The following is a 54,231-nucleotide window of genomic DNA, read 5'->3' on the forward strand; positions in this document are numbered from 1 at the left end:
TGATCAACCATAAATATTTTTGATATAAATAATTGAGCCGCGCAGTCTGATCAGGATCCATGCTGTACGCTATAAGTTTCTCTACTTGTTTTTTTGTCAGCATACATTCTGTGGCAGTTTCTGGCCAATCAAGTACTTGAAAACCTCAAATCCATACTTCGTGATATTCATGATTTTTAAACAATTTTTACAAGCTATATTTGAATATATTTTCATGACTACTTCTTTTCACAGCAGGGAATGATGTTTTCATTTTACACATTTACTTTGTCTTTTATTCATCAGGGTTCAATGTGACTCAAATTCGACTCACAGGGGGCGTAAACCAAAATGAAGGGCGTGTCGAACTCCTTATCAACGGTAGATGGGGTTACATAGCAACACAAGGCATGGCCTATAATGATACGGATAATGCTGCCAAGGTTATCTGTAGAGAGATGGGATACAGGTAAAATATTTTCTTATAAATCAGATAAACGCGAAAACAAAAACAACGAAAAGAAGAATTAGTTAATAAATGAAACATTTAAAGTGTAGAGTTTTAGGTATTTTGAAAATTAACTGAAAATACAAAATCTACATTGCTACAAAGACATTAAAGTTGTCTTAACATTTTGGTCTTGTAGTGGACAGGGTTCTGTGCTTTCCGATGGAAACCATGGTCGGAAACATGACCTTTTCTGGATGTCTTTTATAAAATGTACAGGCAAAGAAAGTAGTTTACAGCAGTGCAAGTTTAATAAAGGATCATGGCTTAGTATTAAACACCCCACATTTTAGAGTACTCAGGGGTAAGATTTTTTTTTTAATCAATCTTCCCAAGCTTATCAAATTATTTTTTTTTATTGAAAGGGTTTTGAATCTGCAGCCCCCAAAAAGTTTGAAAAAAAGTTATCAATGCCGCTGCTCCAAAAAAAACCCCAGAAGGAAACACAAAAGGCCCCGGGACATTTGAGAGTTGGGACAGACTAAAAATATACCCTTTCGTTCTAAAAACTTTGGGCCCCCTTGAAAATCATCGTAGTTTTTTGAAAATGTTTGAGACGTTGTATAGAGTGTGGTCCTACATAAAAACGTGAAATGTTGTCCTGTGGAGTGTACTTGTCCTACATAAAAAAATGAATGTTGTCCTATGATGTATGTTTTTAGAAGAATCGGCTTTAAACTCATACATTATTTTTAACTTTGCCTTGATTTTAGTGACATTTTTATTATTTCAAATGAATATGCTATGTTTTATTTGTGTTGTTTCCTTAATTTTCTGTTAACAGGTAGAAGAGTTAGCGTATACGAGTCCCATATTGCCGGTCAGTATAGAAGTAAGGTAACTTTTGTTACTTTTATTGACCAAAAAATTGCTGAAATTCTTTCAATATCATAGTATCTTTCAACATTCACAATATCTACTTTTTCACATCACGGGCGCCAGTTAAAGTGGAACCTAATTATTTTTTACCCGTCACTGACGTGATAAGTGTCGGGGAACACCCGCCTATCAGCCTTGCATACTGATTTATATGTCTTTTTTTTCTTTTCTTCATCTTCTTTTTTGCATTTTGTCTCATTTTTCTGACATATTATTTACTTGATTATATGATTATTATAATTGGATTACGTTTCTTCCATTAGAATACATGTCTTTATAACCCTACGATTTATTATAGGTTTTAATCTATAATCTTTTTTTCAAAGCATCTTCACACATAGTGTTGTTATGCTTGATTTAGCGTTTGCGTTTCTTGTAACTTCCTTGAAATAATGTATGTGCTTAAAAAATATTTCTTTTGAAGTCTGAGATACACTTGTAATACATTGTAGGAACCGAAATTAATACATTTAGCGGAAACGAACCTACGTGTGACAAAAGAATATATCTGATATAGATTCTGATCAATATTTTTAAGTTCAATATTTAAAAAAAATAAAGATCGCGATACTGAAATAAGACGTGGAATGGTCTAAATATGTGCTACCGATTCATTTCGGACGGTTTTCATATTTGTACTATCCAGCTAGGCTGCTAACTTTACAAATTTCGAAGTGTCAGAATGAAAAAATTATGTTAAAGTTTAACATCTTTAAAAATAAAGATCACGATATTGAAAAAGGGCGTGGAATGATCTAAAGAAGTGGTACCAATGTATTTCAGACTGTTTTCATGTTTGTACTATTCTTAGTTTTCTTTAGACTACCAGGCTGCTAGGCTGCCTACTTCACGAACATTAGGAAACGTACAAGAATGTATGAATTTTCTTTTCTGTATGTTTTATATCGTGCATGCACTATTATTGCCACTGTAATATTTCATGTGTTAGTTTACACTGTTTGAAGCAATCTCAGATCTAGATACATTTGATGTTTCTTAAATATGGGAAGTTACCTTACATTCTTTCATATTTTCAGGCTGACGTATAAAATCGCTAAAGATCAAAAACACTGATACATAACAATTACATTTGAAATTTTATTTGCCGTTGAAATAGTTCTTTGTTCCAAAATAAATAAAATGATAGTATCTTAAATTTGTCTTATCTATAGTGGAAATACAACACATATAACACATCAGGTTTGATATTTGGCGGCAAGCGAAAAAAAGGACAACGTATATTACAACTATATATTATATTAAAACGTATTATAATCGAGCTTGTATAAATATCTTTAAATTTTTATTCTTAAAATCAAAATGTTTCAAATCAATAATATTATTTGCATTGTAAAATTTCCCCTAAAATAGATTGATCCATAATGGAATGACCGTAATATCATCAATAATTAAATTGATAGTATTTATTTTTATATTTGACTACAAACCATCAAAAAATAATCTATTATATATGATTTTTGTTGGTAAGTGTGAGATACAAATGATCCGATAGTGACATATTAGATGTGTGCAGGACATGGTGTTGATTGTATCGCATCAGGCCTTACTTCCCTTGTACGTAACTGTGCACGCACAATGTCGCATTTGCCGCTAAATGTCTATGAATAAGCTTGGTGCTGTTATAAAGATGGAATTATTCTATACGCTGTCTGACGCATGATGTAACGTTAAATATGTGGCGTCTAGTATCATTATTCACCCATTTTGACCTGTTAATATTGTCACCAATACAGACAGGAATATATTTTTAGACGGGCGTAGTAATCGAGTGAGAGAGAGATCATCACCTTGGACGAGCCGATAGCCGAATATTCGCGTTCATAAGAATAAATAATGAAAGTTATAAAACGAGAAGACTCGAAGGTTACGCGCTTTCAATGCTTTTATTATTGTCACGTACTCCGCTGTGCCGGAGTTTATTATAGATAGGATTGGTTGTTTGTAGCCGAGACTATGTAGGAAGATAAAACCTTTAGCTCCACTTGAAATAAATATATTTCAACATAGTTGGTTGGTTCTATTTTAATGTTAAAGCACAATCTGTGCTTATAGAAAATCACTTTGTACAAATAATACCGAATATCAATGTTAGAGATACTTGGACTTATAGAAACTCGACAGCACTAATTTGAAATGTCTAGAGTTAATTGTACATCCCATAAATAGTGGTTGAAATAGTGTGGAGAAAGTTATTATTATCAATTTTGTACGAGAGTATAATTCACTATTTTTGAGCAACATAGCACAACATATTATTGGACATAAAACAATACTTACGCCTATTTCTGTAGACGTTATATTATACTTATTTCTAGTGACACGATTGGAGGTGAGTGTAGGATTATTAACATCGACGCTATGTAGTACTGAGTAATCTAGAACGCTCACTTTACAATACACTTTTAAAGACTATAATGTTTCTGCATTATATATAATTTATTGAAATCGAAGCGAGTAATGATACATATTTAAATATAGTTAAGAATTCACATTCACATATTCCAGATTGTAATATTTTGTGTCGAGTGCCTTTACTGTATCGTTACAAGCAATCGCAATTGAAACACTCTTAGTCTCGAAGTATTCTAATACTCACTTATCAGATACTAGATATCAAAGTGGGATACTTATATTGTAGGGTTTTTCTCTGTCGAGCCATAATTATGAAATCTCACAGGCAGAATAGAGAATATAATACTAGACGCATATATAGGAGGATATGGACTTCACTATATAGCAATTGTGTCGGAATTTATGTTATTATCACGAAGGTGACTCGAGAGTGCTCCTAAATATAATACGTCTCTCTTACAGTACAAGAACCTGAACTGAGCAAACACAAGTATCACATGCAAATTAAATATAAATTGAGATGCAAGTGAATGGTTATTATAACAAAATACGCACGTTATGTTTGATTAACAGTATATTATATCTCAGTGAAATAACCGAGCACTTACCTGATGATAGTGTCTAATTATCGTATCACGCACATTGTCTTTTTTCGAATTGATTATTATCTCTGCTAATATACTGATGATAAGATGGCAAGTAATATAAATATGAACCAATTACATCGTTAAGGAATAATGAGTGTGGATAAACAGAGATATATTGTATTGTCTCATGGATTGACCTTATCATCTATGACCTTTTTCCTTTATATGTGGATAAAATAAGATATAATTAATTCAAACGCTCGATATGTATCAGACTAAAAACTCTAGTATTATTTAGTACAAGAATTTCAATACAAATTATTTGAACAATATTTGCACTAATTGGAACAATATTACACACGTCATATACAGAACCCATGTTTATAGAATACTAGCCTTTCGAGATTTAAACATTTACCTCTTCCATTGTATATTTACCTATAAATCATAATAGTCATATTCGAAAATTAACGCACACTCACATGTACTATTAATCAAATCTTATCACTATTAAGATAAAATGTTCATAGATAATAATGTCTATAATAGTGGTTAGTGATGATATAATTGTAGTATACGAACCTTATCTTAACTAAAGAAAGAACAATAATACTAGTATTTTGAGATAGTGCGTTTAGGATGAATATTAATTATTACGACCACTATTGGAGCAAAGATCAAGATATTATTATCCAATATGAGAATGTGTGGACTAGATATGATTTATGTCACGCACTCCATAGAAAACATGTAAGATTATGCTAACATAGGTAAAAATTCAATTTGGCCATAATTGTGTGGTTTCTAGAATTGATTGAGGATAATTTCATTGCAAAAAATAATCATATACACGTAGGACACATCTCTCAGGATCTACGTATCGCTTACTATATATAGAGATAATAATATTACTTCGACGACATTTCAATTGGTTTTGTGGTTATAAAGTGGAATGCTCCTTATTTATGTATGATATGTAAATGTGGCTAACGACAGTAAACTATTGATATCACCACTCTAATCTCTCAATTATCTACATATGAGTTTATGTCATTCACGCATTGTATTATAATAATCACGTATTCATCCGTGGAAACTAAATTGTCGAATCATATATATGACATTTATTACAAGATGACAGTGAAAAAACTAGATAAAAGACGACAAAGTACTGAAATCTAATCACTGGAAAAGATAAATTTGATTATATATCTACATTCATTATAAGACAATCATGAAACAGTAGATAAGATATTAGAGCAGAAAAATGTGTTGAGATTCTACGTAGAGGGATAAAATTTTAAAAAAGAAAGGTATACAATTGTCAAATGCAAATTAATTTTTGTTTGTAATAAAAAATAAATGTATATTATGTAAATTAGAAAAGCGACAACTATTCTCTCTACAGCAATTTTGCCGTTTCCCATACGGTTTTATTTTAATATGTTCATTTCTTAGTATACTATTATGCTCAGTATATTATCGTGTCAATTATTATTGAACACTTAAACTACGTAAAGTAGTGTGTAAAGTCGTTGCGCAATATATAATTCGTATATATTTGGATAATCATAAAATATACTATGTGGTGCATATAGCTGACGCAATACATACTCGTTTCATGCTAGTTATTATGTATAGAATCTTAATACAATCGTCTCATATATATTATATGTTATGTAATAAATCAAGACAGAGAGATATACAATTAATACTTTTATAGATACGTCTAGTGCTTGTAGTTATGGCTATATTGCCTTATAATATTTATAATGATTTAGCAGAGTTAAGTAATTTCTAATATAAGATAGGTGCGTGCATTATATAACTGCACTCAGATTAGGTTAAATTTTATGAACTTCTTACTGGTTACGATATACACAAATATTTATCGAGATAATATTCTGAAAAAAATTTTAAACAATATTGTACATGAGAAAATATTGCTTACTTGCATCAAAAAAAACTCGTTATTGCTATTATGACACAAAAAACACACGTTACCAATATAATATCTTTTCAAAATAAAATACTGAATGGCCATAATTTTAAGATCACGGAGTAAATTCTCTATAAATTTAGTCTATGTGCTTGCTCTTTTAAGACATTATCTTTATTTTGCTACACAATAATAAATTATTGATAGAGTTCATGTTCTTTAATGCCAGTATTATGACACTGTGTCCTCTGGTTTTCTCCGCAAATTATACAATTGATAATCTTGAGAACCTTCGAAGAAACTATAAAAATATGCGACATCTCACCGGCGATATGATCTATTGCGCAAAATTTTGACTTTTGCATATTTCTCAGATAAACCTATTGCATCATCTTATGATTAGATTTATTCAACCTGTGATAGAATTTGTCGCTAAAGTATATGATATGGGCGTACTCACTATAAAAAAATGAAAGGGGATTAAAGCTTCGTATGTTGCATTCGCATACTTAATTATTATTCTTGTCTGTTATAAGACGATACAATGCTCAAATTAGTATCATATTCGATTCTACTCGAATAAAGCGGCAAGTAAGTTACGAGTACCTCAAATGTCAATGCATTGTGTCGACTATTGTAATTCAAATAAAATAAGATGAGCTTTTAAACACATTTTATAAATCATGAGAAATACTTTTTAGGGCAATATTTTGACAAGAAAAGATATAATACACATATAATGCTACACTATTCAGTGTGACTTATATTTCAAAACAGCGAGGGATACACTTAACTCATCATTATAATAATACGTGTAAATGTCTAGAGAAATTAATACACCCCATAATATTCAATATTAGACGGAACTTAGATTATACAGTTTATTGTACTAAAAAATTTATTTAGAAATGGAGTCTAGACCAGAGAATCAATTAATTTAAGTCATGCAACTATATTTAAGACCAGCTGCCTTATAAATAGGATATGTGGGTAAACTAAGTTGCGACCTTGAGAAGATATAATCTCGTTATCAGATCTCACATAGTCCTGGAGGTATATCTCAAGTAAAAGTCAATTATTGTGAACGGTACCCGTGTGTGATTATAAGTAGTCAAGTTCCACTCAGCATAATCAAAAGTTTGGTATATATTATATAATATGAATCGGGATATTTTACTATCTCGTACTCATAGACACACGCAAATTTCCGAGTCAAGAGCGAGTATGAGGTACCTCAGATTTACACTAGAGCAAGTTCATATGTTAGTATATGTAATCTTATTCGTTGTCTAATCGCATAAAACATCTCTACGAAGAAAGTACCAAATAAGCCATTTTCAGGAAGAGACAGGAGTAACGTATTTCCGCTTATAAACAGTTTGATGAGTGTTATTGACATAATAGTAAGGCTATCACTGCCATCGCAAAACGAATAGCTATCACATAGGATTACGCATGAAAAAGAGATGGAATGAATAGTATTGATAATTAGTCTGAGTATTAGGTCGCAGATACGCTTCTCTAATGACTTCCTTGCTCTCGATTACCGAGGAATACGCGACTTGTTGTTTAATCTCTGACTTACACGTTTGCGTCGGAACTACTTGATTAGCATGCGCTCAATTTTCTTGTACGTGCGTTTATTTGCATTATTTTAACTAGCAATATTGAAAACTATGATTTAAATGAGTTATGATAGAGTAATGTGGATTGAAACTATATTATTGAAGTGAATGTCTGTTGCAATAAAAATGTATAAATTTTCATGAAGGATCAGTACTAGAAGGTGATACATGTGCTTGATAATAATACTATATTGTTATTATGTATTGTTTTGTAATACACCATATCATGTATAACTAAAAATTGTGCTCAATATAACTAATATGCAATCATTTTTATAGCAATGTTGATTATATAAAAAGTGAATAATAAATCATGTTGATCAAGTTGTACACGTGGACTTATGTCACAATATGATTGTATATACAAGTACACATCTTTTAAAACTCTATCAATGTAGATAATATTGAGCAATTTTTTTTCTATATTTGATCTAAAGATTATGAAAAAACTGTGGAGAAAACCATGATAAAAAGTCATATCATTTATTTAAAATCTATAGCATCATGTCTTATGCATGAAATTGGCGCTACTGAGATGCTAGTATTAGATGCACATTGCTGATGAAGACCATATTGCCTTATGAGACAACGTGTTCCTTGATTACTGTAAACAATACAAGTTTGTTCAGAAATATTAATTTCTATGAGCTCTAAGTTATTTATAGGCCTTATAAGTCAAGACAGTTAAGCTTCTTGTATAACGAGTTGCATCGCTATTATAACTTAAATGCTCGAGAATGCAGACACTCACCTTCATCTGATCTCATACGTTAAACTTCAGCCCTTTGAGCATGTGTACATCTATAATATATTGTCACACGGTTAGATGATCCATGCGCAGACGTCTAAGTTGACATCGTCGGATATAATCGTATTGTGGTTGCATATAGTCTTTGTGCACGTAATTGTAAATAGAAGTACGTTGATTATTATCAAGATCTTCTGAGTCTAGATTAGAAGTTGCTTAGAAATGCTCGGGGCATTCCAGAAAGATTGAACAGAGGCAGAGTTGTGGCCATGAGCATTGACATATGAGGTGGATTGATTCATATTGTTTACCAGAATATGTGGATACTCTCGTTAGTGTCGCTGAAGTATGTGTTCTCTGATATTTAATTCCTTGTGGGAACAACATGTTTTGTGAGAAAAAATCTTGATTTTGTACTGTTAAGTGGGGAACAGGAGAAAATTTTGCCGATTCGTCGTTAACCATATTTCGGGCTGTGTGAGAAAAATTCGTTTCATGTCTTCTGTTCTATATATAATCTTGATGTGACGAGATCTTAATAATGGTCTGTATTTATTGATATGCAGGTCTGTAAGAGCTCGTCTCGCGTAGAGTTGTATAAATCTCCTGGTCTCAGGCACATAGAGCAGCGAGATATCTAAGATTCAATTGGTTCATTCGATACGCATTCTCTATTCATGGGCCATTGATACTCGTGTCAATTGTGTGTCTTAATGCGCGGTAACGTAAGTTAGTATGAAAAAGGGAGTGTTCGTAACTATATGTGCACAGTTTCGAGCTACAGTTAATGATGAAAAAATGTTATGTTCGTATAGTCATTGGTTGGCAACTATTATGTTTGGTGGAGTAATCATAAGCTAGAGTCGAGAATCGGTAAAGATTCTTATGACTCTATATCAGCCGCTACAAAATTGACATATTTTTTATAGAGAGACTAACGCATATGTAAAAAATATCGCAGAAACATAGTATGTCATGATAATCTCGCTATCAGAAGTAAAAAAAAAGATTTATTTCTCAAACAAATATACGTATTATTGTTTTTGTGCCACATGTGAAAGCATTAAAATAATATATCTATCTTTTTATTTATTACATTGATATGATATTAAGTTGCTTGACTATTAGGAAGATAAAGCACGACAAGAGAGATACTCTTGCACGCTATCGAATATTAAAACATAAGTTGTATTTGTTCCCACTGGACTATATTGAGAAATAAAAATTTTCCATGAGAATGTTGGTTTTTAGCAACTAACAGACAGTATTTAAGTGGAAAATTTGTAATTTGATCTGACAAAGCAAGTCTAAGTCATTTATTTGACATGTTTTTTAACGTTGACGAAGTACACTGTGACAACTTTTGTAAAATCTTAACGCTCTAACCTGACCCGCGTGGGTGAGGTTGGAAAACCATCATTTAATACTTTATAATGAGAACAGATTTGCTCCTGTGACTGCCTAGTGTATTCATTTTGAGGACATTTACAAAATAATGAATTCAAAATGAAGAAATGGACATTTTGCCTGTGGCTCCTCCTATATTAAATGGAACTCAAAATTGGATATAACTTATATATATAACTACTAGTATTGTCTGTTATTGTTATCCGACTTAATTCATTTGGCCTACTTCGCTCTTTATTTTCATCTCACCACTGGCATTTACTGTAAGATATTACCTTTCAATATCACTAAAATTATATGTATTGCTTTAATTGCTATGATCCAAAAAAGCCGTCATTTGTCAGATGTTAAAAATTGCACATGTACATGTGTTACACACTTTGGGGTCAAAACGAGAACCCAAAGTGCGTAACGCACTTATTGGCCTGAGCCCAAACTACATCACGGTCTTTGGGTCGGACCCCCTAAGTACGTTTTACCCCTAAATGCAGTGTTACATGTACATATGCTCTCATTACATGCTTACAAACAATCTTGTTTATTCAATGTGCTGTTCGCATACGAATCATTACTATACTTTTGTTATGGAATATAATACAATATCGACGAAAAATTTAATAAGATTGAATGATGAATAGAAACATGACTGTTTATAACCCTTTAAATTCTAAAGGTTTAAAGCTGGAAAATAAGCATTTACCTTTTACTTATTGTACTACATACAAATGCAATTGCCCCAGCTAAAACAATAACTGCAATGATGCTGACACCAATAATCAGAGCTATATCCTGGTCTCTTAAATCTGAAAAAAGAAATTGTTTGGTAACTCAGTTTTATGATGACCTTAAAGTTAATTTGCGCTATCATTAGAATAAACGTATTATATACAATTTGAATAAGAAATATTTTATCTAAGAACATTTCTTTATGTTATATATTGTAAATAATTAACAGAGTATAAAAGAAGGAAATGGGCTGGTATTTGTGATATTAGATTACTAGTCCAACGCGTTAAACGACTCGGCCATGCCGCCACTTTTTCTATTTGTTATTACATATCGCTTCAACTTGCTTTTTAGTTCTATAAAGCGTTAATTAGTCGGCCATTTTTCATAAATGTGTATGCAAAAATAAAACTGTTATCGACGCTGTTTTGCTATTTAAGTCATACATGTTTCCAGTGCCATCAACTAGCATATACTGTAGGCTCTTTTTTCTTCTCTTTTTTTTCTTTTTTTTTTTTTTTTATTAATTTATATTCTTTATTTTTTATTTATTTCCTTTGCAACTAGATTAATAGGTAAAATATTTATTCGAGGGAAATACACATAACTTATCATTAGATTATTAGAACTAAGTTATAGTTTTATTTACTGTTTATTTTTAATCATTTTAAGTCTTGATTCAAATGCTTCTGTAATTTATATTGTTATTCCTTAAACGTTTATCATGCAATTACTCAGGTGTCATGCAAAAAAGAAAATCAATCATTTGTAATGTATATTATATTCAATCTTTATTTTAGTCTCATCAATGTACATACATACAACAATATACATAGAACACATATAACATGATTTAAAAAGTACATTGCCACTCATATATTGAGTTATAAGAGACTTTAGTAACAATTCAACGAATAAAAATGCTTACGTAATTACTGCTATATATACTATATACATGCTTATATCGTTAAAGCTAAGAAGCAGACGCTAATCGTTAAATAAAAAAAATCATTAAAATACACGAAGATAAAAAACTGAATGTGGAAATTTGTGAATTTGCAATCTATCAAAGTGTTCTGTCCTCAAAGCAGCAGGCTTCCAGAAGATAACAGAAAATAACTACCTTCTTACTAACATTTCAAAATCATTTTTCAAAGAAAAATTATGAAGTCAAAAGAAATCGAAATGACACTTCAAAATATTTACATTTACTTAACAGTTTTGATATGATGAATCCTGTAACCACAAAGGAAATAAATGTATGTATATGTTCCATTTAATAGAAATACCTAGCTTGAGACTGTGATAAAACACCTGTAGAACAATGTCGTTTCCTTTCTTCTTTTTATCTTTTTTGTCATTGTAGGTATTTTTGTGTTCAGGGAAGCATATGTAAAAATATAGTGATTGGTTTACCTGATTCTGGTGTTGTTGTAACTGTTGTCGTTGTCTGTGTAGTAGTAGTAGGAGCCCTACATGGTAGATCCGACTCTAAAATAATTAACAAAGGTTATAAATCGGCTCCTGATAATAATTATGACAACAACAATAACAATAACAATAATAAAATATAATGATTGTCATAATTAAAATGATGCTAACTTGGTGTGAATAAGGTAGCACCTTAGCATAAATAACAGTACCTTATCATAAGGATTATGTTTTGGATAAATGAATAATTCCTGAGACAATAACTCAGTTAAGTTTTAGTTTTTTATAGACATATTGTTGCTGTATTAGAAAAATAAGTTAATTATTATCTATAAATTTCATTTGAAGTTTTGTGTTCGTTGTATAAAACAGATAAAGTGTGGTATTCGTGGTATAAATAATCTTTTTAAGATTAGATTGATTAGCTACAAAGCACTTTCCATTATGTTGTGGTATTTGAACTTTAGAACTTAATAATTCCAGGTGTTAAATATAGACTCTTACCCCTGATTCTAGCACACTTATATACACAATTCCTACATAAGAGAGACCGAGCAAGCGGTAGACGATGTTTATTAACAATGAACGAAATGAATACAATTATATGTTACGATCTTCGGGCGAGCATTATGCTGTTTTATTCGTCGAGTTAAATAATTGTTGTAATTAAGCTACAGAAAAAATTGTTCCTAAGTATTTATTTCATGCCCAAAGGTAGACTTTCATTAGTGAGGCTTTTCACTTTGTGTTTATAACGCATATGACGTCACGTTAAGATGCACCCCTTTACCGAGTCGCATATGAGATAAATTGCATTATCATAGAATATATAATGTTTAGAGTAAATAAACGCAAAAAAAATGCATCAAAATTTGAACGGTCTATTCATCAAATATACTTATATCGTGAAGCCTGGATATTTTCAACTTTTGTTCTTTCAAGATAATATTCATTTTCAAAACTTTGCCACTTACCAAGCTTTCTTTAGTTGTAATAAATAAAAGTCTTACCAATACAATATGCACTTGTACATTCCTTTAAGGGTTTTAAATGATAAACAAAGAAGGTCGAGCAATTCTTTATTCTCATTGTCACGTGATCTTTACAGCAGTCATTATTTCTTTTTATACACACCGTCATATTAATTTCACCATCTTTTTCAGTAGGATAAGAACCTGCATATTAAGTAAAAGATCCATTACTTGACATAGTTTTAGATCTGTACCAAGGACACCATAAACTTAAACATTTTTTTCATATAAACAAATATTAACATTTGTCGACTATAAAGATATCTTGTTCATTGTTAAAAAGGGGGTTAACGCCTCAAAACGCCTTAAAAATACATTTGTAGAGTAGACATATACTTTCTTAATAAGACAGGTTTTTACCTTTTACGAAGAAAATACAGACAAATCGCAGAGAAATACACCAAAAAGCCTATCAAAATAAAAACAACGTTAACAAATTATCAGAAATACACATTTGTTAAACACGTGTATTCACACCTTCTAACAAAGTTATGAAATTAATTATGTTAAAACTTTTGTAAGATATTAACATACCATCCATCCATGCAGGATAAGCGTTCCCGCAAGAGCCCTTGCTAGGACAATGATTAAGTAACTTGCCACCCTCTATGATATACCATGTTGGCGAGTCGAGGTATTTGTCACAAATCTGCTCGTGGGAGCCTGGTATTGTGCAGTTTTCATTGCGTAGACCAATGCTGTCTCTAGGAAATTTGGAATGTCCGGTTGATAAGCAGGGATTCATGTTATGAACTTAAATATAAAACAAAATCAGTATCAATGAGTCATACCGATATTAACGTTTATCAGTTTAAATAAACTCACCGAAAACGGTATTTTAATTATGTCCGATTTCAGTTGAAATAGAATTTTTGAAAAAATAAAGAGACTGGAAATATTTTTGCTAGATTTTTACATCATGACCACTAATTTTTTTGCAGTTTCCTCGGTATTATCTATGCTTCGGCATTTCTCCATTATTTAATTGTGTAATTTCCTTGTCATAATGCATCCCTTTAACTTCGATTTTCACAATTGCTCAGATCTGAATAGTAACTGAAGCGGCTTGCAGCAAAAAAAACAAAACAAAAAACAACAACAACAACATGAAAACAACATATTCATTACCCTTATAGTGCATTAAATATTTACCTCTATGACACAGTTGTAGAAAAGTTAATGCAAACGTAATTAAAATGACAATCATTATAAAATCAATACTATTTTGTTAAATTCTTAATAGTATTTAAGCAACTGCGCGTAAAGCAAAAACTTTACTTACCACATTTTATTATCCATAATAATAATACTATATTCAGTTTCATCCTTACATTCGAACTCCATACATAACCATGAACAGTTTGCTTAAAAGTCAAGCTCACAAACGGGAAGTATTTGATAATTGTCACACGCGCATTAAAACGATGCCTTGATCCATTCTGATCTGCTTTTCAAAAATTTATCTAACATTTAATCTCATTTTGCAATAGAAACGTCGATATAGAATTTAAATTGTCTAAGACAGTTTGCACAGCGATGACGAATTTATTTTCACACACACTTTAATCCCTAGATGATATCTGAATAGTTTTGTATCTGTGTATAAATAACAAAGAAAAAACAAAAGTTATATAGTCCAGTTTCTTTTTAATCTTCCAATTCTCTGAAGGGGTATTTTCAAGATTTTTATAAGATAAAAGATTTTTTTTAAAAAATCAAGCACCTGTGAATTTAATTTTTTTTCTTCCGATCGTTTTTAGTCAGTTGTAGTTGACTTCTCGACCATGCACAATGTTTACTGCTGTTGTTTTACCGATTTTGCTAACCATATTTCAAGTAACTACCGTTTCTTCTTTAAGTTCAGGTAAGTTTGTTTATTATACTGAAATAGGCTTAATTTTATTGTTATAATTTTTATCATTATTGTTTTTTAAGTAAGATACTTACGAGCAATTACGTAACCAGGTTTTTTTTACCAATTTTCTTCTTCAAATAAAAATATTTGAAAAACCGATGATGGATGGACGATAACGAAAGTGTACAGTGAAACAAATACGACTGGGACACATATATCCGAAATCCATAGGTATATAAATCTGACACATATTTTGTAAAAAGAGATACACTAAAATTTATTTTCAACACACTTATTAATCTGATCTGTAATTCAAAAAATCAATTTACAAACAATGACATCAGATATGTTTTAATAATATCTAAATTGACAGACCCATGTGATACTGCTACTGACCTGCCTATGATAAATCAACGAATTATTGGATACAAGCTTGTAAAGGATGAAAAACCTGTTTGTGATAAATACCTTCACTTTTTGGGCGAATGGTTCAGTTTAATGGGAAAGTATGTCATCGCTAATACAACGCTGAATTGTGGAACAAATTCAAACTGGTACTTGAAAGGTAGAACATACAATTTATTTATTCAAACTAGCCACGTTGACTTTTACAACATTTAATCTGCATTTTGACGATAATATTCAACAACTTAGCTGGCTGACGCTTTTTGTTAAAATCCGTTAAAATATTACCATTTAATTTTACATGTAGCTTGTCCAATCAAATTTTAAGCATTTACTAATTTTGTATTAGATGATAATACATGTAGTATACTCATCTAAATTTTTATCAAGTAAAGCATTGAGACAAGTTTTTATTTCTTTTTTCCGAAAAATCAATAATAATGTACAAATATTAAAATAATATTTTCCCCGTTGTAACCTAACGTTACGTTCGTTTCAAAATGGCGTCGCCATCTCATTTTAATAATGTTTTGATTTTTGGTAAAAATTAACCTTAATCTAGACAATACTTGTTAACAGTTTACTAACATTCGCTTATGATTGGCTCATTTAAAAAATGTGCACGTTTAACCAAATGTTTTCTAGTTTCTTTTAAAATTTTGTCTGACAAAAGTAACTGTGCGTGTCAATGCTAAATAAAAACCAATTACATCCAAAGTTGATCCATTCATCGAAATTTAAAGATCCTGTTACACAATTTCTTTCATGGTTTTATTTCATAGATATGATGCTCAAATTAAGATTTGTCGATATTGTAATTTCCAATAAGCATTATTTATAAAGATATTACCGAATTTAACATTTCATGTAAATAAACGGAGGTAATTAGAAATTTATTTTCTATAAATTCTAAACCAATATCAATCACAAAACATACAGGATCTTCAAAGAATGCTACCTATGTTACCCGGCACACGCCGTCATAAATACATTGAATCATTTTAAATCTCTATCGTAATAGTCAGAGTTTGATACAAAAATTAAATGTTGAACAGAGGTATTTAAGTGGTATATGCTGCACGCCTCAATATAACTAAAATATGATGAACAAGATCAACAAGCAAAGACGGCGCAAACAGTTTTTTAATCAGGAAAATGTTTAATTGACTTATGTTAATGTGTTTAAATTGATATTACTGGCGAGTTGGGTTTATTTTGACCTATTACTAACAATAGACCCGGCCACACCGCAAGAACTTTGCTGGAGCGTTCCTTGAACTGTAGGGATAGGGGACCGAATTTCGACAACACTCGTCACCGCGCACAAAATGGGAAAAAAATCGAAAACACGGGCGTTGCCTTAGCGGTAGACCGTTGAAGCCGGCGTTTCAATAGCGTTGGCTTAACGGTAGCGAGCGTTGGTTCAGCGGTGACGGGAGTGCTGCAAGAGCGGCGTTTGACTACGATGCTGAACGGATCGCTTTGATCATCCCTCAGCTTCACCATCAGCTTGTCATACAGTCCATGTTCAGGCCTTCTCAGTATCCACTGTCTGACCCACACATTTCTGTCTCTCCTTCTTCTCTCTCAACAGCTTGAAAATCGTGCAATCTGAGGAGATTCTGATTCTGCTGCTGGACTAGTGCACCAATCATAGATAGTTTATCAACATCCATGGTAGTCCAGTTTTACTGTTACTTTGAGCAAATTCGATGGAAATGAGGTAGCACTCAACGGCAGCTCAATTCCAAATGGGCTCCTGATCCATTTCGCTCCGTAATTATAGCTGAATTCTGGTTCCGCTCCGACACCTCCATGCAAACGCCAAACCAAAGTTTATCACCGCAATTGATCGCTGCTTCAAAGCCCAACACTGTTCCAACAATCCCGTGCCGCTTGTAAAACGCGTACAACGGCTCCACCAAAGTTTGTGTAACGTTTAATCACCGCCCGGGCAAGGCTGGTTAAGCAGCGGGGGTCCAGCGTTCAAGATTTCTGCGTTAGCCTAGCGGGCCCAAACGTCCACGAACTAACGTCTAGCGGTACCAAACTTGGACTGCTGCGTTGTTGGAGCGGTGGTGAACTTTGCCGGAGCGGTTAATTAATTGCCCGCTTCTATCCGCTCTCAATATTTTGAGCAGCTCAATACTTTCGAAGCGGCAGGAGGGGCCATAAGCGGTGACCGAGCGTATACGGCGTTGCCTTAACGGGGCCAACTTCTGATGAACGGTAACGAGCGGTGATGAATTCTTTTTACCGCTCCAGGAACGCTCCAGCAAAGTTCTCGCGGTGTGACCAGGCCTATAATGAGTCTTAATCTAACCTTTATTCCTATATTCGTTATCTTGACAATAAAAACATGTTTGAATGTTTATAAATATTAACGAGACTGCATTTTTATTATTTATTTGTATAATAATTTCTTGCATATCAAACTGGTGTTTCCGTTAGGTTTTACCCATGTCGGAAATTTCATACCTCCATATTGACAATTTTGTTTGCTTGACCCCACATAAAGATTATTGACTGTCAAGTATATGTATTATGTATAATAAGCTCGTGTGAAGTAAGAATTTTTACGAATTTAGTAGATAGATTATTTCTCCAAATTTTAAGAGAAAGACATATCTACATACAGAATATACAAGTATAAAGACATTGACATAATATACAACGTACATAAACCACGTTCAGGTTTCCTAATAATAGTAAAAAATATATGCATATGTAATATTATGAGCATAAGCCATCAGGTGTTTGAATTACATAAAGCTTCTCTCCACAAAAGGATGCATATAACTCGTTGTTAAAGTTTAAGCATAGAATGCGCAGGTTGGTCTAGATCCATGCTGATGGCTTGTCATCTCAAAAAGGTTGGTTTTGTCATGGCGCGGCTCATTAATGTATTTAACAATAAATTTTAAATGGTAATAGAGCTTTGGGTTGGATATTTAGAAGTCATTTATTATCAGAATTGAAAACATTATGCTTTAATTAGTCCCCTACCGGTTTACCGGAGGGGACTTTAGGTTTACCCTCTGTCCGTCCGTCCGTCAGTCAGTCAGTCAGTCCGTCCACAAAACTGGATCCCGTGATAACGCAAAAATTACTGAAGATATTAATAGGAAAAATATTTGGATAGATGGCAGTATGGAGATTATGCACGTCTTTTTCTTTTTTTCGTATGTTTAAAATTATAGTTGTTATGGCTTTAGAGTGTCCTTCAGTCCGTCTGTCTGTCTGTACATAAAAACTGTTTTCTGTGAACACTTTTAAAGAACTTTTTCAACAAATGAACTTAAATTAGAAACATAAGTGAATGGCCAATGGCCCTTCAGAATGTTGCTGGGGTTCTAACCGGTAGGGAACTTATGGATTGCTTGCAATACTATGATAATTGCTTGTTTATCTTGGCATGGAGAGACAAGTTTGGAAAATTGTTGTTTCTTTCATAGTATACGAGTGCAGTAAAAATGTACAATAAATCAATATTAAGAGAATTGAACAATATGAATTAATGCTAGTATAGAAATATTACTATTACTGCTACTTTGTTATTGCATTTTGACTTTGAATAACTGTTTACGATTTTTGCATATAGATTCGTGTACTTCTTTTAAAATACAACATTATGTCTTATCTTAAAGCCGAAAAGAACTTGGTCTATGTTAGGCACATTTTATGGTATCAGGTCTGCCATATTAAACGATAGCCTATGCTGGTCGAATCGAGAAAAGTATAGGCTTCTGAAATGACATAAAATATTTGACACTTTGGTACAAATGCTAATACAATATCGTTTGTCTTAAATCATGTACATGTAACCTTATCATACAAGTATAGCATTAAATGCGAACATATAGGTTCATGAATATACATTACACAGTCCAAATTATAGAATATAAAAATGTATTTCTAAACATGTTATGGAGCATTTTCAAGAGTGTGTACTGGCCGCAAGTCGCTTGATTAGACGCCAACGCTGTAATCTGGTCCGTCTGTCTTTCTGGAGCACACATTATCCATTCTGCATACGCATTAATCCCCATAGTTTCAAACATGTAGGACCAAAGTGTTTGTCGAATTATCATTTCACTCAAAAGTTTAGAACATGGTCCACGATACTGAACATTTTTCACGAGAGAATAGTGCAAATGGATTGTTGACCTGAGGGGAGAAACTCTTTCATATTTAGCAGGCATCGCGACACATCTTTTTATCACATTTTTCCACTGACATTTAGATGGAAATCTTCCGGTTGAGGTGTATGTTTGTAACACATGTAATAGGTTGTATTCCACTAGAATCCTGTAGACATCTGGAATAAACCCCATTATTTGTTCGTCGCAGTTCAAATATCGATTCAAGAAGACAGTCTTAGCCATATATCGAGTCGGTAGTCGACAGAGTTGGCCAAAGAATGTTAATTTTCTACTGTCTATTATAGTTTCAAATGATTCTATATCTAGCTAGACTGTAGTTCGTGTTTGTTTTTCCTTTGAGTCCCAATACAAAATCTATGCGAACGTTCAAGTAAGTTCATATCAGTTTTGGAATAACTATTTAGTAATTCACAGCCATACATAGTCTTGGGTATAACTACCGATGCATATATAGGTTTGTATGTCAACGGATTAAGACCTTACGGGTGTAGACCACTGTTCACGATGCTTAAGTAGGTTTTGAGTTTTGAACACGCATCTTGAATGAATTTCTTTGAAGATGAATGTTTATCACAGATAATCCCAATGTGTGTGTATTCGTCAACTTCATTTACGTATTGTGACCCTAATGTCCACACTTTTTCTGCTGGGTGCTTGTTACGGTTGTTAAACACAATGGCGCCGGACTTTTCTGAATTGTAATCGTAGAGCCACTCAAGTGAATATTCACTGCATATAGTTAACATATGTAAGTCCTCGTTTGTATCTTGTCGTCTGCTACAGTCGGTGTATAGTCGATGATAAGCATAAACTTAAAGTAAAAAAAGAAATCAGCTGCAAGACTACAACAATTCAAATGGTTATTAAGAACAATAGGAAGTTGTGGAACTAATTCAAGAATCAATTTAGCAAATATCTAAAATGTAAATATATATGATTTTTTTTACATATGTTTTATTTACCAGAACACAACCAATGTTAAGACCCTCAAGTTATTTAATATAAACATACAACTTCTTATTTCTTAATAGGCCCGATTCACTGTTTAATGTTAGCACAGCTTTTAACAGAAAGTTCAATTTGTATGGCTTTGGTGTCTATTGGACCCCAAAAGTTGCGGATGATTGTGTATTGATCTTTGTTTCAAGAGATTTGGATGAATAATTGTCTTTTTCACTGACTTATCATTACTCAGATTGTGTGTGTCATAAATCTAATTAAATTCTTGTCATCCGACTTTTAGGAGGGCCATAAGGAAAAAGGTCACAATTCGAACCAGCCACTCATCAAGGGATTTTGAAATAACTTGGCACAAATGTTCATCATAATATGAAGAGGAGTCATGCGCAACTGATAAACCTCTACCTGCAAATGCCCCACTTGCAGATCAAAAGAAAACAATGTCTAATGCAAAGCATTTGTTTGCGTGTCAGATCCATAACCTTTTCATCTATCAAGGGATTTTGAAATAACTTGGCACAACTATTCACCATTTATAATAAAACGACCGTCATGCGCAACATCTAGACCATCCTTATTGTGCTATCAAAGTTACACATAGATGTCAAAGCTTAACATGACATGTAACAGTCTGCTTTCTGACTTTTCATCAAAGAAGAGTTTTTTTCAATAACATTGCACAAATGCTCAGCACAATGAGACAATATGTCGTGTGCAAGATCCAGACCCCTACTTCCAAGGCATATGGAAATGAAATGTCATCATTGTCTAATGTATGGTACAAGTGAAAAATTGCTGGGAAATGCAGCAATATGATTGTCACGGCGAAAAACAACAACAACAAAAAAAACCAACCTCCACACAAAAAAAACAACAAAAAAAACCCAGTTAAATATATTGATAAGGTATCTCCAAATAGCATTGTTTTGAATTGACATGTTAACTTGTTCAGAAGGTTTTAAAATATCATAATCATGTAACTTGTTACAAGAGCCATGTTTATATGTAGTAGAGCAGAATAATTATCATTCTTATGTACTGCATACCTCTCGAGTGAGATTTATCCACCTATGAAGGTTCATGTTGATATCTCAAAGGCCTTTGTAGTTATGCTATGGACAAAATTAAGTATGAAAAATAACAAAGGGCAATAACTGAAAAATAATGCACGGTAGGTTAAATGTCTTGTGTGCTGCACTCCTCCTCAATGAGATCTATCCACCTAATAAGTTTCAAGTTGATACCTCTAACACCTTTTTGAGATGATGATGATTATTATTATTATTATTATTATTATTATTATTGTTATTATTATTATTATTATTATTATTATTATTATTATTATTATTATTATTATTATTATATACCACATTTCTATAGCACTCTTTTCATAAATAATAAATGTTCAAGAGTGCTTTACATAAATCCGATAAAACATAACCATATATATATAAGACATAATGAACAACATTAATTAAGTAAACCTATTAAACAATAATGATAATCTAAAACCAGTAAATGATGGTAAGAAATACAGACACATTTAGTTTAAAATCAAGGCTCAATTAATAATAATTGAGATAAGCTCCGGACAAGAAGTATGAAAAATAACAAATGGCAATAACTAACAAAATATAAAGGGTATTATTCTTGCGCACAACATTCCTCCCCAATAAGATCTATCCACCTATAAAGTTTCATGTTGACATTTCAAATACTTTTTCAGAGATATGCTCCACTCAGGTGACAAATTTAGTATGGAAAATAACAAAGGGCAATAACTCAAAAATTATGAAGGGTAGATTTATCACTGTTTTGCACTGCATACCTCCTGAGTAAGATCTATCCACCTATGAAGTTTCATGTTGAAATCTCAAATGCTTTTGTAGTTATACCCTGGACAAAAATAAAGTATGAAAAATAACAAAGTGCAATAACTGAAAAAACAATGCACGGTATGTTATCATTCTAGTGTGCTGCAATGCTCCCCAATAAGATCTATCCACCTATAAAGTTTCAAGTTGTTACCTCTTACATTTTTTTTAGATAAGCTCCGGACAAAAAGTACAAATGGCAATAACTCAAACATTATAAAGGATAGAGTTATCATTCTTGCACACAACATTCCTCCTCAAAAAGATCTATCCACCTATGAAGTTTCATGTTGACATTTCAAAGACTTTTTCAGAGATATGCTCCACTGAGGTGAAAAAATTAGTATGAAAAATAACAAAGGGCAATAACTAAAAATTATGAAGGGTAGAGTTATCACTCTTTTGCACTTCAACTCCTGAGTGAGATTTGTCCACCTTTGAAGGTTCATGTAGATATCTCAAAGGCTTTTGTAGTTATACCCTGGACAAAATTAAGTATGAAAAATAACAAAGGGCAATAACTGAAAAATAATGCACGGTTAGTTATCATTCTAGTGTGCTGCACTTCTCATCAAAAAGAGCTATCCACCTATGAAGTTTCAAGTTGTTACCTCTACCACTTTTTTAGATATTCTCCGGACAAAAAGTAAGAAAATAACAAATGTCAATAACTCAAAAATTATAAAGGTTAGAGTTATCATTCTTTCGCACAACATTCATCCTCAAAAAGATCTATCTACCTATGAAGATTACATTGACATCTCAAAGTTTGTTTTTTTAGTTAATTTATGCTCCGCTCGGGTGAAAAATTAAGTATGAAAAATAACAAAGAGCAATAACTCAAAATTTAGAAATGGTACAGTTATCACTCTTGCATTGCACACCTCCTGAGTGAGATCTATCCACATGAAGTTTCATGTTGATATCTCAAAGGCTTTTTGCTGTGGACAAAAATTGAGTTTGAAGAATAACAAAGGGCAACAATGAAATAAATATGCAGCGTAGAGTTATCATTCTTGTGCACTGCACTTTTCCTAAATATGATTTATCCACAAATGAAGTTTCAAGTTGATACCTCCACCTATGAAGTTTCAAATTGATACTTTTTGAGATATCCTCCGGACAAAAATGTAGAGTGACGGACGGAGGACAGACGGACGGATGGAGATTAATTCTATATTGTCTTTTCGGCGGGGGGTAATAAACATTTTCTTGCTCATATCTAAAGGAAACTCAGAATTTTGCTCTCAATAACGTGACATGAATTCTGAATGAAGTTTGATGTTGTGGTAAAAACTGATTTAAGGACCAAATTAAGTTATTTTACAACCTGGTATGGTGAATGTTAATTGTGAAACGCATATAGAAAAACCAAGTCTCATTTTAGAGAATTGCGCAAGAAAAATGAAATTATTAAACAAGAGGGCCATGATGGCCCTGAGTCGCTCACCAAAAACAACTGTTTTTCAGTGTTGGAAATTAATTTTCAAAAGAACTTGCTGAAAGGCAAGTCCAGCTCTTTCGGCAGTTCAGCTCGATCAACTTTGACTTGCTCCTTTAGTAATATACTTTCACAACACTGATTGTTTTAGCTTTTTTTCTTCATAATAAACAATAGGACCACTAAGATGGCCCTAGATGACTCATCTAACCCATAATTTCATTATTCACTATAAAAATTGTAATATTTTGCCCTTATATTTTGGAAAGGATTTGTTAAAATATGTATGTTGCAAGTGTGTTCCTATGAGACTATGTAGAATAAATGCAGAACAACTGACCACTAGAGCAGGATTAATTTTGATTGGACAATTTTTTTAAAAACTTATTTTGAATGAAAACACAAAATGTCACATGCAAAACATGTAAGGTGTAGTTGTTTGAAGTTCACAGTTTGGGACAATTTTTTTTATATACATTCTGTATGGTAACATAACTGTACCTCAAAAAAAAGCAATAGGTCAAACATTGTAAAAAATATGAAAAGTAGGCCAGTTAATATCAAAATTCAATTCAGCATCAGAAATTACACCCTAGTCCAAATTTCAAGTCTGTATGTCAAGAACACAAGAATGAAAGTCAAATTATATCAAAAATATCAAAAGTAGGTCAGTTGATATCAAAATTCATTTCGACATCAGAATTTACAAACCTGGTCAACATTTAAAATCTGAATGTCAAATTACAAGACAGTAGGTCAAATGATGTCAGTAATACCTAAAGTAGGTCAGCTGGTATCAAAATTGAATTCAACATCAAAAATTACACAAATTACACACATAGTCCAAATTTCAAGTCTGTACATAAAAGACAAAAAAAGTAGGTAAAGCGATATCAAATATATCAAAAGTAAGCCAGTTTATATCAAAATTCAATTCAGAAACAGAAATTAAACCCCTTGTCCCTTGTTAATTCAACAACAAAAAATGAAAAAATTACAATTTTTTACAAAATTCAATAAGAGAATTGAGCAGATAAACTCATCTTTGATAGTAAAGTACAGGAGAAACAAATTTTATGTTTCTTTAGGCCTATTTTTTTCCTGGTTAATGACCTACAACTGACCTTACAATGATGCAGTAGTCCGAATTCCAGAGCTGAAATATATGTACACATCATAAACAGGTCATGACCCAAGCCAATGAAATTTATGAAATTCTTGCTGAAAATGTCTTATTTGGATAAAAGAATGAATATACTATGTACAGGAAACTGCATATGCTATTAGAGGCAATGTAAAGATGGTCTTTTCTATAAAAAAAAGAAAAAAAAAGTTTTTGTAATGACACTATCATTATATTTATACTGTGACCACGAATAGTGTTAAGAGTTTAAAACATAACATATCTACTTTGTGTGAAGTCAAAACACGTGTATTTCATATTTATATTTATAAGGAGACTGTGTATCCATTGTCAATATTTTTTTTTATATTAAAATTAGAGCTTAGAATATCTTTAAACTTTAATTTAAAGAAATGCTAGTGCATTTAAGCTTTAGCTTTAACAGGACCAATCAAACTAATATGAGCAAACTTGATTAAAGACTACCCAAGAATGCTACAGACAAAGTTTGGTGATCATCCATCAATTGGTTCTGTAGAAGAAAATGTCTAAAGGTTTTCTATTTTAAGCCATAGTGACCCCTAAAAGGGGCCAATCAAATTAATATGAGCAAACTTGATAAAAGACTACCTAAGGATGCTACAGACAAAGTTTGGTGATCATCCATCAATTAGTTCTGTAGAAGAAGACGTTTATAGGTATTTCTATTTTTAGCTATAGCAGCCCCTACAAGGGGCCAATCAAATTAATATGAGCAAACTTGATAAAAGACTACCCAAGAATGCTACAGACAAAGTTTGGTGATCATCCATCAATTGGTTCTGTAGAAGAATTGTCTAAAGGTTTTTCCATTTTTAGCCCTAGTGCCAATCAAATTAATATGAGCAAACTTGATAAAAGACTACCTAAGGATGCTACAGACAAAGTTTGGTGATCATCCATCCATTAGTTCTGTAGTAGAAGATGTTTAAAGGTTTTTCTATTTTTAGCTCTGCTGAACCCTAAAAGGGGCCAATTGAAATGACATGAGCAAATTTAAGTGTGACTATCACAAGGATGCTACAGACCAAATTTTAGTTAAATCTGCCCAGCAGTTTCAGAGAAGAAGATGATTGTTGACGCATGACGACGGACGACGGACGCCGGAGTATCCCCCTTTGATACTAATAGCTCACCCTGAGCCTTCGGCTCTGGTGAGCTAAAAAAGAAGACAATTTAAGTTCTTAATTGCAAATATAGAAACTTAGGAATGTAATGTTCAAAGACATTTTACATGTGAAAAGATTCACTCCGAGAGAGACATAGATCTGACATGAGAACACATTAGTCAAAATATGTCGTCCCTTTGTGTTTTCGCATTTTGAGGCGAAGACGCGAAAATATTTGGATGGCGTTAATCAGCCACCATACATAATCCATTCAAGGCGAATTTCTCAAGCATGTCGAAAGGATGTCCGGAAATGTGTTAATATAAAACGCTGATATTTTGTGTGTTGATAAAAATACTGTTTAGATTCTATATGGTTTTGAAAAAAAAACTGTTTCTATGTAACTTTTCACGGAAATGGGCTGTACAATGATTACGTAAAAACAATAAAATGTCGGCTGTAGAAATCGAAAGGTTTTTGTCACGTGACTTTTGCCCATGCTACCGAAAACTACCCATCACAATATCACGGCGTTGAGACGCCGTGAAATAATCAGAGTCCTGTTCATAGCTTTTTTTTTCATCCAGGGGTATTGAATCACTTAGCACAAACATTCACCATAATAAGACATGTCATGCCCAGCACCAAGACCACGGCTTCCAAGAATAATGTCAACCGTAAAAGTTCAATCTTAACGTGATCTCTTATAAAATATGGTAAACAAGATCAACAAGGAAAGGCGCCTGCTTTGCGTCCGGTCCATAAACTGTTTCCTCTATGATAGGATTTGGCGGCTGTAAAAAGTACATTTAATCAATGATGTTATATTTTTGCAGCACGACATTATTGTTGTGCATACATTTTAGATGGTATTTTTAGTTTCTTGTATTTGGCCTTTTTCAACTTGGGTGGTTCCAGTATTCCTACTTGATTACTGTATAATCACCCTTAGGTGAGTTGCCTGCTTTTTATATTTGTCTTTTGGCGCCTTGTCTGTGATATGCAGGTTTCATAACCTCAGATCCCCTTTAAAAATCCATTTTATTTAGTTCCGCCCATTGTTTTCTCGTTTTGGGCACACCATCTTTTACTTGGGGACCATACGCCGCTTTTCATGGAATGACACTACTGTGTCTCATTGAAGGTTCCATGATAACCGCCGTATGAACACATGTGCGGATGTTTCTAAATTCAAAATTTCACCATTTTTGTGTATAATTCTGCTTAAGTCGGTGCTAGAGGGCGTGGACGGTAACTTGCACTTTCCAGTTCCATCCATGAACAGGCTCAATCAAACCGAGCCTGCAACATTTACAAATTTGCTGTGTTGGGCTTTCTTTAGGGATTCTGCTTTACTCACTTTCATTGTCACGTATGTGTTATTTGTGCCGTGTGGCGCCCCGTACATTTAATCAGTGACGTAATATTTTGACTCTTAAGATCTTTCAGCACGACATTATTGTTGTGTATACATTTTAGATGGTATTTTTAGTTTCTTGTATTTGGCCCTTTTCAACTTGGGTGGTTCCAGTTTTGCCATGTTGATCTTTCTTTTGGGATTCAAGTTTTCTCCATTTGAAATAACTTGTCATATATGTTAACCATATATGGCGTGTCAACATCCATACCCCTACATCCAAGGTAAATCTCTAAGCTTAACATTGTTTATTATAGGCTTGCTTTGCTCCCGGTTCACAAACTTTCTATTATCAAAGGTATTTAAATTGTATTTAAAATAAGTTTGTACAAAAAATCATCATATCAAAACAATGTGTCATGCGCAACACATAGGCATTAGCATCAAGGTGATGGTCACAATTGCATATCAAAGCTAAATAGTGTCTCTATCGAGATCCATACCTCAAACTTTAGGGATTCTGTTTTTCTCTATTTTGAAAGAATTAGTTTGATTCAACTTCCCTTTGACGGGGGATGTTGATACTTTATCATTTATTTAAGTACACAAACTCTATTTGTTTTGCGTACATCGATTATCTATAATATCAATGTAACCAAATGTCGCATTATCTAAATAAAAAACGGTTTAAACACCCTAGTAGTAATTATGCTGTTAGCCGTTCTACGTGAAATGGGATGCATTCATTGAATGCCATCCTTCTTTGTTGATCTTGTTTTTCGAATTTTCGTATTTTATACTCGGGAAGGCTATTGTCAAATACTGGTCCCGGAAAATTATTCCATTGACAATATAAACAATGCATAGAAACAGTAGCAAAACCAGTAGCAAGGTTTCTTCTATGTGCGTAGTTTATTTGTAAACACAGACAAAAGGTACCATAAAATAACATACAAAGGTAATTGATGCAAGAGATTGGAAAAATAATTGGATCAGGAACAACAGATTAAGTTTCCCATCTCCACACTGGTAATGATATGCGTTTTGTTTCATAATATAGAGTGTTTGTAAAGAAACTTAAATCATAATTTTTCAGATTACGTTCGCTTAGTATTTGTATGAGAGTTTATGTCAGTGGTCAATGAATATAGAGAACAAGAAGTATTTACAAATTTTGTTATTGAACTATGCTATACAAAATTGTAATCTTGCAAAACTCTTATACATTGTGAAACAAAGATACATTCTACAAGTGTATTCATGTGATACTCCGGACAAAGCATTGAACTGTTTCACTCTTTTCAGATAAATTACCTAAAAATGGCACTAAAGATGTTGAAGTATGCCTAAACGAAGGTCCCGGAAAAACATGTTCAGAGAAAACAACGATTCAAGCAAAAAAATGTAGCAAAGGCTACGTTTTTCATCTTTCACCAACTACAGCCTGCTCAGAAGCTTATTGTATACGTTAGCATTTCATTTATTTTTTGTTGTTTTTATCTATCTTTACTTGTATATTAAGATTCTAGGTTCTACTACGTGCATTATTATAAGGATATGCTTATGCCTTAGTAGAACCACCGACCATTCGTAAACCAGCCGGATCTCTACTTGACATGAAGAATACTTCCTGCTAGACAAGGAACTTTAAAATTTGTACGAAGAGGTACCTTGTTACACTCGACCAAATTCATTTTCACGTCAATTATGGAAAGTCGAGTCCAATTGGACCTATAGCAAAACAAACTGATCGTTTTATCACAATTAAAATTGAAAAAAAAATTTAAAACTTTGTCTGAAGTTGTAGCTTGGTAAGGTTTTCCAGTAACACATATTTTTAGGTCAAAGGGGACAATGTTACTGGACCTGTTATAACAAAAATGACCATTTTATCAATGTGTATTGTACAACGAAATTTGAAGGGAATGTTACTCAGCATGTGTAGTTGTGCATATGGGGTTTCCCTTGTGGATTTATTATGTTTTGTTATTGTCCTTGACTTAGTAAAAATTTGCAATTTCCAATTTGTGTCGCATGTAGCTCAATAAATATTTGACCTAGGGTCATGAAACCTTACAGGAATGTTGATCAGCATGTGTAGTTGTGCACCTGGGTATTTTTGTGTGGATGATTTTAGTACTGGTCTAGTTATTTTGCCTTGACTTAGTAAAATTTTGCAATCGTCAACTTTTGTCGCACATAGCTAAAAAAAAGTGTTTGACCAAGAGTCATGAAACTTTACAGGAATAGTGCTCAGGATATGAAGTTGTGCACTTAGGGTCTCACTTCATTTTTTTCTGGTTTTTAAGAGTTATTGCCCTTGACATAGTGAAAAAACGTCATAATTAAATAAGTTGCAGACTTGGTTTTATTAAGAATGTTTTTAGACGGTAGTTGAAAGTGCAATCTACTGTCCCGTCACTTAAGACGGTTTTCATTAATGGTTCAATGCGACACGTAAGTGCAATACCATGAAACGCATCTGATGGAACATAAGAAAAAGATTGCTTGTGCCCTAAACGAGAAAACAGTGTGCAAACCTAAATGAAATGAAATTTTAAAAGGAAGGAGATCTAATAGAGTTTCAAATGTGTTCTTTTTATTGTGTGTATATTGTTGGTCCTTGTGTGTTTTAATCATTTTAAAATGTCCTATCTGCGTATTTTTTGTGTATTTACTTTTTATTGGCAATACATTCATACAGATCGATTTGCTAACAAACAGGTGAGTCTTCATAGATAGTTAAATATATTTGTATTACACTTCATTTATCTATGGCTTATCAGTTTTAATAATTTGAGTGATATGCCAGCACTTGTAAATATATGTAAACTATTCACTTTTGATGAAAAAGAACATTGTTTGTTTTGCAGAACCTATAGATGGCAATGTGAAAAGTGGTATGTTTCTTCATAAATTGCTATTTATAAAAACGTGACTCCTTTTATTACAAGTCCTTAAAACAAATACGATTTAGGACATCATCTCTACCATTGTGACAACATTAATGCCAAAAATAGATGTAATTAAGCTGTGCATTGAATTTTAATATTCTCTCATTTTCTGAAGCACAAATGTTTTTCACGTCGTAAGATTTATTTTCTTAAAACCAACTTGAGTGTAAATGTTATAAACATATCTTTTCTACTTTAAACTATCAAACACAAGTAAAATATCACTCATATCTAATCTGCAAGCATCTTAAAAACTCATTTATAGCAGTCACTTGTAATTTTAGGCAGTGGTCCTCCTGATATATCTAGTGTTAATCCAATAGTCAATGTCGAGGTTGTTAAGAAATACAAGGTCTCTCTAGAATTCTACTGCGATATTTTACCGCCTAAAGGAACAGATCTTCAATATGTCGTCGAGTGGAGTTTGTTTAGCGGCACATCGTTAATCGGGTCACTATACAAAACAGCTTCCGTCAGATATTTTGGTCAAACAGATTTCAGAAGCAAGACATCACTTAAAGAGCACCATTTAAAGTCAAACAATATCAATACACCAGGATTTACGGTAAAGTTTTATGTATTTTACTGTCTATTTTTGGAATAAATAGTATTTACTTTATTGCAATTTTTCTAAACTGTTACGTATCTAATGACATGTCAAAATTCTACCTTAGAATTAAAAAAATAAAAGAAAGGTATTATGATTTATCCACTTTTAGCTTGGATGTACAGTCAAGGCAAGAAATGGTTCTGACGGCATGTACAGTCATTCAAGAAACAGCGCCGCAAGGTTTTTTGGAATACAGGTACAATAACGGGTCGCTAAAATCTTCTGTAAAAGGAAGCATGCGAGAGGTCTTTTTAAAGCTGTAGCAGATTTATAAAATTGTTCAAATGACAGGAAAGTAAGAACTTCTAATTTGTCGAATGGCACCAGCGAACAGAAGCAACATATCGGCTATTTCCGCCAGTCTCTCAGATTCGAGTAATCGGCGAGGTGTTCCGAAGTTAAAGAAGCAGCAACATTTCCATACACGGTTCATTAGGTCATAAAATAGTGCTTGGCGATATTGTTACGAAATTACTCTGTTTTAACAGAAATTTGTCTAAACACGTTTTCGCTGAAAATATCTATCATTTTGAACCCTATGCCTGGATAGATTAAGTTCAATTTAAAGCATGAGTATAAAATCAATTAAAATAATAATAGGCATCATACTTATATACTAGCAACAGTCTAAAAGCAAATTTAACACTTAAACTATAACAACTCAACTCAACAACCACTCTTCAACTCCAATAAACTCAAAGAACCCCAACAAAAAGCGCATGCAGCTAGCAATATTTATGGGAAAAACTGGACTGGCGAGTGACCCACTGGCGGAAATTAGTCTGGACGACTCCTTGGACGACCTGAATGTTGCGCATGCTGACGTGCCTCAACAATATTCAAAATGGTGCACAAGTGATTCAGGTATACAGCCTGTTGTGCAATACAAACATGTGCAGTAAAAAATACATAAATATGAATGTTAACTCAATAGCATACATTTGTTCAACATTGCATCTTACAAATTCGCAGGATACAGATACTCAATAAGTGATAAAGTAATCAATACAAACATGAATTGTTGAAAAAGGGTCCGAAGCTTATTTACTACATTCAAGCTCCACTTTGAAAAAAAAACTTAATCAACGATGAACTTGATTTTGATTGTACATTGATATCTGACCTTTTGCATGTTTTGATTTGCAGTCATTTGTCGCTGAAGAAGTCATTTCAATTTTGTAAAAAAAACAGTGCAACTTGGTATACGCTAACTTTTGATTAACTATTCTATAAACTTGTCAACAGCAGATAATGATAAATAAACTGAGAAAATCCCTTTTATATAACATTTCAACCAAGTACATGCAACCTGTATAATTTTAGGCAAAGCATATAAAATCTTATATCTTTTCTAAAAATAGAACTTTAAGTTTGCGACCTCTTGTTGCGCAACTTTGCCATAATGAGAATAAGCGTGCCTGGGACAGACCTCTAGACGAATTATCATATCTGAAAATAATTGAGCAATGACCTGGACTGTTAATGCCCCAATTGTTTTACAACGAAATGAGTAAAAAAAAATGTTGGCCAGATATACTATCCTAAAAACAATAATCCTTTCCAAATGTTACAGCATTGTAGCTATTATAAATGTTTACTGTCACTTATTTTCGAATTCGCTGTTCACAAAACAATAAACAATTTACTACTTTTCGTTTGAGTAATGTCGTATTTTGAAGTGAAGAATATGCATTTCAATGTTTGTAGACTGATTCCAATGAATTAAGGCTGTAAATGAGATTAATTAAATTCGATACGCAAAAATGGATGCCGCCAGCAATCGTTATTTGTAGTAACACAATTTTGTTGGAATTTATAAAGACACATACGATAATTTTATTCCGCGAAAATATGATTCAAGTAGACTTCGTATGTACATTAGAGGAAGACAGCCCTGTGTAAGTTATTGTTAGGTACAGATACAGGAATTTTAACCACAGAAATATGGAAACGTTTTGAAAAGTTTTTTTTATTATTACTTCTATCTAATCTGATCTGTTGAAATCACAGGCATATGTGTGGCTATTTATAATAACAAGCATATTTATTTGTCTAAATGTATACCTGTATATACATCTTTGTCTTTTAAGTTGAATTTTAAAGCAATCTATGAATATAGAAAAATATATTTTTTTTAAATCTTATATTTCAGGTCGCTAATATATCCTCAGTGCGTTTAAAGGACAGTGAGACGAAAACAATATTTCTAAAATTAACCATTCCGTTTGGATGTCCACATGGAGAATGTTTTTTAGATGTAAATACATACATTCCAAAAACGCGCGATTCTTGTCTAATCCACAGAGTTAGTCATAGTGTCCACAGTGAAGGCATTTTTTGTGGTGTCCGATTTTATAAAGAAGATTATGAAAAGGGCAGTTTGAAACCCTTTACAATAACAGCAACATTCGGCAAGAGCCAAGTGCTTCAATCGGGCTTGGTATATGATGTTGTGTTCGTTACCGGAACTAAACATGATCACAGTTTTTTCGCAAATTATCAAGCAGCTTCAGTACGAGTAAGTCTGTTTCATTATACATAAAAATGACTATTTGATTATTTTTCGAAGATAGTATGGTACAAATAATAAGTGGAATTGTAATGCGATATAGAAATAACATATGTACTGATGTTATGATAACTTTTATTGAAGCAATTTGTTTATGGTATATTGAAAAACTTTTTGTAGAACTGAGGTAGCTTGAATACTTTGATAGTTACAGTAGTTTTATATTGCAATCTATTTTTGGCGAACTTTGATAGCTACAGTATGTTAGTGGTGTTGTGAAATAATGTTATATTTTAATAGCTATGGTAGTGGTGTTGTGAAATAATGTTATATTATAATTGCTATGTTAGGGATGTTGTGAAATAATATTATATTATAATAGCTATGGTATTGGTGTTGTGAAATAATATGAATTTTTCATTTAACTGAGCAAGATAATAATGTTTGTCTAGAGTACAACGTCTGAACGTTTTTACAAAATTTATAATGCTAGCTTGTTTGATAATACTTTATAATACTTAATGGTGCTTGGTACACCTTTGTTTATGATCTGTAGTTTGTATTCATTGATCTCTTTCATAATTGTTTTGACCTTATCTCGGGGGGTTTGTAACTATGACCGATCGGGTCATTCTAAAGGTGATTTGTGCTTAAAATTTCTTTCTAACTTTTGCTTATTCAGACAAACATTCATGTCTTTCGTATTTAGTATGTGTTGGTCGATATTGCAACTAACTTTTGGCGGAAGATAGGTGGTGGTCATTTTGGCCAAGGTCAATATAACGCGACCAATAAAAATATATTTTGCAATTGCTCATGCAGCTTTTATCAATTTACTGATGTCTTCTATACTTGAGATACCTTGTGTTCTTCTTTAACTTTTGATGGAGTAAGAGATCACTAGGACCAAGGTCACGGATGCAGAACGTATATTTAGATAACAACCTTTTTTACTAAGTGCATTAAATACATTTACAAATGTTCAACTTCGGGAAAAATTTGAGCGATATTCTTGTTCTCACTTTGGAGCTTGGTCAATTTATTTTTGCTTAATGATTCAAAATACATAGCGCTGGGCACAAGAGGCAGTAGAAGAACTTATTTTTGTATTTATTTGAATTTTGTATCCAAATCTCTTAAACTTGTATAAACAATTTAAATTAAAGCTATAAATGTGACTCTTGCTTTAAAATGGGAACTGTTGTTTACGAAATCCAATGTCGTCTTTTTTTTTGTTATAAAATGACACACTACAATATCTTTGGTAGTATATTTGATAATTTTCATGTACGATATAAATTTCTATCGAACATTCACAGGTTGAACTGGATATAAATCAAACAAAACTACAAGGAAAGGAATGCTACTCAAGAAGTGACCCCCACATGTTAACATTTGATGGAAGGTTAGTTGAACTTTTGGGATTTGTACGCTCACTTGTCGTCGTCTTTCCAGGACGCCGACACGAAGACACGATATATTTTGTGTGTTCGCCTTAAAATGCGAAATTCGAAGACACGATAATTGACCAATTTATCAGGACTTCATGTCTTTGTCCCGAAAGTCTAATGCTCGATAAATTGGCTATTTATCGTGGCCTCACGACGACACAATACATATAGGGTACCGATACTAAGATTTTTACGCGCCCTCAAGAGTCAAAGGCGAGTGAGCATACCATCGTGTCTTCGACTTTTGAGGGTCGAAGGCATGAAATGACAGTAACCAGCCAATAAATAAACAGTTATTTATTGTCTGTTACAATCCTCAAATAAGTTTTCTTTCTTTTAAAAAGGTGTATGACTAACAAATACAAATGATAATTCTCTGAATCAAACACAATTATCTTCCTCCCATGAAATACACAACTTTATTAAATGGCGGCCGCTTACATTTAACCACCGTGATTTACAAAGACAGGTCTAATATAAATTTACAGAAAGTAACAGAAATATGGAAGGATGGTTGGACCTTTTCTCCTACTAGATTTGTTTGTTTTTTATTATTAAAACAAGCGATCATTCATATTTTTTTATAAAATGAATAATATCAGCGTCATTTTACGTTGATTGTCAGCCAAAGCCTTCTTGTATTTAATGAGAAATTTGACTAAATGAGGCTCCCAATGGGGAAAATAGATTAACGTTAATATTAAGGAAATTTCGTTTAACTTGTCTTTAAGCATAAAATAAAAAGAAAATTTGTTTGTTTGTTGTGTAAGATTTAATTTTATTTCATCTTGTGAACTTTAAAAACAGTATTTAAAATACAATTTAGAACTATTCTTTTTCAAAATTGAAACAATTATTTTGTAAACCTATGCCAGCATATTCAAATCTTAATACACTTAAATGGTCCTTTTGGTTTATACAGAATTTCGATTGTGTAAGAAGCTTTAAGCTTATAGACACACTTTTGAATCCGTTCCTGGAACCAACCAGTTTTGAACAATGTGTGTAAAGCTTCTCACTTTGGGAAACAAGCGTTTGCCCCTAATAAAGTTTTAAACCGCACTGTTTGCGATCCATAGAATACAAGTCCGACGCGTGAACCACTCGGCCCTTTTGTATTGATATGAATATTTTAAAAGCACATATTATATTTCAGGAAGTATGATAATCAACGAGCGGGTACTTTTATAATGTACAAACACAAAGAGCTAGCTATTGAGGTAATACACAATCACATTTAGAAAAAAATGATATGGTACATTCAATATAAAAATTAAACGAATTCTAGACGGTGGCTAATTTGTGCCATGTCGTATTTTTACTTCGCCTTGAAGACTTTGTCGTAATTTCGCTTCACCGGGAGCCAGGTGTTTTCTTGGGGTGCATCCTAAAGTGAAAAGCGAACGTACTATAGAATGGTAACTGTCGCATCATAGTGTTTTCGTATGGCTCCTCGCGGAGCGAAAGTAAAACAAAATGTTGACTTTGTCGTTGTTTCGTGTGTTCGTTTAGTCGCCCCGCGGAGCGAAAAAAGAGACATGACACAAATTAATTACCATAATAGTATGATTGTCACCTTCAAACTTCCTATCAAAAACATATTGATTCGATTTCATGTATTTCATAAGAATTTTCTTGTGATGCAAAATGTTAAGCGGATGAACGCTAGATATACCGAGATTAATTAAGAAGTCAAAACAACAGTTTTTATTTTCAGTAATATTATTTAAGACCTTTGAATAGCTGCAAAAACCTATATATTGTTTAATATATGGGTCAAATTGTTGTATTGATTTATTCGTGATATATGTTCAAAGAAGGTGGTCCACTTTAATTGAAGGTACAAACTAAAACCAAACGCTGTTCAAAATGGGACAATACAAACTGGCGTCCGTGGTGTAATTGTGCCGTAGCAGTTCGCGCAGGAAAAGATTTATTCATCTCCGATTACTGCAAAGACAACTATATTATTCCGGCAAGGTTTGCAATATGTGAAGATGGAATTTTATCACGAAGTGTAAAAAGATTGCAGAACAAACATAAGGTATTTTTAAATATTTAATGCAGCCTTATATTGAATGTAACTTAAATACCTCTCTTGCAACGTTTGCAATATGTAAGGATTGAATTTTGGAACAAAGTGTTAAAGTGTTGAATAAAAACTGCAACATTAACATATGGTTATTATGAACTCCACTTATTTCCACGACACTGTCAGATCAAGTAAAACTAGATAGTAATAATGAATCGATTGTAGGTGTAAGTTGTTTTGCATCTTTTGTTCAAATTAAATTTTCCAGATCTTTTTGCCTTCCGGTGGTATCGTCGAACTTGAAAACGACGGGCAATTTATAAATGTACAAATAAAACCGTCTTTAGTAGATTTTGGAAAGACAGAAGGTCTCTGTGGATCATTCGATGACAACAAAGCAAATGATAATGCAGTGCGGACAAATTCAAAAGCAAGGGATAGTTCTGAGAGTTGGATGTATGCTATGATATTTTTATTTTGTTTATATCTTAGTTCATTTTCAATATACATGCACATGAACTTTAATATTGCCTTAAATTGTTGCAACCATCTGTAAAATGCACAGATTATCAATTTATAAAGTACTGAACATTCAAGATAAATGTTTATTATTTATATTTATCACACACCCGTGCCGATTTTGCGACTCCGTAAATATGGTATTGCACGGCCGTGCATATATTTTGACGTGACGTCATAAGCGTTATACAAGCATAGTGTAAAGACGCGCTAAATGTTAGCGTTATACTATAGGCGCGTCAATGAAAAATGATTCTTATTTCACTTTAAACGGTTTCAATTTGGGTATGTGATAAATAGAATATTAAATTCGTGTAAGTTCATTACTGAATTTATTGCACTCGTTGAATAAAATAATATTATGCTCGCCAGAGGCTCGCATAATATAATTTTATTCAACTCGTGCAATAAATTCAGTATTGAACTTACACTCATTCAATATCCTCTATAAAATAATACTTGGTTGCATTAAGTAAATGTCTTTTTACGCTTTTTTGTTTAGATTGTGAAAGTCCATGAATAACAATGTAGAAAATTATTATGAAGAAGAATTGGTTGATCTCTTACCATCGTTATTACAAAATAATACTGTAAATAACAGATGTAATGGTTCTTAAGACGTTCAGAATTCATAAATTTGTTCGTACGAAAATTGAAATGAAAACCAAAAAGGATAGCTGAACTTGTTTGAAGCTGCGTCTAATTGAGTCTGTGTATTTGAGCCGATGGATAATCTTAGCTACTGCTCATAACTTCTAGCACTGGTCGACGTATAACATTTGAACTTTACTGATGGTTAATTTAGAAACATCTCCATTGTGTTCAAGTATCTTTTAACTTAAAATTCACTTAACAGTTATACGTTAGTATGAGTACATTCTGTTTTCGTTTCAATATTTTACCGATAAGTTGGACCTCGCTAATCGATGGTTTGCAATGTTTAGTGTCTAGATAAGTACCAGGTTTCAATATTTTAATGTATTAGAAAACTAACTTGCAAGAAGGTATTTGTTTCATTTAGGTATATAAAGAATTAAAAGTACATTAAGGCTATACATACTATTGTAGGTTTAATGAATTCAATAAAACTTGTATTAACATACACACATGTATTTGTACTATTGATGCAGTATTTAGGCTACTGTTTCGCTGTGTTGTATTTGTGTTATCACACAACGATGGTATGCTGAATATAAAAATGTTTTCATATGTAATCACGAATTCTTGCCGGCGTATTACAATTATATTTTGTTTTGTATTTTAATTTCTTTATATTATCTATGAATTTCAATATGTTTTAATCTGGTCTATTATTATCTGAAAAAAACGTGATGAGTCAAGGATAGTGGAAACAAAAAAGGCATATGGAAAATAACGGACTTTGTTTGTTGTTTTTTTTTCTTTTGTTGTTTTTTGTTTATTTGTTCTTTTTATGTTGTTGTCGTTTTTTATTGTTTTTGTGTGTGTATGTGTGTGTGCGTGCTCGTGTGCGTGTGTGCGTGTGTGTGTTTGCTTTGTTTTTTTGTTTTGTTTTATGTTTTTGGAAAATGAATACACGCATGATCTCTCATTCCCCTACGCTTTTTTAAACTGTGTCCAATACGTTAAGAGTTGGAATATTATGCCGAAAGAGGAAAAGACAATTATTGCAGAACTTAGTCATAACTTCTTTTTTGTTTATATTTTAGTGTTAACGAAACGGCTGGTGAAAATTTGTTTGATAAACACAATTATCAAAAGTTGGAACATTGGAAAGAAAGTAGGTACCTATGTAGCTGTGTAAGGGATACGTCAAGAAGTTACTCAGATCCACTCAATCCTGCAGTTATGTGTGATCCTTCTAGAAAGATTTTATGTCCGGAAGACAGGAAACTCGATACTGTGAAACATACCTGTGATTTGTACCTAGAAAAGAGGCGAAAACGTTCTACTGACAAGATTTTATCGGATCACTATGAAAATGCCGCTACCAGCTATTTTCCAACGAAAGACTTTAAAAATGACCAACCGTATCCTGAAGTATGTTGTTTGTTTGTTTGTTTGTTTGTTTGTTTGTTTGTAATCAAATCAAAAACCTATGCTTTTTAAATAAAGTGACAGAAAAAATATAATAAGAAGATAGTTACTAAAATAAAATAAAAATATTAAACAGAAATGTTTTGTCTTTGCACAAGTTGAGTATGGATGTTTTTTTTTTATTTATATGCATTTAGATTTATAAACGACAGATCATTGTTAAAGCTGCATGCCTCCAGATGAGCCAAAATAGTTCAAGAAATTCAATCTTTAGAAAAATGTATTAAGATCATAAGAAAAGTAAAACGATTCAATATTCAATTAATTATTTAGATGCTATGTGCGATTAAATACTGATTTCGCAGTATCAATCACTATAAATTTATTCCGTTACTAACGCAGTAAGAGATATTTATGTATATTTTGACCTCTTTTTTGGTAATTTACCTGGATTGTAAGTGCCGTTTGCAATGTGTAAATTTTTTTTAATGTTCACTTCACAATATTTTACTTTAAAATACATTTTCAAAATTTTCTTGAATAGCATGAATCTGGAGGCATGCTGCTCTAAAGTGACATTATGCCTTTTTCCATGGTCAACTTAAGCTGAATTAACTTAATATTTCAAAATGATTGTATGTTATAGCGGTGATTGGCCAACAGATGATGGTTGAAACTGTTTAGGATAAAATATAATTCTGCCTAAAATGTAAAAAGACTGACCCATTTTTATAAATTGAACGTTACAGGTAAATTCCGATGCATATTTACAGACATTTCTTAAGGCCATGTGGATTATCTAATATTTATTGTTCATATAATGTAAATAATAAAACTCAAAGGAATGCTGGCAAAATGTAAACTTATCTTGACTTTCACTTGTTTACTTTGATAGGCATAATGTCACTTTAATAACTTGCTAAATAATGTTTGCCTATGTTTAGGTTTCAGTATTGCTTTTAAAAAGAGGGAGGCGTTTTGTTTACAACAATGTAACGGCCAGACTGGATTGCCTTAAAATGATGAATACTTCTACATTTAGAACATGCAAGAAAATACCTGGCCTAGATTTTAACAATCTTATTGAGATTTGCATTGCCGATGCTATGGTAAGTGATAACTTTGTCTCTATAATGACTCCCATCCTCAGAAAAAAGTGCATGCCGTCGGTTACATGATGGGTAAAAGAAATGTCCGACCAATAACTAAATTAAACGCATTGAAGTCCATAGATTTGGTGTGGATGCCGATTATTACCACCGTGTATATCCAGTAACGCAGAACTGTGAAAAAGGCGTAGAAATAGTACAAAAGTAACATCGAATCTGTGCAAAACTATGGCCGAAACGGAGTAACATGGTAAGTAAATAGACCAAATTTTTTTATCAATTAAAGAAAATGAATAAGCTCACACGGCTGCTATGGCATAATACTTAAGCCAGGATTACAAATATTTCCAGGAATATATTTAGTTTTAGAGATAATTCATTAAAAAACGACCTGACTACCGTTCTAAAGGCGATGTTCGTTTTATGTCATTGCAATTAAGTAAATAAACGCATTGTTTTGATATTTGGTATACCTTAGACATTTGCAAAATTACTAGTGTCATATAATAATAAACAGAAGCATATGGAATACTTTTTGTGGAGTAACCGGCGGTGCATCATTCACGAAATCGGCATTGCCTCGTTAAAAAGGTTTCTGTCACATTTTGTCTGCTAATTTCAGCGTTATATGACACGAATAGTTTGGCAATACCCCAGGTATAACAAATATCAAAACCAAAAATGCAATATACGCGTTATTGTATAAATTAAAACATATCGACAAAGCTCAAAAATCGTCTTCACTACTCTAGCCGGATCGCCATACGAATGGTCTTGAAAACTAACCACTATCATTGAAATATTATAATGAAGATTGAAAAATAATGTGTCAAAAACAGTACGCAATATTTTTGTTAATTTGATTTACTTTTTAATATTTTGCTTCATGTAATTACCGCGGTGTTTGTTTCGGCCATAGAATTGCTAGAGTTTTCTTTATTTTTTGGACCAAGTCTGTCTGAGAAGAGTTTGACTTCCTGCAAAATATGCAGTGGGAAAACTGAATGTAGGTAGAATTTCTATTGGTCACTCTAAAATTACAAACATCTCATTGGCCATTCTAATGTAAGTAAAGGAATATTAAGGATCTTTCTGAAACGTATTATTTTACGTCTAAATGTCTTAATAATCTAAAGGGGTTTCAGAAACAAAGGTTCTAGTCAAATTTGAGACCTTGAACCTTTAACATTCTGCAAAAGTTAACAAAGCCTTTTAGTTTTTTAAGATAAGACTAGACAGGGATATAAATGACATTTTATAAGTTTGGTCTAAAAAACTGGGTATCGAGACGATGACGTAAATCGGGTGGTGAGTAAGGACTGTCCTGTAGGTCATGACGAAACAAACAGTTCGAAAACCCATGATACACAATTAATACTAGTAGTTTTTATTTGTTTGGGTCGTCAGACAAAACAAATAATGATAGCAAAATTTCAGACCCTGATGTTCTTATTTGCAAATGCCGAAAGTAGTCCAAACTCCTCAAAGCGGTTACTTCCCTTCATATGTACATTAACGCCGAAAAATTAAGGGGAGATCACTGCGTAAAGATTGTCAAATGACAGGCGCATTAATTTTCGTAACGAAAAAATAGTTCCCGATTGGTCGAAGATTTCTAATATTGTGTTATTCTTATAGATATACATGCTTTTATTCAGCTTCAGTGTTAAACAACAGGTAATATAGGTAACAAACTCTAATTTAGAATAATATGGTATTCTTCAGGCTGTTATCTTATAACTCCCCGTGGTCGAGGGGTTTACACGCTCGCTTTGGAAGCGAGAGGTCTGGAGTTCAAATCCCAGTTCAGGCAACTCATTTTTTTTTTTTTTTGTTTTTTTTTAATTTTATTATTTAATTGTTTAAGCCAAATAAACATTGAATTGAATATCAGTGTTGCAATTAGTCTTATAGCCAATTTACTATAGCTATAACACTGGAAACAGCATTGGTGACACTATACAAACAAATTGGTTTATAATCTCACAACCTTCACCTTTCTGACATTCTGAGACCCAAACAAATTCAGCGCCTTCTGTGCTTTGATTCATTAAATGTGCATACATGTGACACAAATATCTCTTGCTTAATATTATCAATTAATAGAAAGACATTTTAAGAAATTCGGCAGTGATGCTTAAATTGTGGACATCTTGCTAAATATCAAATCAAATTACAATGTTTTAATTGTTTAAAATCAAATCATCGAAGATTCAACAAATCAAGTCGAGTATGCGATATCATGAGTAGATTTAATACCATCTCTTTTAAATAATCACTTCAAAATTGTCGTATGCATTAATATGTATATTCCTAAGATTATTTAGATATAAATAACGCCTTTTACAGATATTGTTAAGAAAACTTTAATTGGCTTGAAATTGATGTCTTCATTAGAATAGAAGAAGAACTCACGAAAAAGAAATCCCCAGTAAATAAATATATTATTTAAAAAAATGTTCTAGTTGATATCAATTGTTTGATACTTTGTATACAAAAAAGCTTACATACAGAAACCTCTTTATCACCATGTATTTCCGTTTTTGTTTTGACGGAAATATTTTCAGTTTAATTATTTAGAATGTTCATACATCTTTTGTTTTTGTAGCTGACCAATACTATGAATTGGACACTCATGCATCTAGAAGCTATAAAGGCAAAATGTATTAATCACGTTGATGTAATGCAACCAATACCTGAAGAGGAATTGGCCGATCTCTTACCATTGTTGGATCATGTCACAAATACAACGAAGCCAGACAGTAGCTTGAAAACTACCTCAGCTGTACCAGTACATACACAACCGAATACATCTAGCAATTCCGGATTTCTTTCTATATCACTAGAACTACTTAGCAATATAAAAGCTAATTCCTGTCCGAATGAATGTTCCGGTCATGGAAAATGCACGAACGGTACTAAATTCTTATATTTATACATCTATACGCTGCGGGATGTATCAGTAGCTATGAATCTATGTTAATCTTAAATTATAATTAAGTCGGCATATAGATTTATGTAGCTAAAAATGAAGTTTGTACTGGTTAATGTTTATATAATACTAGTACTATTTTTTTACTCAATACTGCAATATAATTATATGGAAAAACAACTAAATTGAATGGTGCGATTTTCATAAGATTAACATTAAGAAATAAGCATAACCAAGAATATGAGATTGCAAAGGAATAGTGTGCGTCTTTTTTGCTGCAGGAACCTGTTTCTGCGATATACCATTCACTAGTTTTGATTGCTCGATAAACGGTACAAAACCACCAGTTTTGCTTGGAATCCCGGATAAAGGCAAGTGTGATTTGAATGAGAGGAAATGTGCTGAAACCTCTGTGATTGGCCGCAATTTTGCTGAGACCAAGTCGCTCAAATGTAGACTTATATCGTTTACGGTAAGAATTTGTATACTTTGTAATGGTATTATTATTGTTTACGCTTGTAGAAAGATATGTACAGATTGTGTTTTACACATTTTTGAGTGTTGATTCTTTTTTATCAAAATATAAAAAACATAAATTAAATTAGATTGCATATTATTTGTTCCCAATTACTTCTGTATTCTGAAATTCATAAACATAACATATAATAATTCTTCTTTTTTACACCACAGACATAATTATAAGGGAAAAACATATAAATCAACATTTTAACGATATAATGTCAAACATATGTATCATTATGGCCTTGTGGATATTAAAATCATCAATATTAAAACTAAATAAACATAAAATTGTTGTAATGGTACGTTTTCTTAGAATTTATTATTTAGTTTGACTAGAAATTTGAGAATTGTGCACGGCGTCATTTTGTAGGTTTAGAATAGGGTTAATTTAACTCGCCCCATACATATAATCAAAAATGTTATATTTTCGATCCTTGAATATCGTTCAGCACAATATTATTGTTGGTTGGTTCCAGTATTCCAACTTGATTACTGTATAATCACCCTAAGGAGATGTTGCCTGTTTTTTTTTTGTTGGTTTTTTTTGTTGTTTTTTTTTTGTTGGTTTTTTTTTTTTTTTTTTTGTTAATTTGTCTTTAGACGTCTTTGATGTTTGGTGTTCATGTAAATTTCAAAATAATTTCCAATTTTTGATATTTGCTTTCGATTTTATAATAAATGTCACCTGAATAAATAATCACCACTAAGACCTACATAAATATTTATGAATTTCTTTCAGAAATTATCGATTATGTTCATTTATAATGGAAGTGGAACAGTAATTATCTATTTAAGGCTGTTTTCATATTTTATCCTAAACACTTGTCATTATCAATAATTGTTCAATCGCCATTGTAATATTCAATCTTTTCATATATATAAATATAATATACAACTTATCTATCTCTTCAATAATTTAAAATGCAATTTAAGTATCTTGAGGTTTTATAATTAAATTTATCATAAGAAAAATTGTTTGATTGTATTGTTAAAAGGGTAACGGTTTTAATCGTGTCAAATGCAGATTGACAGATACAACAACGTGGAAGTGGCAGAAACAGTCGAAACGTCTGGGTATTTTGAATCACTCTTTGAGGTATATTGTCCTCTGAGTAATGGACGAGTAAAACGCTCCAAGAATGCTGACCTTGCAGATGATTTTGTATCTCGAGGGTTCCGTGTATCTGTAAGCAATGACGGCAATGGATACAGCGACGAAGACAGTATTGTTATATTTGATTCACAATGCGTCGATTGTTCTAAAGTAAATGGGAAAATAGTCTGCACTACAAAAGTATGTATTATACAGACTTTGTTTTGAATTCAGAATATGAGAGAAAAAGACACTAATCATACAAACACCAACGGCTATTTCTTGAATCTTTTACAGTAACAGTTACTTCTTTTATGTCTTCAGCAAATAATGAAACACTCTCCACCGAAGCTTTGTATAGTCAGATCTGCATCTTAGCAATTAATGATATCTGATCAATGTTATTTAATATAAAATTGTTTTAACCCTTGCAATATCCTACCACAGAACACATAATTTATCAATTTTACAACACCAGTACTAACATAGTGTCATACGTCTGTATCTGAAACTATGACGACCACACACTGTTCTACTTTTTAAGGAAACATATAAAAGTTTTTCAACTCTTCAAATTATCCTCAAAATATCTTTGCAACATTATTGAGAGATCTATCAATTAAAAATGTTGGTACTCTTCCTTAGGTGAATACAATTGACGTCCGTGGTCGAATGGTTATGGTCTTTTATTTCAAACCAATTGCCCCTCATTGTTGTGGGTTCGAATCCCGTCACAGACCTTTGATTATTTCATGTAAAGACGCTCTCAACCTAGCCAACGGAACGTCGGTGGTTCTACTCAGGTGCCTGTTCGTGCCTAAAGAAATAAAAGGAAGAATACCTGAGGTCTTCCTTCATCAGTAAAGCTTGACTGTCGCCATATGACCTTTAATGTGTTGGTGCAACCTAAAACCCAACCAATATAAAAAAGCAACAAAATAAAAAGGTCAATTTCTAAATCTCGTATAAAGTATTGCTATTTTATATTTGAATATCTTTATTATTTAATGGTAAACAGCAACTTACCCGGTATATTGTTTTTTTTTTCAGACTGGATTTTGCATGAAAGGTGGTAAATGTTTTCATCCCGGCGATAAAGTCGGCTGTCAGATTTGCAAGACAAGCAGCTTTGGTTATTCACATTGGGAGAATGGGCCAGGTAAAAATTACCGATTTCCCCTGATAAAAAGATAACTGTTGCGTGGTTACTAATGTAAACCGTTTAAAAATTGAAGTAATGTTTGAATATGTAAAGCAGTGTAAAAAAAGTAATTACCACTTACACTCGGTGATAACCGCGGCACAAACTTCTGTCAAAGCAAAGAAGGTCACCACTATTCAAAAATTTACTTTTATGCTGAAATTATGCTAATTTTTATACCTTTTATACTTCTACTCATTTGTTTGCTTCTATCTTAATTTTGATTTCCTTAAAAATCATTTACTGTGTAACATTTGTTCGGTCTGTGCAAGTCGTTTAGAGGCACAGTGAGTCAGCAGAATATAAATAAAAACTTCAATGTAGGCAGGGACGGCAAGGAAGGGTACAAGGATGCATGCGGCCCTTGTTGGCAGTGACAGCTTGAACGACAGACCCTTTGTTTGACACAAATTGCCATTGTCAGGGCTACTCGTGCCTCATCCATTATATTCACAGGTTACTGTACGTTTTAGTGATCATTATCTGTTGTAATGTGACCTCTCAACTAAACATTTATCTTTGAAGCTTCTACATTTTACTATGCGTGAATTTTACGGAAGTTAACTCTCATAAATCGTGCCATGCCCAGGGTCCGTACTCAATTGCAAAGCTTTTTTGTGCCTTAACAGGAGATGGCCTCTCAAAAAGTATAGAAAACAGAAATAAGTTACTTATGTACCCCCTTAAATACAGTTTTCATGTATATTGTAGCTTGTATTGTGCAAAATCATTACAGATTGCCTAACACCAGTCGCAACTGAAGACAATGGAACATTGTGGATAATAGGAGCAGTTTTAGGAGCCTTTGCCTTCATACTCCTTTCAGTTATAGCTGTGATGTGTTACTTAAGGTATACATTTAACAAGCACATATGTTTTAATGATAAGGTGGTTGTCATGAAAAGAAGATGTGTTACTTAAGGTATACATTTAACAAGCACATATGTTTTAATGATAAGGTGGTTGTCATGAAAAGAAGAAGAAAAATTGAATCATATCATTTGTCCTAATTACTGTTTTTAGATCTTCTAGAATATTAATGAACAATGTGTATTGTGGCATAGTCAAAAGAATCCGTCCGATAACGCATGTATTCTTCTCCGTTAATGTAGCCCTTCGTTCAACGTTTTTATGCAAGAAACATGTTTGCATGTATGAATTGTAAAATATTTCTTTAGAAACCAAAGAAAATCTTTCACTGATAATATCTTTCCTTTTGCAGTAAAAGAGGACGTACGCCAATCCAGAAGATTAAATTGATGGCTGAAATTAAATAGCGTCTATTACAATTTGATATTTACAGAAATAATATACTTTCAAAGACAATAATTGTTGAATTTCGCTTTTTTGTTTTTGTTTTAGCAATTTTACAAGCCTTAAAGTGTCATGTTTATCAATAATGTATGATAAATAAACACAAATTTGTGCGCTTTTTACTTTATATTCCACATCGGTTTCCCAAACACCCAAAACAAATAATAGCTCTATCTACATACAAACTTGCATTGATATTTACTCTGTCAATCGCGTCTGCATATTGCGGCGCCCCTTTCATGATTAACCGTTACGTTACTTACCGTAACTCTAAACACAAATCACTTATTTCATGCATTATTTACTAAATCTCTAACAAATGAATACTAAAAAAGCTGTCGATTCAAATATGACCCACAAACATTTGGGGTGTAGAGCTCAAAATGCCTTGTAATTCCAAAAAAAAACTGTATATTTGTCAATCCCTGCAATATAAATATAAACCTTAATTTAATCCGTTTTGGAAAAAAAATCGTATTTCATAGTCTATAAAAGTTATTATTGCTTGTTTAACAATATTTCATTTTAAATGGAACATTAGAATAACATTATACAGCGGATTTTATACTGTAATTTATACTGTTAACAACACGGCATCTTTACACTGCTGGAACCGGAATAAATTTACCAGTATAAAGATATGCACATCTGTCCAAACTGAACCGGCCGTGCACTTATGACTGACTAACTTTAGAAATTTCTATAAAATTTCTGATATTCCCATATTGATAGTCAGTTCTAAAAAACTAAAAGTTTACAAATTCAGCAGCAAAAACAGTCTGTCAGTATTTTGAACTTTGTAACTTCGAATTAGGGTTTTATTTCTCATTATAAGTTTTTAAAACTTCTTATTCAAAGTCCTAATTAGTCTATAGACATTAAGACGCCATACCAACACAGTATTACGACTTTCCGGCTTTACTGGTGGAGGAAGACATCTGGTGCCCCTCCGTGCACGAACGGGAACCCGAGTAGAATTTAGCAGATGTGTGACATTTAGTGGCAATGATGCGATATTTATCGGCATGTGCAATATTTCTCGGCGTTGCGACATATAACTGCGGCACACATGTCTTAATATAGCGGACAATAATTTTTTCTTGGACAAAAACATTTAATGTATTATTATTATTATTATTATTATTATTATTATTACTATTATTATTAAGGCAAGTTAGAACAAATACAAAAGGGTGTTACGCATATCACGAAATAGTTTTAATTATTATTTTACCATGTCTTGAAATGAAGCCAGTTTCTTTTTTATCTGTCATGTTTTTATACATATATTTTAGACCTAGAATTCTTTACTCCTTCAAAATTGGTAGTTGGTTTTTTTAATTGAACATTTAACTTGATAACTGAAGATTTAAATGAAAAAATGAACGTGAATAGCTATAATTCTTTGAATTTATTAGATTGATTTTTGAGTAAAACATGAAACAGTACAAAAAAATCAAAATAGAGTATCCGCGAGGTAGAATGGCACTTACGAACTTTCGCTATATGTATATGCAGCATTTCGATAGAGCGGAAGTCAGTGCGCGAGCATGCGCTTTGCCATATCTCGTTCAGTTACCGTTTACGTTTTAAACTTGGTTGCTATGAATCGACACTAAGTGTACATGGCTTTTACAACTAAAATATCGGCCAAACACATTAAAACAATGCACATTATTCCATATTAATATTTTGCATTTTGAACTGATAGACAAACAAATATCTCAGTATTCTTCGCGGTTTAATGTATTGTTTACATGTGATGACAGCAAGTAAGCAGGTGAACGCTGTGTGTTAGATTACTTCCGGTCTAGAAAATTCCCTTGTTTACCATCAAAACTCATATGTTTACCATAGCAACCATATATAGATAGAAAGCAAATTATACAAGAGTAATGAAAAAATTGTCCGTTTCTAGAAAAAAAATCGAATAAATAAATACAAAGTATTTTAAAAAGATCCCTTCTTTGAGTTCATTTAAAAGGGGAATAATTTTGGGTGGATTTTAGACAAAGAAACAGGAGTTGATCATTCGTGGCTAGGGAATATGGCTGACTGAAATCATGCAAGCAAGTTTGTAAGTGTATGGTGTTCTCTTCATTCATGTACTGCAATGCATAAATTTAAATTCCTAATTATATAGTTTTCGTATATTCATTCAGAACATTACATTATCATGACAATGTTGCATTAATATCCTTCAAAGAATGTTATGATTTTATGTTGTAAAATGTAATCAATTTATGTTGTTGTTGTTGTTGTAGTAGTAAGTAGTAGTAGTAATTTAAGAAGAAGCCAAGTGTTTCTAAACATGATTTATTATAACGAGAAAGTTTAAAGTAAGTTGCAAAAATCAAGGCCTGTAAAGGTATAAGAGTAAAAAACAATTCAATTTTAACATGTTTTATTACAGTTTATGGTCGATTGCAAAAAATAAAAAAAAAGTTACAAACAATTCAAACAAAAACAAAGAACAACAAATACATACAAAAACAAAATTATAAAAATACAGGTGTGTTATATCTAATTATAGTTATTGATATAGTTTAATGTGAATGCGACTGATATGTCAATATAAAGCTGAGATCAATATAGTGTGTAGGCTTATACAATGAGAATAACAGAAATATAACTGAAAACATTTTATTTATTTTAATGATAGTTGCTAATAAGTAAAGTATGATATACGTAAATTATTGTCGTAGCAATCTTCACTACGCTGGAATTAATACAACTCTTATTCCTTCTTTAAACTTTTATTTTTTTGAGTTGTTATATTTTTCTGGTCCTTCTGGATTATTGATGCCAGCATTATTAAGTGTTGAGAATTGAGTACCGCTCAAAACCGGTGCTAAGCGGGCGTGAGGGATGCACTGCACGTTAAAATCGTGAAATAGATGAAAATCATGTCAACTTAAACCCGCATACAAAAAATCAGTTACAAGCCGGCGGATCGAAAAATAAACACAAAACACATTAACATATTCGCGTTCTTTGCGACAGTTGAGTATTATTTTAACAAAGCTTGCTTATTTAACAAGAATAAGTTTCTTAAAAACACTTTGCCTTAATTGCATAATCAACAAAATATTTTAGGCTTAAGAGAATTTGTCATTGAAATTTTATTTGGTGTGCCAATATCTAAAATCATCGATACCTCAAGCAAATAATCATTAGAGCAATATAAAAATATAATGTGTCGCTACTTTGGACAACATGGCATAAGAAATAGCAGAACACCACCAAAAGCTATTCCTATTCCAGACACGACAAATGGAGGCGGTTGTAACTTCCGGTTTGGTCGTAAAGAACACCTACAATATACAAATGATTAATAAGTTTGAGCGAATTGAATACATGCATACAAAATAGTCTGAGAGGTAAGTTTTTTACTTTAATAAAAAGCTCCAGAATCTTATTAACTCTAAAAATAGTTTTAGATTCAGACAAAAGTATAAGTGTCTGATAAAAAGTCCCCTTTTTCAGATTGGTCTCCATATGATTTGCATATGTGTCCATAAAAGTGTACATCTGCTCTCAAGCATAAAGATCTATATTTTATATTATTAACTTATATAGATTAATAAAAAAATCAAAAGACCCAGTTTCATAGAAAAACTATGGCTTTATTTTGTATAGAATTCTTGGGGTTTGAAAAAATTAAAATAAACTTATTATTTATAATACCTGAGATGGAGGCCCTATCCCAAAGGGCCCCCTTATCAAAAAAACATATTTTGTTAAGACCCATTGCGTTCCGGCCTTCTTTCTTATCCAACGGTTTAACAGGAAAACTGTTGTCTGGGAAACAGCTCCACGCACACAATATAATATTAATTTTGTCGTTCTTATTTAAAATTTTCAAGTATAATACATGAAAAATTTATTACTAAAATATGAACCCGAAGATAAACAACAGTTAGATAAAAGCAATTAACTAAATATCAAAAAACATAGTTTGGGGTTTTCTCAATAACCAATCCACAATTTTTAAACCCATATTTCGAAAAGTTGTAAAGAAAATCGAAAATGAACCTTTGGGAAAATTTTAAAAAGTGTTATCTTTAGAAAGGGTATTTTTTTCATGGGAATGATATTTTGAAAAGTCCCAAACTGATTTTCAAAATTAAAAAATAATAAAAGGGTTGTGAAATTTAAATTAAATTATTCGGGAAATTTAAATTTAAAACCTTCCCTTTGTCCTTTATTTTTAAAAAATTTTTATCACAAATAAAAGGGTTTTTAGGGAAAATAATAAAAAGGAAACCTTTTTTTGTTATTTTTTTCTTGAACTAAATAAAATATGGTGAGATATAGAAAAATAGTCAATATTCACCGCTTTGTGTTCGATCCCGGTTAAAAGTGAAAACAAAAAATCAACTCCAATTTTCCTTTCCCGGTGGTCTATAATTCCGTATAAAAGTAGCCGATATATTTTTTGCCCTTGGCTTAACTTTTCATTATTGACCAAATGTAGCTTGTCTTACCTGGTAGATAATCCGAAAAATGATGGCATAGATTATCAAAGCAGAAAATTAGACAACAAAGGCCACAAAACGCTGTACTAATACCGGAAGTGGAGGAGAGCGACTTCTGTACAGGAATAGGCTGAAACAATGAGAGTACAACTTTATTATAAATGAAATGACATGTATTATGTTTCCTAATTAAAATAATGTCTATACATTAGGATTTAATGATTCTTATGATTTTTGTTTTCCTCAACAATATACATGGCAAATCGTGTCAATTCTTTCTTCACATTTTTGGACATTCATTCCAAATGCAAAATACTCGGTTTCAGTGTTTGCAGTTGTTCCAGTTTTTGCAGTGATGAGCATCTGTCTTTCATGTGACAGCCTCACTTCATCGAGACAAAACAAACATTTGCTTATCTGTACATGTCTCAACCATTTTTCCTGGACAAAGTCTTTTACACATGAACCAAGAGGGAATTTAAAATATTAAATATATAAACGAACCAGAAAATTCCTACCTGTTCATGAAAAGATTTATCGGCCATGTATCCAAGACAACACGTCCACCACCCGTTGAATATCCCCAATGGTCGATCATAATCCAAACGGCCCCTTTGACTCGTCATACCCTTTATAAAAACAACTAAATGGTTTTAAAAAAATCATTCTACCAATCATTTATGGCCCAACACTTTCAAAGTAAAGTTTATCTAATTACTTTAAATTTAACATATTTGTCTTAAGAATCAAAATATATTCCTGGAGATAGTTTCGTATGACAGCTTTTAAGCTTACATCCATGGATGTTGTTTATGTATTAACAAATTTTGTTTGAAAAATATGGAAGACATGCCCTATTTTTAAAAACAAAACAAAACTACATCGGGGTATAGCGTCCCCAAAAGATGTTTATAAAAACAGTTGTTTTGGAAAAAAATTAAAAATGGGGTATAAATTGTTAGATAATGTATAACAAAAAATTTTTTCCTTTGGCACAAAAAAATTAAACATGGTGCAATATTTTCCAAAAGCATTTAAAATAAAAATGATAAAGTCACTATCATAATTTTTTCAAAATTTTAAAAGATCAGTTTGATAAACCGTATTTACCCGGGTGTATTTTTGGTCCCTTTAATTTTTAGTTTGTTTATTAAAAAACCAATCCCAATTTTAAAAACTTTGATCCTTTTGATTTGGTATTACCTATTTTCAAATAAAAAGGGGGGGAATTTATTACCAATTGTTTCAAATATTTAAAAAAATTTAAAAATACATTTTTTTTAAAATTTTTACCCCCTTCCACCCCTTGTCCTGTAAGTTTGTTCTTTGTTCTGATGTTTAGCTTATAGTTATATTTAAATGATATACCTTTATATCTCAGCAGAGATTTCTGAAGTTAAAAAAGAATAGTTGTAACTTGAAACAAAACTTCTTATATGAAGAAAAACAAAAAACAAAAATCAAATTATATATTATATGGGCTCAGTTGATATATTATTGAAACAAAATTGTAGATGCTTATATTATATATTATGCTATTTTTAACCCAACAAAAAATGCCCTTGTAACTATATCAAAAGGCCACACAATAACAAGAAAGTATACATAAAAAGTAATTATTACCGTATTGAATCGCCATGCCCAGGTAATCCTATTTAATAGGGAAGTAAAAATCCAATGAAAAACATAATTTTGTGCGATGTAGAAAGAATCATCTCCCTTTGTCGTTAATTCTTAAATAATGTCAAATTCGATAAAGAAAACAGCGAATGTCTTTCCCTTCTTTTGTACTTGCATTATCTTCAACATTATTCCTGTCTTTCAAGCATTTTTCGTTAACTTCAGATTCTTCTTCTTTATTAGCGGTAATAACTGGTGTTGAGAAGTATCATATTTTCTATTAACAATTTCATTCTGTGGCGTTTCCTTTTT

General features: G+C 32.2%; 2 protein-coding genes and 1 long non-coding RNA gene across 3 annotated transcripts; 2 read left to right on the plus strand and 1 right to left on the minus strand.

Moving 5' to 3' along the window:
* Window positions 1-1,206: 1,206 nt before the first annotated feature.
* LOC132752095 (uncharacterized) lies at window positions 1,207-2,515 on the plus strand. The gene is made up of 2 exons (XR_009628764.1): window positions 1,207-1,307; window positions 2,404-2,515. It is a non-coding gene; the product is annotated as an uncharacterized LOC132752095 (long non-coding RNA).
* An 8,226-nt stretch (window positions 2,516-10,741) lies between these two features.
* LOC132752094 (pancreatic secretory granule membrane major glycoprotein GP2-like) lies at window positions 10,742-14,765 on the minus strand. Its single transcript, XM_060742371.1, has 5 exons — window positions 14,516-14,765; window positions 13,768-13,986; window positions 13,213-13,377; window positions 12,188-12,262; window positions 10,742-10,848 (listed from the first exon to the last, which is right to left on the minus strand). Exons 1-5 carry the CDS (start codon window positions 14,556-14,558, stop codon window positions 10,742-10,744), a joined length of 609 nt encoding a protein of 202 aa, XP_060598354.1. The 5' UTR covers window positions 14,559-14,765.
* Window positions 14,766-15,003: 238 nt separating this feature from the next.
* On the plus strand, window positions 15,004-47,934 carry LOC132752093 (uncharacterized). Its single transcript, XM_060742370.1, has 19 exons — window positions 15,004-15,097; window positions 15,462-15,653; window positions 28,865-29,026; window positions 30,433-30,459; window positions 30,798-31,078; window positions 31,233-31,319; window positions 33,276-33,641; window positions 34,952-35,037; window positions 36,240-36,303; window positions 36,924-37,127; window positions 37,384-37,571; window positions 39,323-39,653; window positions 40,595-40,759; window positions 43,368-43,674; window positions 43,973-44,163; window positions 45,238-45,507; window positions 46,357-46,465; window positions 47,244-47,358; window positions 47,730-47,934. Exons 1-19 carry the CDS (start codon window positions 15,025-15,027, stop codon window positions 47,782-47,784), a joined length of 3,273 nt encoding a protein of 1,090 aa, XP_060598353.1. The 5' UTR covers window positions 15,004-15,024; the 3' UTR covers window positions 47,785-47,934.
* The last annotated feature ends 6,297 nt before the right edge of the window (window positions 47,935-54,231 follow it).

This window comes from Ruditapes philippinarum, unplaced genomic scaffold (genome assembly GCF_026571515.1).
Source record: "Ruditapes philippinarum isolate M1 unplaced genomic scaffold, ASM2657151v2 ctg9984_1_1_1_1, whole genome shotgun sequence".
Classification (NCBI taxonomy): Eukaryota; Metazoa; Mollusca; class Bivalvia; order Venerida; family Veneridae; genus Ruditapes; species Ruditapes philippinarum.

What these genes read in the sequence shown, in the direction of transcription:
- LOC132752094 (XM_060742371.1), bottom strand. Translation starts at nt 14,558, where the DNA reads ATGAAACTGAATATAGTATTATTATTATGGATAATAAAATGTG. An exon ending in TTATCCTGCATGGATGGATG is followed by an intron (nt 13,378 to 13,767) that starts GTATGTTAATAT and finishes CTTAATATGCAG; the next exon opens with GTTCTTATCCTACTGAAAAA. An exon ending in TACAAGTGCATATTGTATTG is followed by an intron (nt 12,263 to 13,212) that starts GTAAGACTTTTA and finishes TAATTATTTTAG; the next exon opens with AGTCGGATCTACCATGTAGG.
- LOC132752093 (XM_060742370.1), top strand. Translation starts at nt 15,025, where the DNA reads ATGTTTACTGCTGTTGTTTTACCGATTTTGCTAACCATATTTCAAGTA. An exon ending in CAAGGTTTTTTGGAATACAG is followed by an intron (nt 31,320 to 33,275) that starts GTACAATAACGG and finishes CTTATATTTCAG; the next exon opens with GTCGCTAATATATCCTCAGT. An exon ending in TCATGGAAAATGCACGAACG is followed by an intron (nt 43,675 to 43,972) that starts GTACTAAATTCT and finishes TTTTTGCTGCAG; the next exon opens with GAACCTGTTTCTGCGATATA.